Source organism: Taudactylus pleione, unplaced genomic scaffold, assembly GCF_031769625.1.
Source record: "Taudactylus pleione unplaced genomic scaffold, aTauple2 ptg000556l, whole genome shotgun sequence".
Classification (NCBI taxonomy): Eukaryota; Metazoa; Chordata; class Amphibia; order Anura; family Myobatrachidae; genus Taudactylus; species Taudactylus pleione.
The window spans coordinates 19,233,542-19,305,630 of NW_028284958.1; the positions used below are offsets into that span (position 1 = coordinate 19,233,542).

At 46.7% G+C, this 72,089-nt stretch overlaps 1 protein-coding gene across 1 annotated transcript; it reads right to left on the reverse strand.

The window, feature by feature from the left end:
* Nucleotides 1–1,469: 1,469 nt before the first annotated feature.
* Nucleotides 1,470–34,832, reverse strand: SELENOS (selenoprotein S). Its single transcript, XM_088452870.1, has 6 exons — nt 34,663–34,832; nt 27,316–27,441; nt 15,883–15,989; nt 3,661–3,750; nt 2,777–2,864; nt 1,470–2,187 (listed from the first exon to the last, which is right to left on the reverse strand). Exons 1-6 carry the CDS (start codon nt 34,739–34,741, stop codon nt 2,108–2,110), a joined length of 570 nt encoding a protein of 189 aa, XP_088308996.1. The 5' UTR covers nt 34,742–34,832; the 3' UTR covers nt 1,470–2,107.
* Nucleotides 34,833–72,089: the final 37,257 nt, after the last annotated feature.

The window sequence follows — 72,089 nt, forward strand, 5'->3', positions numbered from 1 at the left end:
AATGTTCTACAGAAAGAAAAGCCATGTTATTGTATACACAACACTACATACTGTACAGCAGTAGCTCTTAATAGTAGTGACATGTATACAAAATAATATTACCAACAATCTATAACTTGTGATGTATATACAACGGTATATTAATGGCTTAGTTCAGTCATGTCACAAACATTGGTTCATCCAACAAAACGTCTGCCATCATGTCGTCCCCGTTTATATATTTTATGATCTGCACAGTAAACCAGAATATTAGATGCCATTCCGCTTGCTTTTGATTACTTACATAAAAAAGCCACATTCTAATAATAATAATAAGAAAAAAAAAGGGTGGTTTGATTATACTCATTGGCCATCAGAGCAGCCCTGTATGAGTTGCCTTGCCGTCTGCAGGAAAGCCCTGGTAACTTGGAAAGTTGGTTTACAAGCGAAGACATTTTATTATTTATTTAACGCACACATATTCTGCAGCTCCTACAGAGACATCAGTCCCTGCTCAGTGTAGCTTACAGTCTATATTCCCTACACACACACATACATACACCATAGGGTTCATTATTATCAGGAGCCAATTATCCCTGCCAGTATATATTCAGATCATGAGAGGAAAACGGAACACCCAGAGGAAACCCACGCAAGCATGGGGAGAATATACAAACTCCACACAGTTATGGCTGCGGTGGGAATCATGTCCACGACCTCAGTGCTGTGAAGCAGTAATGCTAACCACTAAGCCAACTGTGCTGCATAACAGCTTCTGGTAATTAGTTACAACTAGAAAGCCAAAGGGAGACAGGTAATGTGGCTTTATTACAACAAATGTTTTCAAAGACAAGAGAAAGGGGAAGTGGTGTGTTACAATATGGATAATAATGGACACAGTTTTATTATCTTTCTAAACAATGCATAACTGTATAAAACACTGCTAGCTTCCCCATGTGTGAACCAATGCAATACGTCATTCAGAAGTTGAGAGCCACCACGCGGACATTTATGAAAGCTAGTCATACTTGTCTACCCTCCCGGGACCTGCGGGAGACTCACGATTTTCCGGGTAACCCCCCGCACCCCAGGAAGTTTAGGCACTTGTCCAGCATGCTGCCCACTTCCTAGTGGAGTGGGGAGAATATTCCCGGGGATCTGCGGGTCCATGCGGCGGGTTCTTATGACGCGTTTCTATGAGAATCGTGTCATTTAGTCCCGCCCCCTAATTAAATATGCAGCGTTTGTGGCATATTCCCATGAGGGATGGGGCTTAATGGTGCAACCCGTCCGGCCCCATCCCCAACACAGCCCACCTGCTACTCCTCCCCAGGCTTCTCCCGGGAAGGGAATCTCAGATGTCGGCAAGTATGAAGCTAGCGCAAATTAAAATGTAGTTCTTTTACTAGTTCAGTTTAAACAACATGAAGACTATTTGCAATCATTTTCATAACTGTCCTCAGATATGCCAAACAATGATGACCAATGGGTAAAAGCTATTTTTTTATTATTTTTTGTTTTAATTACACATTTTTAGATTCTATTAAATACAGGCCTCTCTTTTCTTTAAACTCCTGTAAGGTCTGATATTAATGAGGCAATTCTGTACATAACTGCTTGAAAAAGGTGCCTAATTATCTAGAGTGGAAGATCTAAAACTGGTCTTTCCAGACAGAGATCTCACCACATGTATTTAATGGTGTAAAGTGTCTTTGTTTATCTGTTAACATCAAATGCAACAATGAGAAGACATTTGTATATAGGGTTAACCACCATATATCATCAGTCAACCTTATTGGTTTCAGACCATTTGTAAGGATGACATCATTCAGAGCGTCAGACCACAGTGAAAATTTTATAGCATCGTCTGTTAATTTGAGTTGTCACCAGCTTTTCCAGAAATTCAACATTTCTCTCTAAATTCAGGTGTTGCCTTGTTAATTTGAGACACACACAGCAGCCGGCTATAGCAGAAAGGACACAATATACTGTACATCCAGTTTCTACTCCAGATGACGCTTAGACACGAGACCCTTAAGGGTAGAAAGAGACGCTACGTTTGCAGGTGGTACAGTCCCTTCACCTTGCTGGTATTCTGAAAGGAGTAATACCAGCAAGGAGTTTAACCTCATCCCCCTGAAGACGGGCCTCTTCTTCCAGGTCTCCAGGCACACGTACCCCCTCCATCGCCTGTCAGAGGGTTAAAGCCTGAGGGAACAAGAAAAAAAAAAAAGTGAGCTGCACGTTTAGACCTCACACAAATGTGTCTCTATATAGAAAGAAGTATGGCTAATCCTAGAAGGGTTTCATTGCCATAGTGGTCAACTAATATTTACTAATGACGCACAATTACAACTGAAAAAGACTGCTATAGCTCTCCCTTTGCTGGTCAGTACGAGTAAGAAGTTTGGAAGCCTCCTATGTTCCTGCCTACTGCAGGCTCTCTGAATACAGCACTGTATAATGATGCACAATATCTCTATGTCCGGCCTCATAATGTTCAGCCTTGTGAATACACACAGGGCCAGAGGTGCAGCAAAGGGGTGAATACAGATATAATGCAGCCTAACACTCAGCTGTGGTATCCAGATTGTTAATGTGGAGTACGAGTGTCCCAGGGCTGTCTGCCCCCCTGCAGTATTATTGGCAGTATATACAGCATTCATAGTGTGTACACATATATTGAATAGTTTACATTTGGCAGTGTAAAGTCAAAACATTACTGGTTTATTTTAAACCTTTTTTTTTTTTTTCTAACTTCCCTCCCTAGTGCCCAGCATTTCTAGCACATACTGACCACTGCCTCTGAGAGGTCTCCGATCTGGGTTTGGCTTGGCAGCAGATGATGATGATGATGTGGATGTACTGGGAGATGGCTCCTGGGGCTTTAGAGGGGAAGAGAAAAAAAAAATTAAACTGACTGTATACGTTAGAGTAAGAAAACTTTTCTAAATACAACCATTATTATTTATGCTCTTTTATTTTAAAATTGCAGGTTGGAACGCTTGGGACCACGCTGCCAATCTCAGGAGTAGTATGCAGTGATTGGGAAGGGACATCGGGGTTGGATCCGTGTGTGATACAGTGGGGATGGGTGCCCTAGGTCGACACAGTGACCATGACGACATGACCATGTTGGTGCCAGGATCCCAACATGAGTCTAACCATGCAAGTTTTAGAACTCTAAACATGTTGGTAAGTGGCATGTTTAAAGTTATAATACCCGCATGGTGAAAATGCTGTATGTAGTATTAGATCCAGATCAGCATAGACACTGTGGACATGTGTTGACATACTAGCCACATACCATACAGTGCATTCCAGCTTTCATATCACAAGACGTTTCATAGGCTACTAAATAGAATGTCTGGGTTGGTATATTACTGTGTATTCACATAAAGTTGAAGGGGATGGCATTTGTCTTGCCCTGTGACAAGTGGAAACCTGTGGCGGAAATAAGACAGGACACACTGATTGTACCTTACGACGTGCCACAAGCAGCAATGATATGTGCGGCAGAGAGGTGGCATATACCTTATTACCTTTGCTATATACAGAGATCAGCAGATCTTGTCCTATTTAACCACTGGTTTTCTGAAATGATGCTTCACTTGGAAATCCAGATATTGATCAATGACCATGCTAGGATCTGGTCCCTGACAGACCGGTCTATTATGTCACCTGACTGAGACGAGAGGTCATCCTGGAACTCTTTCCTTCTTTCATACTCTCCCAACTCTGAATCTTTCGATTTCTCTTCTCTTCTTCTAGCTGAAATATAGCAGAAGGACAAGAGGGTAAGCAAATAAGATATAGAGTATATATACAGTAAGGGGCAGACAGTGTCCTCGGGTTGGGTACGTGATCCCGGCGCACACAATGCCAGACAGCAACCAACACCGGTTTCCCATCCTAGTATCAATTGAAACTACTTGTGAATTCAATTATGTAGGATAGTGTAGGAGAAGAAAATGATCAGAACAGGGAACAGGCACAGAATACTACTAAACTGACTTACCAGGTTTCTAAGCATTTTCATGGTAAGAGAACAGAATACATCCAATTTTCTGACCTCAAAATTTGTGACTGGATGATTATCATCTTTAATTTATAAAAAGACACCACAAGAGTTCCCTAGCACCATACATAATGGATGAAACATACAGCAAAATCACATAGTACATGGGAGATGAAACCATAACACTTATAACAAAGTCCACAACTTTATAAAGCAACAGAAACGTAACAATTATAATCTTACGAGAACACACCGCAAAATTCTCAAATAATTTAGGAGGACCTTTGTTGTCAATAACGTTCAATAAACTGAATATCTGGCAAGAAATTTGAAATGATCATATACAGAGCACCATTTTTGTACTCCCTTAATGTATGCCTTTAAACATTAGTCAACCAACATTGAGCATGCAAAATGACTAAACTGTTATGCTACTAGAGACTATGAAAATGGCAGGTGGTATTGTATGGAACATATAGAAGTGTAACCTCACATTCAGATTCCTTAGCTCAGGATGGCTGCACATCTTGCAATTATCGCAGCGGATATTATTGGGTAATTAGCCAAATGATCAGCACGTGGCACCAAAACAGCTGCGATGCCAGACAATCAAAATAGATAGGAAAATGATTGGGCATGTCAGAAAACATGGCGGGAAGGAAGCCGCCATCATTCCGTATGAGCAGTTCTGTTCGGATTCCACCAACAGCCAAGAGAGTGACGCGCCAGCTTGGCTCGAGAGTCGAACGGCCAGCTCACAATCCCTTTGGCTTTCGACCGTAACTGGACTTGCGTCATGGCAACGTATATGGCCACCTTTATCATGTGTGTCATGGATCTGATCCACCACTGTCATGTGTGCAGCCAAATCCCCTACATAACTGTAGCATTAAGAGGTGCAGCACTATACAAGATCATCCGAGAGAAACGTCTCCTATATTACTTATGGAAAATATAATTAATGCAAAGTGCAAACATAACACAACAAAAGCCAATGTATGGAAAAACACAACGGCTCAAAACAAGTTTGAATGAATCAAGAGAGCTTGGACCAGACATAATTAAACTTAAATCATTGCGTGGATTAAAAAAAAAAAAAAAGTCAAAATGAACTATACAAGGATGATCAAATAAGGTATCTTCAGGGCAAATCTCATTCAACCTATTCACCCCTGTTATCTTTGCTTAACTAGAATGAACAGAGAGCTAGTAAATTCTAATGAATGCCAAGTAAGATATAGTGAAGACACTTTAAATTGCAACAGTACAATAAAATAACTTATTTGACAAAGTGTATATAATTATACAGTACTGTAGCTGTACAGGAAGTATGACAAATGTATAGAGGCACGGTCTAGTAAAATACAAAAAACACACAGGTGCACTAATTGAAGAGATCACATTCATAAAATATAGACCATAAAGTGCATCCACCACACAGCATTAATATAATTACAAGTTTTTAATCTGCATCTGTTCAGGTAATAGTATATATGTGGCCACAGGCTAAACCGTTCTTATTGTGTTGTATTGCATGCAAAAAGTTAGTTATTCCAGATAATTTATTCCTGATGAGTTGATGCTTCTGTACAGCTACTTACACTGTCAAATAAGCCATTTCATTGTACGATTACCATTTAAAGTTTCTGTGCTATATCTTACCTAGCGTTCATTAGCAATTACTCCGCTCTTTGTTCATTTTATTTAAGTAATATAACAGTGGTGAATCTATATCTATATATGTATACAACACACTTAAAGCTTTTAATTGGGTGTGTGGTATAGAGCTTGACTTTCTATTTTTTTTTAAATAAATGTCAGAAAAGGGAGCATTAGATCACAGAGTACTCATGGTAAATACCAGGCGGATAACACATGAAGATATGATCACTATTGCGCAGTCTGATCACACTACACTCACCCATCAGTAACAGCATCAGTACATAGGATTAAACTGGTTACTTAGCACGTAGGTATTTTAGGGTCAGTTTATGCAACACAATTAGCGTAATCCCTGCAGCATATCTTCCCACCATGGAACTTTACGCTCACTGCTGAGTCAGCTATATATGGCATTTATTAAACTTCCCCACAGGCATAGGAGAACCATTTTGTACATACAGTACAGGTATGCCTTCTCTGTACTAGACACAAAATAAACAGAAACCCTTTCCAATACGATTTGTCACTAGAACGTTTTAGAGGAGCATTTAACCCATCATACGATTTGCTGTTTAGGTTATATAAAAAGTACAATAGATAAATTTGCTCAGATCACCAGATTGGCCATCTAGAAATCTATTGACAGACATGGAGCCTGCAGGAGTCAGAAGTGGTTGATAAAAGGGGAACAATAGTGTCTATTCAATAAAATGTAAACACAAATGGGGCCACTCTACTAATTTCCTTAAACAGCGATTTAAAATTGCTATTGTTCAGCCACAAATCAATTATAAAACTCTTGTTTTACAAACCTCTGGGGGTTAGATAGTGTTAGCAAATAGCCATGGAGATTGACAAAAGTACACTCACTGGTATCAGACTGTGTATTTTGTGTCAATGCCAGAGAGGAGAATGGAGAAAAATGTATACGTGTTTGGAGCTTATCAATGGGATCTGTACATTTAGCATACAATGAAAAATCTATTAACATGAATGGGTTAACTGAAACGAATGAGAGAAACTCTGCTGATAATTAAACAAACTAAACATTAAAATATAAATAAATCGGGCAGAGTTTAGTCCCTTCTCTATATCCTTAACCAGCTCCTGACATCCTGGACAGGCTTCCAATAAGAGAGCCCTGAGCATGGACTTCCCATGACAAATACCTCTATGGGTGCAGGGGAGACTACTGGCCCTGTGCAGGAAGGTGCTGCCAACCCCCCAACGGACTGTGGAGGCAAGTTTGGGACCTCTGGAATGTCAACTGCCACCGAAGTGGTCCCAGAAGAACAGAAGTGCCCGTTGTATTGTCCATTATACCAAGACTAGTAGTTTTAACCATCAGTTGGTCACTTGGTAGTGTAGCCTGCGTTGAAGGGTTCCCCTCTCTCCCCAGCTGCAAGCTTGCCAGCCTGTCCATCGCAGCATTAAATGCCTTTAAGGGGGGCATGCCCAGCTCCCACTTAGAATGAAGGACAGGGTTTGCACTTGCGGTATAATGTCTTATATGTGATATAACCAGTGATGGACTCATTTTCTCAAAATGAGCAGGTCCTGCAGGACACGCTGTTCCAATCACAAACAGTGTGGTGCACAGATCAGCAAATGAGAAGTGTAGCAGGAGAAGACACACATGTAACTGTTTCAGGTGTGACATTTTGGCTTTCAACCTGTGTGCATAGCTGGGAATTATGCGTCACGGAGTGATGTGTATAAACCCCCCACATCTATACATACTGCACTGACCCTGTGTATAAACCCCCCCACACATCTATACATACTGCACTGACCCTGTGTATAAACACCCTACATCTATACATACTGCACTGACCCTGTGTATAAACCCCCCACACATCTATACATACTGCACTGACCCTGTGTATAAACCCCCCCACACATCTATACATACTGCACTGACCCTGTGTATAAACCCCCCCACACATCTATACATACTGCACTGACCCTGTGTATAAACCCCCCCACACATCTATACATACTGCACTGACCCTGTGTATAAACTCCCCCACACATCTATACATACTGCACTGACCCTGTGTATAAACACCCCACATCCATATTAGATAGATAGATATCTATAAATCACACCCTGGAGAGCAGGCCCGCAGGATAGCTTGCTCTGAGACACTGTTAATACAAACCTATTCAATTTGGTCTATATGGAGGGAAAAGCCTGATGGTTTCCAGAAGTTGGACAAATAAGGAATCATTGTGATTGCTCTTGCTGTTGAATAAGTGGTGAATTCCACTATATAAAGGTACACCCCCATCTACACAGAGGGTGATTATCTTTGGTGATGGTCACATCATTTACATATTTAATGCACTAGGAGGCGCTCTTTTCTCCACCCTTTTTTGTTATATATATATATATATATATATATATATATATCCAATACTGTGCACCGGCACTCCCGCACTCTGTGTCAAAGGGCAAAGCCCATTACCTGCTCTGGTGCCCTCCAAGGAGGACAGCACCCCCAAAATGTAATAACAACAAATGTCAGTCGGCACTCAGAGTCTCAGTGAATCCAATACCCTCACCAGAGGGATTTAATAGTCAATGGTCGACGTTTCGAGGTGATCCACCCCTGTCCTGAGGAAGAAGATGCTGCATCAAGCATTGAGGAATGACAGGCAGCTGACTGCCCCTGCCTGTCTGCGAAGATGGAGCTGCCGGAGGGACCCTATCGCAGCTGCTAGCGATATAGGTAAAGGCCGCAAAATGCGTTCCCCCACTATGTAGGCGATATCTGTACTGATGCTCAGTGGTCTATTTTTCTCCTTCATCCACTAGGGGGCACTGGAGGCTTCATGACAGGGGGGTATAGATTTGTGCTAACCGGGAGCTGGCACTTTAAATTTAGAAAATGAAACTAGCTCCTCCCCCTCTATACCACCACCCTACAAGCCAGTCTTCGTAAACTGTACCCGAGGAGAGCTGGAAAAAACAAACTGAAGAAGAGGAGGTGAAGCAAGTACACAATGACAAACACCACAACTAGTGTAAAAGGGTCTTAAAAAAAAAAAAAAGTAGAACAAAAAAAATCTAATCAGTCATAACGTATAATGACAACCAACCATGGCAGGAAGGAACAGCACCGGGTGGGCGTCCAGTGTCCTCTGTGGAATCGTAGAAAGGGATTTATCGGTAAGTATCAAATCCTGTTTTCTTCTTCATCCACTGGGGGACACTGGAGGCTTCATGACAGTGGGGATGTCCCAGAGCTCCCATCCCCGGCGGGAGAGCGCTGAGAAGCCTGTAGAACAGCACGGCCATATTAGGAGGCAGAGGCCGCGAACATATCAAAAAGGTAAAACCGCACAACCAAGTTGAGCAATGAAAACCCAGCTGGCAGCCGCCCAAGAGGGACCCACCGAGCGCATGGAATACGCTGTAATGGAAGCCGGAGGTTCCTTAGAGGAGGCCACATAGGCCTGCCTGATGGTCAGACGGATCCAGCGTGCAATAGTCTGTTTGGAAGCTAGCCTACCAGGACAAGCGACATCATACCTGACAAACAGTGAATCTGATTTCCGTAAAGATGCGATCCTCTTCACGTAGATCCTGAGGGCTCTAATGACGTCCAGGGATCTGGAAGCTGGCGAGTCTGGAAGAACCGTCACCACAATAGTGGAACGCAGAGACCACTTTAGGAAGGAATGCCATCTGCGTATGGAGTTCAGCCCAATCCGCATGGAATACCAAGTACGGAGGATGACAGGAGAGAGCCCCAAGATCCTCCTAGCTCTGACTTCGGCCAGGCGAGTGTCGAAGTACCACCTGCCACAAGAGTTACTTAAACGCAATAGTCTCTAACGGTTCAAACAGAGAAGACTGCAAGAAAGAGAAAAATATCCAAGCCCCACGGAGCCGTGGGAGGAACAAAGGGTGGTTGTAACCGGATAACCCCCTGCAGGAAAGTCTAAACATCCGGGAGTAAGGCCAGTTTCGTCTGGAAGAAAATGGACAGTCCTGAAACCTGAACCTTCAGGGATCCAAGACGTAGGTCCGCTGAGAAGATTGAAGGGACTCCATCTTGAACTTGAGTACTCTCAGGTAGGGATTGAGATCCTTCAGGTTCAGAATAGGTCTGACCGATCCGTCCGGCTTCGGAACCACGAACAAGCTGGAGTTGAACCCCTGCTTTAGTTCATGTGTGGGGACCTGTACCAAGCGTTCAGAAGTTAGTCTACAGCTTCCTGTATCATGACCCGTCTGTCGTCGGAAACTGGCAAACCTGTGGTGAAAAACCGAGGAGGTGGTTGAATCTGGAAATTGAGTTTGTACCCCAGGGTGATGGAGGTCCCGAACCCAGGCATCCGGACAAGATTCTGCCCACACTACCTTGAAATCTTGAAGACGAGCTCCCACCTTGGGGTCTCCCAGGTGAGAGGGAAACCAGTTATGCACTGGGTTTGGTGGAGGGCTTACTGTCCTGGTGTGTAGAGGTTGCTGTGGCTCCACCCCTACCTCTGGAACCATGAGAAGTAGTAGGTCCTCCTCTTGAACGGCCTCTAAATCTTCCTGGGGCACAAAAGGACCGAAAGGACGTTCCTGAATATGGCTTACAAGTAGCCGGAGCAGCTGAGGGGAGATAAGTAGACTTACCCCCCGTAGCCTGGGATCTCCACTTGTCCAGTTCGGGCCCGAACAAGAAGACACCGGTGAATGGAAGTGCTTCCACCGCCCTCTGATTCTGCATCAGCCTGCCACTGTCGGAGCCAAAGAGCTCTGCGGGCTGATACTGCAAGAGCGGAAGACCTAGAGGCGAGATTACATACCTCTTTTGACGCCTCGCCAATATAAGCAGCAGACTCCCCAATCTGTTCTGCTAAAGGAATAAGATCCTCAGCTGGGAACCCTGGGCCTGATTCAGACCCGCTGGTGAGCGGGTCGATGGTGCCCTAGTGCGCATGCGCACAACAGAGAGAGCTCCGTCGTGCGCATGCGCGAGATCCACATAGCGACAGCCAAGCTGTCGCTATGGGTCTCGCACCAAAGGGGGCGTGCTGTCGATGGTGAGTGACAGCACGCCCCCTTTGGTGGGCGTGCCGGGGGCGTTGCTGTCCAGATGGAGGCGTTCCCATGGGAACACCTGCCGTCTGTGGCCGGCCCCACTGACATCACTAGTGATGTCAGTGGGAGTGCTTTTGGCTCTGATAGAGCCAAAAGCACTCCTGGGCTTGCGGCAGCGAGACCCTACCGCAGGGTCTCGTCGCAAGCCCGATGGTCGCGATGGTCTTGACCATCGCGACCATCTTTTTGGCCGCTCGCATAAGCTGTGAGTGGTCACCCACAGCTATGCAAGCGGCCAGGAGGCCGCTCCATTTTTAGGTAGGAGGGCCCTGATTCAGAGCGAGCGCTCTGGTCAGAGCGTCCGGCTCTGAATCAGGCCCCCTGTCCGTAATCTATCGGGTAGTTGTTTGGCCCAGGATGCAATTGCTTTATTGACCCAGCAGCCCACCAGCGCAGGGCGAAGAATTACGCCCGTTACTGTGTAAATGGATTTTTGGGTGTTCTCCAACTTCCTGTCAGAAGACTCTTAAGGAATGGCCCCTGGTACTGGCAGAACAGTCTTTTTAGACAGACTAGAAACTGAGGGATCTACCAAAGGTGGAGTCTCACATAGCTTCCTGCTTTCTGTAGGGAAAGGGTAGGAGCACAAAAGTCAACGGGATACCTGGAATTTTTTATCTGGGTGTTTCCAAGCATTGGTCAGGATAGAATCCAGCTCCTCTGATGCTGGAAAGGAGACAGTCTGTCTTTGCTTTTTACTAAAGATAGATGGCCGAGCAGAACCCTGGTCCGCTTCCTCCACGTTTAATACCTGGCGGATTGCTAAAATCAATGCCTCTATCCCCGCAGAAGGGCGCGGGACGTGATCACGGCATTTGTGAGCCCCTCCACCGACTTAGCTAGGGACCGAGCCCAGGCCAGTTCAGTGGGTAAGAGGGTAGACTTCTGAGATCTGGAAACCTCTCTACCCTTACAAGAGGCCTCCAGTTCTGAAGACAGGTGTGACATAACAGAAATGAACTGCGCCGCCCAAGTCTGCGTTGCCTGCGTCTGGGGTGATCCTTGAGCCTGCTGCTCTGATTCACAATTGTCACAACAGGGAGCTAGATGATTGCCCCTGTGTAAATTTTTCTGCACATTTTGTGCAAAAAAAAAAGTCTTCTGTGAAACTTTAGATCCCCTTCCAGCCATAGTACACAACACTTACATACAAACTAGACAGTAGTGTAGTTCCACAGCAAAAGACAATATTTTTAACTATTTGAAATGCACTACACTACATAACCAACCCGGCACCCACCGCCCAGGGGTCCTGGGGATAGCCCCGTGCTATCAGCCTATGCCTGGGGTGCCCTGGAGAGGGGAACTCCTTTATTGGGGGGGTCAGGGTTAATGCTTTGGCTGGGGGGCCAGGTGAAAAGGCTCCCCTGGCTGTGGCATTAGCCCCCCAGCAAGAACAAGTCCGGTGCTGGTTCTGGATAATACAGGGGGACCCTACTCAATTTTTCCCCCTGTATTTCCAGAACCAGATCAGAGCCCAGTGCTGGTTACGCAAAGTACGGGGGACCCCTACGTCGTTTGTCCCCTGTATTTAAGCACACCCATCCACAGGGGGGGGGCATGCCATTTTTTTCTTTTTATTTGCACAGGTTTTTTTTTACCACAGCAGCACAGACGGGTCTCACTGACCCGTCCATGCTCTGTGTCAATGACACAGATGCAAGTAGCATGGATCTCCCTGGTCCGTGTTACATGTATCTGTATCGTGTACGATATGACAAACAGCATACGATGCGTGTCACATCGTACACGATAGGTCAAAATCTTAGTTTTTCCGTAAGATCTATGATCCAGCTATAAGACGGCGGGGACGCGCATCGTAAACGTACAAAAACACGATGTGCACGATTGATCGAAATCGTTCACATCATGCAAAAAATAATTAAAAATCACACGGTGTATGGGCCGCATTACAGTAGACACTGAGATATATAGAGAGATAGGAGATAAGGGCAGAGAGGGAGGAGAGCAACACCCGCCCAAACAGTGCTGTTAAAAAAATCACAGCAAGTAATATTACACTGTGCTCCTATAAAGCCTAAACCCCACTGGTCACTCACAAATCCTGGGGAGGCAGTCTCAGTCTCAGCACAGCCAGCCAGCAGTATTGTAATGGCAGTCGGCGCCGGTGCAGCTGGGAGAAAGGAGAAGACTTTCAGCGTTACGCTCCACCCCCCGCTATGGCACCCGTTTTAATTTGTTATATGGTGTCCGTGGACTGCCGCTGCCTAGCAAACACCGCCTTTGTTTGTCAATGGCAACCCCGCTAATCGGGGAGCCAGGTTTATACTCACAGAACTGCCGAGGCTGCCGGTGGCAGTGAGGCTAATGGGAGACGGCGACGTGTGCCACATGCAGCGAGTCCTGGTACTAACCCAGAGACAGTGGTCTCTGTAGCCAAGGACCTGTGTGCGAGCCGTAAGCAGCTGCGATAGGGTCCCCCGGGCATCTCCTTCGTCGCAGACAGGCAGGGGCAGTCAGCTGCCTGTCATTCCTCAATGCTAGATGCAGCATCTTCTTTTAACTAAACTATGCCCTGAGGAGAAGCCAAAAGTATGACCAGCTACCTTGGGCACAATACTTAAGCCGCCCATACACGGTGCGATATAGTAGCCGATCCGACGGATTGGCACGTTATAGCTATATCGTACAGTGTATTGGCATGATATCGTCCCGTGCGTGCTCCCGTGGGGTCGTACATCGCATCCCCAGATCGTATGGAAAATTCACTCGATCTGGGGATGCGATGTATGACCCCATGTCACGCTATGCGGGTGAGGGAGGGGGGGTGCCCACATATTGGGCGGTCGCCACCACTTTGCTCCGTGTGTGGGGACCGACCAATATATCGGGCATCGGATAAGCCGTTGTCATATATGCTGCATATCGCACAGTGTATGGGCCGCTTAAGACTGGCTTGGAGGTTGGTATAGAGGGGGAGGAGCTAGTCTCACTTTCTAAATTTAAAGTGCCAGCTCCCGGGTTAACACACATCTATACCCCACTGTTATGAAGCCTCCAGTGTCCCCTAGTGGACGAAGGAGAAAAATAGACCACCGAGCGTCAGTACATATGTCACCTTCATAGTGGGGGGGGGGGGGGGGGGGAGGAATTCTGCGGCCTTTACCTATATCTCTAAGAATGCAGCCTATTAATTCACTACAAGGTATTATGATGGCTGGAGTCTCCGACCCACCTAATTGTGGTACCATACAAATATACTATGACTTTTACCAAGAACAAATGCTGGAATGAGGCGACGCTAGACTAAAGCTGACCCATGCAGGAGATGCCAGCTACAACCCGTATCACTGGGGCTCGTTAATGCTGTTGAAATAGGATTGCAGTCAATGTCTGATCATTATAGTGAAACCAAGCAGATTATTATTGACCACTGCAATTAATATCAGATATAGCTTCAGACTAAGCCAGTGGTTCCCAAAATTTTTGGAATCGTGGCACCCTAGTGCATCAGAATTGTTTTCACGGCACCCCTAAGCCAAAAGTTTGTTATTGAGAAATTCAGAAAAAAATTAGTCAATTAGTAAAGTGAAGTAAATTGTGCTTACCTGTCATCCTTGGGTCCAGTTATGTGGTGGTCGACAGGTTTGTGCTTCTGTTTGTCCACATATTTACATTACATTGACCATAAATAAATTTGATTTGGTGCTGGACCACCAACCTGAGGCACCCCTGCAAGTGTCCCGAGGCACCCCAGGGTGCCTAGGCACACAGTTTGGGAACCCCTGGACTAAGATATTCACTCTACAGCCTGGTTTCGTCTATACCTAACAGCAAGAGCTGAGAGACAAGGAAGAACCCAGCCCAGGTTAGACAATGTCCCTGCTTTGTATAAAAAGATTAAGTATCAGCCTGCTACTAGTGAGAGCATGTTCTTCCATCTCTGACACCGAGAGGAGCAAGACAAACATTGACACAGATATTACCAGGCAGTTAAAGGGATTGTTTTTTCTTTTAAATGTTATCTTACTATGTAAGCTATACGGAAAGTACAATGATTCCCCATCCAAGAGAATTACAGAGTTCATGCAGGTCGCCAGTACCACTCCCTTACCGTATGGTCCCAGTGTTCTCAGGTTATTCCCTGTCTCTGGAAATCTGTTTTTCTAGAAGTTAACTTCCTGATGCACCTAGCTTAACTAGAAACAATAAGCTCCTAAACTGTGTTATACAAGCATCAGTCGTGCTGCAAAACATGTAAAGAACTACTGCATAGGGGAAGCATCACATGTGCAGTGTGTCGGTTTCCTATTGTTGTATCAGGTCTTCTCGGTACATTACCGTGTCTGTGTTCTGATACACACACAGTATGGTTTCTGTTCTGGCCTCAGCTCCCTCCTATGATTCAGGCAGGGATATGATGTATTATATCTGGCACTCAGCTGTGAGCTGTTCAGATTCTCACATCCCCGTCTGCTCTGAGGAGAGAAAGCTGCCAGGACCTAGATTTCATTATTTGCTTTGGGTGAAAGAGCCAGCCCTTTGTACTGCCAACATGACTATTGTGATGCAGTGTGGGGAACCCTGCCAGGAGATCTCCCATCATCTGTTACTAAGCAGCATTACAGCATGAAACCTTACCAAGAGCCAATGAGAGAGTAACTTGTAGCTTACATTCAGAGGAAGAAGGTTATTACTGTGCTGTTTGTAGATCGCACTTTGCATGATCTGGGGGTTTAATATTGTACTCCATCTGAAGATTCACAGTGGGCTGATTGTTACATGGCACCCACTGCCTATAGATAGTGACTGACCACTTGACAGAAATGCACTGTGGAAAGGTGTGATCATATTCAGAGACGAAAAGTGTTATGTCATGGAACATGAAAATCTTGCTTTTTGGCCTGTATCAGGTCCAATTAAGACATTGTCCTAAATATGTGGGAGGAATTACAGCCATCTGTATTTAGGATCTATCAGAGCAGTGGTGTGAAGTCAGGGTACCACAGAATAATGCATTTCCCCACAATGGAAATGTTCAGATCTGAAGCATGTAGGTAACCTACATGCTTCAGATCTGAACATTTCCATTGTGGGGTTTAGTTGTCCTTGAAGTTACCAGGAAAGGCAACTGGTCACAATGCAAGTCTCTACTACTTACCTGCCTCTGCTTTTCTTTAAATATTTCGGCCTGAGCATTGAGGTCCTCCTGCATCCTCAGCCTGGCTGCAGCCACCGCTTCCTCTCTTCGGAGCACTACTTCTGGGTCTGTAGACAAACACAAGATCACGGTGTGGTCAGGCAAAGCTTTCTTAATAGTAGACACTGAAATACAAATATCTTGCCAGTAAACAATAAGGAGAGGCAAGATTTCTACTGGGAAATTCAGTTTTTAGGTAAATCCAAACCCAGAGTGTTACTGACCTGGGGACCGGCATTCAGATGGATCCCCTTATTTTTCACCCTTTGCTCTTGCATGCTCCCACACGGATAACATTGGTGGTAAACAAGCTGCCTGTCTGAAAATTGTTTATAGGATGTGACCTTCGTGCCCTCTTAGAAACAGGGAATGCTGCAACAAGATGGGAATCAGTATGATTTAACGCCGGCCGCACGGTAAGCATTTGCTAACCCTATTCTACACCCTAACCCTCCCTGAGGGGTGCCTAACCCTAACCTTCCCCCCCCTCCAAGTGCCTAACAATAATCCCCCCTCTAAGTGCCTAAACCTAACCCACCCTTCCCCGCCACCTAAACTTAAGTCCCCTGGCGGGGGTGCCTAACCTTAACCCCCCCCCCTTCCCCTAGCCTATCCCTAACCTCCCAGGGGGGTGCCTAACCCTAAGTGTCGTTCCCCCCCCCCCCCCCCCCGAGAGCCCTAAACCTAGACCATTAGGCCCCTGCCAGGATTAGACTGTCGGAAAGCCGGCGGTCGGGATTACGTCCCTTTATTCTATATAAATGATGTGCTAATAGAATTTTTTATTTTTTTCCTAAAGCTGGGTACCTTTACGTGCCTTAAGCTGGGAACACACTAGGACTAACAAATCGGCCACTCAGCTATTCTGCCGCCCTATCTGATGATTGGTAAGCACATACACCCTTGCCAACCGTCAACCCGGTGCGTCGTGATTGATGTCACAAATGGGCTGGCATTTAACGTGCCCGTCCAGTTCATCTGTCAATCATCAGTGGCCTCTGCAGCAAGTTACGGGCGGGCGGCTGACCGCCGTACACACAGCAAATATATCTGCAGATATAACTGCCATCAGCTGTGCAGCACAGCCGACGCGATACGTCTGAACGACGTATTGCTAGTACACACTACCCGACACGCCCACGATATCGACCATTCAATTGAACGGCTGACATGTCGGCCAGTGTATGCTCAGCATTAGATGCACCTGAAGGAACATCCGATGCATGCCCCTCCCATCAGAGGTTCCATGCTTTTATATTCTCACAGAAAACACCATTTTATCATGCAAAGAGTCCGTTCCTAAAGTCACAGAACACTGGGCCTGATTCAGAGCCGGACGCCATTTGCGCAAAAGGGGTGGCTATTCAAATGAACCGTTCGCTCTTTGCTGTCTGTTCACGCCTCTATGTCTGAACGAGCGAACAAAACTTGCGGTCGTTTTTTGGGAACTACACCCCCTGGCCGCTCGCATCCTACATCATGTCCGCTATTTATTAGATTAATCGAGTACATCGACCAGCGTATGAACTGCTCGCTATGCTTGTGGTTGGTTTTTCCTACCGCAATCATGCGAGCAGTTCTGGCTATAAAATAACCCAGTGACGTGGTCAATGACGCTGCTGTATTAATTATGCACACCCATAAAACGCCCGTTTTGACCTTTAAGCACGCCTGCGTTCTGATCTCCACTCCCCGCTTTCAAGCACCTTCCCCTGTTACCATCCACATACGCCTCCTCCTGTCACTCAAAATAGCAGGCATTCGCTATTTAGCGAACAAACGATTTTCGGCCGCACTGACTGGTTCGCGCATGCGTATTACGATCCGTACGCATGCGCAGTTGTGCAAACATCGCTCGGAACGAACAAGCGGCTCTGAATCAGGCCCACAGTCTGTACTGCACCTTCCTAAACTAATCTTAATGAGCTCTAGCCAACACTGTGCTAATATAGCTAGATAATGTGAAATAAAATGAAAAGTAACATTGAACTAAAATAGGGAGATGGCACCTGCTTTTTGTTTGGGAACTTTTTTATGATTGTATCCCTTTGAGGATATCAGAATAATTTTATGTGGGGTTAATAAAACCAATTTAGTGTTTCCTGGCACCTTAATGGCAATCGTTATACAAAACTCTCTCCTGATAGACTAGCATTAAGGGGGTCATTCAGACCCGGTCGTTAGCGCCGATGCGCTCGGACCGGGTCGATGGCCCCCCACAGAGCATGCGCACGATGCCCTACCCTAGGGTCTCGTCGTAAGCCCCGATGGTCGCGATGGTCTCTGACCATCGCGACCATCACCGAAGCGGTCGTTAGAGCTGTGGGTGTTAGCCCACAGCCTAACGACCGCAACAGAGGCGGGCGGTCAGGATGCAAGCGGCCGCCCAGTTTCTGAGCGACCGCTTGCATCCTCCGACCGCCTCTGAATGAGGCCCTAAGTCCCTTCCCCTGCTGCTTTGCCATGAGCAAGAAAAATAATTCCTTATTGATTTTCCTGGCATTACTGCAGAATAGCAGATGAAAGGAATAACAACAAGGAAGGGTAAAAAGCACGTGTTACCACAAAAGGTGTGATACAAATTAGAAGCCCAGACTAAATTGGCTGCAAAGAATGAAATAAGGTTTTAGATTAGAGTTAAAAGGTGAGGCAACAGCAGTTTCTTTTTATAAAAAAAAAAAAATATATGAATAATAAAGTTAAATCACTAAGCAAAAATTCAAAAACCTTATACCCCTTTTCCACCAAAATCCACGGTTCCAAGCCAGGTCAGACCCAGCATCTACCCCACTCCCACTGTGGCGCCAACCCAGGATGCAGTGGCGTCGCCTGGAGACGATATCACCAAGCGCCGGAAACGCCAGCTCTCCCCTGGATGCCAGACGGAGCGGACCGACGACCAGGAGAAAGGGTCCATCCCAGGGAGGGGGTCCTTCCCGGAGGCTGTGTGAGGTCACAGGGGATACGGGCATGGAGAGATTACAGCCTCCCCGTATGAAGCGGGAATGGTCTGGATCACACGGGGAGGCTGTAATCTCTGCCTCCCTGGTGACAGCTGCCACAGACAACTTTCGAATACCACCCAATCAGCATGTTGTAAACGGGTCCCGGATAGGAAACCCGGGTTACCCGTTTTCACTGAGCCTGACCAGGGTGTTACCTCCATAAAACCCTGGTCGAGACCCAGGAAGAAATGCCAGATTTTTTCCTAGGAGCCCTTTCCACTGAGCTGCTACCCGGGTTGACAAAGCAATAACCTGGGTATTTAATACAGGCACCACAGTTTTCCTGCACATCAATTAAATTAGGAGCAAATTGCATTTGGAAATGCTATTCCTACATATTTTCTTTTGCGTCTATAATGGTGTGCACAATCTGCGACTGCTTCAAAGCCGTATATATGGCAATATTACTTTATGACGGGAGGAAAACCACATAAGTACAAGGAGAATATACAAACTTCACACAGTTAGGGCCATAGTGGGAATGATACCCAAGACCTCAGTGTTAGGCAATAATGCTAACAATTACACCAACCATGCAGCCCACACATCTCCAACTGGTTTGAACAGTACCATAATTAGAGTTATGGTAAACTTCCCTAGATAACTCCTTTTCTTCGAGGTCCATAGGGTCAACAGGGATACCATGGGGGATATTATGGTTAGAGACCAGGCACCAAACAGTTAAAGTTTCAGTCCCAGGACTATAGGGGGGTTTTGACGCGCTATTTGGATTTGAAGTGAGGTGAAAAAAGGGTTACAAAATGGACAAAACCGTTGTGTACAGATGTATCAAAGGTTATATATCTATGAGACCGGCAATTGCTAAGTAAGCAGAGGGCTAAAAAAGACACATAGAAACAAAAGGATGTTCATAGCGCTTTCATTGACAAATGTGTGTGTTGGAAGAGTAGTAAGTATGTTGCGGCAGTCCCGTGTCTTGCACGCTGAGAGTGAAGCAGCGGTATAGTACTCACCCTATCTTACCCTACTGACGGCGCAGACTGGAGTCCGCTGACGACTGTTGGGAACGGGTGGTATCGGCTGTGTGCTCTGCATTATGGCCGTCCTGCTGCAGTTTCTCCGGGCTGTGTTTTTTCTGGCTCTGTGGTGCGAGCCGAAGTCCGGGGTTCCCGCTGCCGCTTCAGTCCCAGGACGTCTCGGGGTCCTCTTCAATATATATCTCGCCCCTAGCCATTGGACAGTTTAGTTAACAAGTCTCAAGTCAGGAGAAGGAAGAGCAATCGTACACAAGAAACACACAAAATTAGGGGATCTGTGACCGAAAGAAAAAATACCCAATGCAGCCAGGTGCGTCAGGGTGGGTGCCCTGTGGACTTCGAAGAAAAGGAGTTCTATGGAATTCTACCATAACTCTAATTTTCTTCTTCAGGGTCCATAGAGATCCACAGATATCATGGGGATGTCCTAAAGCAGTGCCCCTAGGGTGCGGGATGCTCCTGAGCAGAAAGGAGAACACATCACCCAAAGGAAGCATCCTGAGAGGCAAAAGTATCAAAGGCATAGAACCTAAAAAAAGTGTGGACAGAAGACCACGTGGCTGTCTTGCACAATTGTTCAGCAGTGGCACCACGACTAAATGCCCACGATGGCCCTACAGATCGAGTAGAATGTGCTGTCACCGTGCTTGGGACAGGGAGATCAGCCTGTGTGTACACCGGAGAGATAGTCTTGCGTAGCCACCTCGCCAGAGTCTGCTTATTAGCTGCCAATCCTCGTTTGTTAGAAAATCAGATGCTCTTTTTGTATTATATGGTTTTCACAGAGTTGTACGCTCCACATAGATATGGAGAGCACGAACTACAGCCAGGGAGGCTTCACCTACAGAAAGATCTGGAGCCTAAAAAGCTGGAACTACAGTTTTTTCACTTACATTAAAACGGGACACTACCTTAGGAAGGTAACCCTCCCCTGTACAAAGAACAGCTTTATCCTGGTGAAAAATCAAAACTGGAGAGCGACAAGAAAAGCGCTGCCAAATCAGAAACCCTGCAAGCAGAAGAGATAGCGAGAAGACAAAGGGTCTTTGCCATCAACCACTTCCAATCTACAGAGTCCAATGGTTCAAATGGGGGAGCATGTAGCCCCTTAAGAACCAAAGACAGATCCCATGGTGCTACCGGTGGGACAAAAGGAGGCTGAACTCGCAGAACTCCTTGGAAAACAATTCTAACATCTGGTAATGAGACAATCTTCCCCTGGAACCAGACTGACAGTGCAAAAATCTGCACTCTCAATGTAGCCAGGCAGAGACCCCGGTCTAAACCTGCCTGGAGAAAAGCCAGCATCCTGGAAATCCTAAACACTTTAGGATCATACTTTCTGTGGGAAAACCATTGACCAAAGAATGCCAAACTCTAATAAATGCAGGCAGAAGCAGGCTTCCATGCCCTAAGCATCGTGTGAATTACAGAACTGGAAAACCCTTTTGCTCTTAGGATGGAAGATTCAAGAGCCACGCTGTCAAAGCCAGACGAGGTAAGTACAGATGCAGGCAGGGGCCCTTCGTTAGCAGATCTGGTCATAGAGGAAGAGGATACGGACTGTCTACATACAGATTCTGTATGTCGGTGAACCAATGACGTCTGGGCCAAGCCGGTGCCACCAGTATTACTGTTCCACCTTCCTGCTTTAATTTCCTGAGAACTCTTGGGAGCAGGGAGATCGGAGGAAAGAGATACACCAGCTTGAAGTCCCATCTTACTGCCAGAGCGTCCACAAAGGCTACTGAGTTGTCTCTGGACCCGTACCTGGGGACCTTGCGGTTGTGACGTGATGCCATGAGATCTATCTCTGGTAGACCCCATTTGTTTACCAGGAGCTGAAACACTCCCGGGTGGAGAGACCACTCTCCGGCGTGTGTGTCTTGGCGACTTAGGAAGTCAGCTTCCCAATTGATGACTCCCGGTATGAATATTGCCGAGATGGCTGGAAGATGATGGTCTGCCCAAATCAGAACCCCTGTCACTTCTTTCATGGCTGCATAACTTCTTGTGCCTCTCTGATGATTGAGGTAGGCCACTGTTGTCGCATTTGTCGGACTTGATCTGGACCGGCTTGCCCTGGAGCAGGTCCTGTGCCATGACAAGTGCTTTGTACACTGCTCGCAGTCCCAAAATAGTTATTGGCAAATGACTTTCCAGATTTGTCCATCTTCCCTGAAAGGTGTGATGACCTGTCATTGCTCCCCATCCGCGAAGACTCGTGTCCATGGTGAGAAGCACCCAATTTGGAATCCAGAATGGACACCCCTTTTTTTTTCAGATGATCTTTTCTCAGCCACCACAGGAGGGCGTGACGAACCTCTGGAGTAAGAAGGATCCTCTGGGACTTTATTCGATGATACGGCCCATTCCACTTGGAAAGAATCAATCTTTGCAGAGGCCTGGAATGGAACAGGGCATACCCCACCATGTCGAAGGTGGATACCATTGATCCCAGGACCTGCATTGCTAACAGAATGGATACCCTTTGCTTGCACATTCACAATGATAGGGCCACAATCTTGTCCTCTGGCAGAAACACTGTCTGTGCCCAAGCTCCCTGATGTACCGTCTGCTTTGTTGGAGAAAGTGATGATTTCTTTAAAATTGATGATCCAGCTGTGCTTTTGTAAACAGGCTATGGTCAGATGAAGATGGTTTTGTAAAACAACCGGAATCTGTGCTATTATCAGAAAGTCATCCAGATATGGCAGAATTCTGACTCCCTGACGCTAGAGATAGGCCGTAATGACTGCCTTTATTTTGGTAAATACCTGGGGAGCCGTAGATAGGCCAAAGGGAAGAGCCTGAAATTGGTAATGTTGCTGAATGACACCAAACCGTAAAAATTGCTGATGGGATAGTATAATAGGAACATGTAGATATGCATCCTGAATGTCCAGGGAATGTCCATGTAATCTCCCGGCTCCATTGCCAAAATAATTGATCAGAGAGTTTCCATGTGAAACTTGGGTACATGGATAAACTTGTTAAGGGCTTTTAGATTCAGTATAGGACGATAAGCCCCATTCGGTTTCTGAACCAGAAATAGATTGGTAATAACCCCTTCCCTGTTGAAGCACAGGAACCGGGACTATTACCCCCACCTGCAGCAGGGAGTGAATGGCTTCCTGAAGGGCCAAAGCCTTTAACAACATCTGCTGGAGGATCTTTGCATAAAAACTTCTGGGGAGAATGCCTCCTGAAAGTGAGGGTATACCCCTGAGAGACCGCTTCTCGGACCCAGGCATCTGTTGTTGTTTGACACCGACAATCTGCAAACTGAAGAAGTCGGCCTCCCACCCTGGGATCCCCCAGGAGGAGGCCTAGCCCATCAGGCCGAGGGTTTGTGGTCCAGTTTATAAGATGGATGTCTTGCCGGGCCAGACCTCTTAATTTGTCACCTTGATATTTTGTGAAAACTAGACGTCTTAGAGGAAGGCTGTTCCCTTGCTTGTCCCTGAGAACTGAAAAAACGAAAAAAGAAACCTGCCTAGACTTTATAGTCACCGTAGATAGCAGACCTGCTGACTTTGAAGCTGCCAGAGTAGCTATTATTTTATCCAACTCTGCTCCAAAAAGTCCAGGGAAACCATAGAAAGGTAAAACTTCTAACACCTTCTTTAATCATGTATCAGCTTTCCAGGATCTTAAATAAAGAGCACTGCGTGCCACTATTGAAGCTGCTGATGCTTTAGAAGCTAAAGGTCCGTACAGACGTAACGATTGTTTTAACGATTTAACTAAAACGACGTCGTTATCGTTCAAAAAAATCGTTCAGTTTCCGACTTATAACAATGAACGAAAATCGTTCAAGCGCGCTCCCATTTGTACTTTATTTCAGACTGTCCAACATAAAGATTTTCATTAAGGGAAGGAACATTTTTCATTCATCGTTGTAAAAATCATTCATTACACTTCAAAAAATCGTTCACTTTTCAAGGGAAAATCTGGCAGATTATTACAAAATCGTTACGTGTGTATGCACCTTAAAATTCCAGCATCTACAGCAGCTCCTCCCAGATGTGAAGCCGCTTCCCATATATGGGAGATATACATCATTTGCTCTCTGGTAGCATTTGGTAGAGAATTTTCCAATGCTCCCATCCATTCTTCAACAGCTTTGGCTAACCAGGCTGCAGCCATAGCTGGACAAGCAACAGCTCCAGATGATGAAAAGATCATCTTAAGACATGCTTCAATCTTTTTATCTGTGGAATCCTTCAGGGAGGATGCAGACGGAATAGGCAAAGTAGCATTTCTGATCAAATGCGTCACATGAGCATCCACCGTAGGAGGTACCACCCGCTTAGTACATAAGATGTTATTCTCTTATTCACATAAAAACATTTGTCAGGGTTAGCCCATGCCTCATTCATAAGCTCAGTGAGCTGTTCAGATACAGGGAACTCCTGAATGTCTAGGACCGATTTAACCGCTTTCACTAAGGAAGGAACATCCACTGTACACGTATGTTCCTCCTCCCCCGAGCTAGACCTTGGAAAGGAGATATGCACATTATCTGTATCCTCCGATGATGCTTCTGAATCCTTAGGTTGAGCAGACTGATAAAAAGCTAACTTGTGCTTAGGCACATTAGTAACTACCGGTCTGCTATCAGCATTAGCTGGTGTCACACTCTGACTAGAATGTGGTCATCAACAACCTTCAAGGAAAACTGCACAGGAGGTGCAAACATAGCATGCTGTGTACACCCCATCCAAGGAAGCATAGAGGGAGCAGCCATACAATCCACAAACTGCTTCTTTACCTGGGAAAAAGAGGCTACCCAAGATGGCTCTTGTCCAGGGACATGTACACTGGACTGGTGAGGTGGCTCTTTATGACAGACAACACACAAATCATCCTTAATGTCCTGAGGGGACAAATAAGTCATATATGGTTTACATGAAGCCAGCACAGAGGGCTCCCCCCTCCTGTATACATTTATCTTTTGACATGTTCAGTAGAGGCAATAATTGCAATGTTATATGACAGCCTTCACAAAATCTAAATGAATGTGAAGTATTCAGAGAAAAACCTCCACCCCAAAAGGATGGAGAGAAAAAACAGTGATAGCTATAATTGACAGACAGAAATAAGACCGTGTCAATACAGCAGCTAGCAAACAGTCACATATAATGCATATGTAATATAATTACAATCGACTCTAAATCAACTACACAAACACAAAGGAGTGGTAGGATATAGAGCACTATATACCTTAACCAAGGGAGAGGTATACAGGGAGACTGACCCAATCCCTCCTGAGACCAACAGCTACAGGGCACACTGAGCGTGGATCGTGAGCGTCTCATAAAACATGGAGGATAGGCGGAGCAACCCAGACACGCAAAACCCTTCATCTAGGTCTACCTCCCCTAACCTGCGTTAACCAGCCGGGTACACTGGCCTCGTGGCAGAAGAAGCGTCTGCTGCCGATCCCCGGCGTCAGACGATAAGGCTTCGGTGGTGTTGTGAGGACGCGGACAATCCCAGTTCCTGACAGCAGCGGCTTCTGGTGCATCTCTGACACCAGAAGCTAGGACTGCCGTGTGTGATTCCCCATTAGCGAGGAATCACCTTACCCGACATCTCTGTGCGTCTGGTTGCAGTCCAGGTCGCAGCATTGCGGCTAGCAAGCTTAGCCAGTTACTGGCGTTGCGGCCCGGCGGAGGTAGATGGAGTCGCAATATATGCTTCTTAATTCAGACACTTAGCACTGCCAACCCAAAAACATAAAAAAAAATATAAAATTAAATCTTAGGACTGCCAGAGCAGTCCCGTTACAAAGGTGCGTCTTGATCCTGCCGCACCAAACGAACAACTAAAGTCCTATGGCTAGGAGCAGGGTATATATGTAGGAGAACCCCCGAGGCATCCTGGGAGTTGAAGCTTTAACAGTTTGGTGCCTCTCCAACCATAATATCCCCCATGGTGTCCCTGTGGATTCCTACGGACCCTGGAGAAGAATATTATATAAGTTGCAGGTTGTGCGATTCCTACTCTGGAGAGAAATTCAGGCCCTGATTCAGAGCCGGACGCTCTGACAGAGCGCTCGCTCTGAATCAGGGCCGTCCCTCTCACTTTTTGGAGAGGACTCCTGGCCGCTCGCATAGCTGTGTGTGACCACCCACAGCTATTGCGAGCGGCCAAAATGATGGTCGCGATGGTCAAGACCATCGCGACCATCTGGCTTGCAACGAGACCCTTGTGGTAGGGTCTCGTCATCCGCAAGCCCTGGAGTGCTTTTGGCTCTATCAGAGCCATAAGCACTCCCACTGACATCACTAGTGATGTCAGTGGGGCCGCCCCCAGACGGTAGGCGTTCCCATGGGAACGCCTGCGTCTGGCCAGCCACGCCCACGGCACGCCCACCAAAGGGGGCGGGCTGTCAATCACCATCGACAGCACGCCCCCTTTGGTACGAGAACCATAACGACGGCTTGGCCGTCGTTATTCGGGTCTCGCGCATGCGCACGACGGAGCCGCCTCCGTTATGCGCATGCGCACTTGGGCAACATCGACCCGCTTGCGAGCGGGTCTGAATCAGGCCCTCAGTACGATAGGAAATGACAGCATCAAATTGGTTGCTATAGGCGTTAACACATTTTGTACTGTTACCTGTGCAACCATTGTAATAAGTCTCCCACAATTTAACTATCAGGTAGACTGCATCATAGTCAGATTAAATGTAGGTTCCTATAGTAATTAAAATAATAAACTACTACAGTAGATACAAATAGCGCAGCCAATTCCAAATATTGTCCCAGCTGCTCTGTTTGTATACAGGACTGCAGAGTTCCATGTATAAGTTGTAGCCACGTACAACATGCCTTCTAAATGGAGTATTTTACCGTTTGAAAAGACTTATTTACCAACATAAATTTTTTTACTTTCCTTTGAACTCAACATGTTAAATCCTGGTGACTTATTTTGAATAGAACATAACAAGAAATATGTGAAGATTAATGGGCATTATGCTAGGTACACACTGGACGATATATCGGCCATGCAATTGAAAGGCCAATATATTGTGAGAGCGTCGGCGGTTGTGTACCAGCGATATATCTGTGAATTTGTCATTCACAGACATATTGCGTCGGCAGTGCAGCACATTTAATGGAAGATATATTGGTTCATCTTGTGTGTACGGGCGGTCGGACAACAGCCTGTACACTCACTTGCTGCATAGGCTGCCGGTGACTGACATCACAACTGGGCCTGCACATGTAAATGCCCGCCCAGTTGTGACGTCAGGCACGACACATTGGGCCGATGATTGGTAAGTGAGTATACACTTACCAATTGTCAGAAAGGACGGCGGATCGTCCTAATGTGCTAATGTGTATCTAGCTTAAGTGTGTACAAAAGATTGCATTAAATACCTGCTACAGATGTCGATGTAGTCGTGAGTAGGGAGTTGATGTTGTCGGATAACTTCTGCTTCAGGAGATACACACCAATGCAGGCGAACAGGATGAGCCATCCATAGTTTGACAGAGTAGTGCCCACTGCAAAGAGGAAATGAGGCCATCAGGAAAAAGATACCTGACACATTGCCCTATTACACTGGTCTCTGATAAAGGTGCTTTTCCTCTTCCAATACACAGATCTACATACCCTGGGTTCCCAATAGACATGGTCCCTGTCCCCTGCTCCTAACAGATATAAAAAAAATAGAGGCCCTCATTCAGAGCCGTACGCTCTGAGCAGAGCGCACGGTCTGAATGAGGGCCGGCCTCCATGAAAAAGGAGCGTCCTCCTGGACGCTCGTATAGCTGTGGGTGACCACCCACAGGCTATACGAGCGTGCAGTTTGATGGCCGCGATGGTCTTGACCATCGCGACCATCGAAACTGCGAGCCGGAGCCTGCGGTTGAGGTTTTCAACCGCAAGCTCCAGAGTGATTTTGGCTCTATCAGAGCCAAAATCACTCCCACTGACATCACTAGTGATGTCAGTGGGCCGGCTTCTGACGGGAGGCGTTCCCGTGGGAACGCCCCCGTCAGGGAGGCACGCCTACCAAAGGGGGCGTGCTGTCAATCAACATCGACAGCACGCCCCCTTTGATCAGACACAACGAGCGAAGGACTTTCCTTCGCTCGTCGCGTCTGGCGCATGCGCACAACGGAGCTCCCTCCGTCGTGCGCATGCTCAGTCCAGAACATCGACCCACTTGCGAGCGGACAGCCGCTCGCGAGTGGGTCTGAATCAGGCCCAGAATTCAGGAGTTTGTAGTCTTTCTTCTATACAAATATGCACATATGTGAAAATTCATACTTTGACCATTTGTCATATGAAACTGGAGGCGTATCGTATTTGTCCCTTTTCACTGAAGTTACCAAAACTGAGACTGCAGCTCCCTCTAGTGAATATCTACCAATGTTTACAAAAGTGAGAGCAAATTGATCCCAGGCAATGTGCAGGTTTGCCAGCAGTTAATAAACGCAAACAGAGTTTCTTTTCTGCATGTTCCTACTGTGCAATATTTGCCAAACACTCCAACAAAAAAGTACTCCTAGACATCGCAATGCACTAGCATTTAAACAAATCTGTAAGTATACAATTTATGACCAATAAGCGCATGAAAATAAAAAAAACTTTTTGAATTAAGCATTTCAGTAAAACGCCGCATTAGCAAAAAAATAATTCAGTGACACTCGAGCAAACTTGCTGCAGGAAAATTAATGTTGAAATGTAGTATATTAGTAAAAGGTAACAAATAATATGACTTTTCCACACCTCTGATGACCATCTTTCACTCCTGCCTCCAAGACTTCTATCATGCTGTTAACCACTCACGGAATTCCTTATCCCGCCCAGGCAATACGCCAAGCTCTACCAAAACCCACCTGCTCACTTTAGCCTATCCTACTCCCACCTGAGATTACTCCCTGTACACGCTCTACCTGCCACTTCAACTCCTGCCGTAACAGCTCCAAGGGGGCAATTCAATCCTGATTGCAGAGATGTAACTCCTGGGTTAAGTGCCCAGAGCAATTCAATTGCTCCTGCTGTACACCCACAACTAGTGAATTTCTGCTCACATCCTCCTGAGGTAGCGAGCAAATATCCATATTAACTATTGCCTTGGGTCTAGTCGCAGTGTTACCTGGGTTAAACTCAGGATGTGACGCAGTTCACTAAATACATCCAGGCACTGGGTGCTACATCCCTGTGATGATGAATTTAATTTTCCCCGCAATGTCTCAACTTTATTCCCTCCCAGTAGATATTAAACTCCCACCAGAAGGTCCCCCGTACCCTATGTCTCTTGTTGGCTTCTTCATTACCTACCTCGTATGTACTATGATTTATGATGCTGTCCGCCTGGCGATGCAGTATCTGTGGTGCCTTACAAATAAGGAATGATTATGAATTGCAGGAGTCTCATTAGAATGAATTTAACTTCACTTATTTACCATGTACAGTAGTCAGAGGGGATGTCAAAGTAATGGACTAGATTAAATAGATATGTCCTGACAAAAATGTGGTGTAAATGACAAAATGATGATATTTTTAGCAATAGGAAATAAAGTAGAAGTTATACGGACAGACATAGAAGTCACCAGAGAATACATGTTCCCTATAAGAATCCTACTAAATGATAAGAAGACAGATGAACCTTGGTAAGGCAGGTCAGGAGGGGATAATAAGGGGAGGTGCCCAGATAGAGGAACTTCCCATAAGGCCTTTTATTGGTGGCTCCATATTATTGTCTGATCTCATAGTGGCATGGGATTGTTTATATCAGGACTGATAGTGGGACAAACTTTATACACAGTTATTTTTAATTAATGTGTTCCTATGTATTTTTAGGGTTGGTGTTTCCCTTGTATACTATATACTAGAAATGTGTGCCTCTGCTATTTCATTTACATGCTTAATTGCTGTATGGATAATCATATAATTTATTTATATTGGCATGCATTGATTGTAACAGGGTGTGGATCCATTATACAATCCATTTATTTATACAGTTATGTGTGCGTTTCATGTGCTCATGTACCCCAGAATGTAGAGGGCCAAGTTACTAGCCTGCTCAGTGGTCCTATTAACTTACATCTTCCATACCGACACTTCTTAACTTCCATTTCACTCAATGCTTCAGCATACTTACATAATTAGTGCTTATATTTTCAATTGTAATTTCTACAATACAATATATGAGAAGCACATTGCATGTTAGATTACACATGTACTGCACCTATTGCATACTGTTATCGTCCTTTATTTATATGGCGCCACAAGGGCTACGCAGCGCCTTACATAGTACATAAAACTAATAAGTGAACAAAAAAAAAACAAGTAATTTACAGTATAGTGAAGGGCATTATATACATTGCTGCAATAGTGATTAAAACACAATAAACAGCAGGGATTTAGCAGAAATGTGTTAGGTGCCCTTATGAGGAGTAAGGTGTAGAAGAAAGTGTAAGGAGAAGCACATGAGGGAAGAGGTCCCTGCTCGTGAGAGCTTACATTCTAAGATTACACATGTACTGCACCTATTGCACATCAGATTCCACATGTACTGCACATCAGATTACACATCAGATTCCACATGTACTGCACCTATTGCACATCAGATTCCACATGTGCTGCACCTATTGCACATCAGATTCCACATGTGCTGCACCTATTGCACATCAGATTCCACATGTGCTGCACCTATTGCACATCAGATTCCACATGTGCTGCACCTATTGCACATCAGATTCCACATGTGCTGCACCTATTGCACATCAGATTCCACATGTGCTGCACCTATTGCACATCAGATTCCACATGTGCTGCACCTATTGCACATCAGATTCCACTTGTACTGCACCTATTGCACATCAGATTCCACATGTGCTGCACATATTGCACATCAGATTCCACATGTACTGCACCTATTGCACATCAGATTACACATGTACTGCACCTATTGCACATCAGATTCCACATGTGCTGCACCTATTGCACATCAGATTCCACATGTGCTGCACCTATTGCACATCAGATTCCACTTGTACTGCACCTATTGCACATCAGATTCCACATGTGCTGCACATATTGCACATCAGATTCCACATGTACTGCACCTATTGCATATCAGATTCCACTTGTACTGCACCTATTGCACATCAGATTACACATGTACTGCACCTATTGCACATCAGATTCCACTTGTACTGCACCTATTGCACATCAGATTACACATGTACTGCACCTATTGCACATCAGATTACACATGTGCTGCACCTATTGCACATCAGATTCCACATGTACTGCACCTATTGCATATCAGATTACACATGTACTGCACCTATTGCATATCAGATTACACATGTACTGCACCTATTGCATATCAGATTACACATGTACTGCACCTATTGCATATCAGATTACACATGTACTGCACATCAGATTACACATCAGATTACACATGTACTGCACATCAGATTACATATCAGATTACACATGTACTGCACCTTTGAAATTGGTAATGGTCAGGAAGCGGCCGGCGGTAAATCATACTGAATCCCTTTGAAATGCAGTTTGTTTTTAAGAAAACAAATTTATTAATACAGATGTGTCTACATACTGTACATCTATTCTCTGTGCGCTACAAGTCCTGTTACACACAGCGCGCGAGAGCTGTGTGACTCGGTAGCACATAGCATCTTTTTGTGTGATTTTTGCCTTCAAATAAGTCTTATTTGCACAGCGATGCGACACACAAGCAGCTTCTGCTGATTAAAATGATATACGGCATGCCTATATTCTGTGTGCGACTACGAGTGCATCAGAATGCAAAATGCTACATTACAGTGTCAGCGGCTGTGTCACTAAAGTAGCATTACGCATGCAGATACACCCGCAGCTGCACACAGAACATAGGCATGCCACATATCATTTTAATCAGCAGAAGCTGATTGTGTGTCGTATTCGGATTGCTGTGCAAATAAGTCTCATTTGAAGGTAAAAAGTTGCACGAATAGATGCTCAGCGTTACAGAGTCGCCCCATGAAAGGCTGTTCAATGCGCATGGAGGCTACATGAATGAGGACACATCTGTCATTATAAACAGTACTTGGTAAAAAAATTTAAAAAAACTCAATGAGAAAGAGGAACGTCTTAGACGGCTACTATTGCACTACACATGGAATTGGAAAGCAGCTCAGCAGCAGCCTGAACAGTCTGCATGGGTGGGCAATAAGCGGCTCTCCAACTTTGTTGAACTACACATCCCAGCATGCCTTGCAACAGTTTTAGCATGGTCAAATAGCAACACTGTGGCAGGGCATGCTGGGATGTGTAGTCCTACAACAGCAGGGGGGGGCTGAGTTTATGCTTCTATACACGCCAGCTAAGTGATCAACGTTAGTGTACTAGGACAGGCAGGGGTGGAGAAAAGAAGATAGAATTCAAGAAGTAGCTGGATCTTTTTAATGAGCAATGTTTGCATTCATTTCAAATTAACTGTGGCTACCTGGGGCAAAGGGGGCTTTACAGATTGTCAGGGCATTTGTGCAGGTCGTCAATACTTGGGAGAAATTGAAGAGGAGAAAAAATAAAAAATAAAACCACCGAACTCGCTTCTCACAAGTGCATCTTAATGACGTCCTTTAAATACACTAATGTCAAATAACTATAGTTCTGCAATACACCCAAATTTTGTGTTACCCCAACATTAAATTATAATAATATTTGAAGTCAAAGGAATTTATTATAGAAATCCATTGATACTTCTAATAGCCATGATAACTTATAGGAGGGGGCGAATTATACTGTTATTTCTTTTAATACAAAAGTCTTCCATTGAACACCAAATTGTTGTCATTGTGAATGACAACTTATATCCATATTATTTACAAGACTTTCTACAAATATAATCATGGTGTGCGTGTGCAAAAATACATACATACACACATATACACACAAGATAAGTACTAGTCGAGAGGGTAAGTTACAAATGTGCCATGCCTTAAATTTCCAGCCAACAATGGAAGCAGGCTGTTAAGTTGTCATTAAACATAATTTTAATTACATCTCTGCTGTTACAGTAGCCAGAGCCAAACTCTATATTCATCAAAGACCCAGGTGGCACTTGTGTAAGCATGGTCTCAGCGCAGCATGGCCTGGCCACAGTAACAGGGCAGTTTCTCATACTACTGGTCATTTAGTGCTGTACTTTATGAGATTTATTTCTAATGTAGCCTGTGACATGTACAGCAAAAGGGAAGGGGTTACAGTCAAGTAATTTTATGGGGAAAAAAGGTTGGCGCACAAGGGACAAAGGCTGGCAATGTGTGCTGATGTGAGTGGTGGTGGCACACAGCATGGCAAAATTGGTCATGCATAATATATGGGTACAGATAACATTATTGATAAGTGTGATGCTACTTTACCAACCTTTATGCATCACCACACCTCTAAAATTATTTCCATCTCACTGTTTGGTACAAGAATACAGAGCTCCTAATTTTTAGATCTTGTCCTTACTTTTGGAGACATGGTTCCTGGTGTGTTATAAAACAGCATGCATGGGGATAGTGAAAGGGAAGAGATAGCCACAGGAATGCAATAAAACTCAATGGAGAATGGGCATAGCTATAGTGGATGCAGGGGGACCGGAGGCTTAGGGGGGCTCAGACACAGAAATTGGCATAATCTGAACTGGGCACTGTAATGTAGTATAATATTAGCTGGAGGGCATTGTAATGTTACCTAATATGAACAGGGGCACTAATGTGGCACATTATGAACTGGAGGCACTATAGCATGGCATAATATGAACAGGGGGCACTAATGTAGTAGAATATGAACTAGGGAACTACTGTGGGGCATAATATATACTAGGGCACTACTATAGGACTTAAAATAAACAAGGGCACAACTATGGGGCATACCATTAACTAGGATACTACTATGGGACATAAAATTAACGAAGGCATTACTATGGGGCATAAAATGAACACCTACTGTAGAAATAGGCGTCTCTCTAGAAGCATTAGGGTGGGGGCCCTTTCAAAATGTTGCTATGGGGCCCAGAAAGTTCTGCAATAGAGCTACTATGTTCTGCAGAGCACCAGATACCTAAAGCTACAAATGGTGATATCTGGTAGGAGTGCCAGATGCTATAGATGACTAAAGCTGGTTACACACTGGGCCTGATTCAGTGATGTATTCTTTGTGAAAATATACAAATGCCGCAGACGCCGAGGACAATATTGAGACGCCACCTGTGGCTTTGCAAATCCAAGCATCTGCGTACAAGGATGATTATCATCGTACTGAGTAACCCTACGGCTACTCAGAATGGCCATGTGTACTGAGATGCCGGAGACATCTTTATTGTGTACAGGACCACAAACGCAGGGTGTGACACCCCCGAACACAGTCACGACACGCCTGTGCTTTTTGCCGCCATTCCCCGTTATCTCCCACTAATGCTCCCTGACTGTCAATCACACTGCGCATCACATCACATATAACTGAATCATACCCCTTATGCCTTTGGAGTGTGGGGGAGAGTGGGACACCTATGAAAACGAGAATTAAAACAAAGAAACTGCAGGCGGATAGGGCCCTGCCCGAAATTGTAGTTAAAGTGCTGGTAACCAGTAGTACTAACCACTGTGCCACCTATCAGTACTTTATTATTGCGTGCTCTCACTATATAATATATACATAATATAACCAGGGTCTATATGGACAGCATTACACCGGGACGCACGTATCACCTGTCTCCTGCAGGAAAGTGGACCAGTCCAGCTCTAACACGTCGTTGCCCGCTGGAACCTCCCGGTCCCCGAGCTCCATGCTGACGAAGATGCCCGATCTACTTCCTTCAGCTCTGCTCTGTTTACTCCGCGCCAGCCAGTGACAGCCGGGGGGTGACGTGTCCTACGGTGACGTGACATAACAGCTCATCTGCGTTTCAAGCCTCGCTGTGGGGGGGTACAGAACAGCATTTGATTGGCTGATACAGTCTGGGCTAATTACACTGTGAGCTGTGCACATGATGCAACCATGCAGTTAGCTTTTTCTCTAAAAACAGATATTTATCATAGGATGAAAGCTATTTAAAAACATTTGTCCATTCCAAAGTTGAATAGGTAAATGTCATCCAGATTTGCATGAATAGATGTCTTTCCAGCATTTGTTATTACTCATGTGATGTGTCCTTATTGCATAGATAAATGCAATATATGGTGAGGCCACACTGTGATATAATTGGCCATACACGCTGTGATATTTGGGCCAACATTGCAGCATTTACGGCCTCAAAAAACATCTGTGATGCCTTAAGCTGAGTACACACTGAGCGATGTGTACATGTCGGCCCGACTGGTACACATTAGAGACAATGGGGTCTATTTAATTAGCAGTGTTAGGAGACAGAGTGAAAAGCAGGGCCGTAGCTAGGGTAGTGCGGCCGGTGCCATGGCACAGAGCACCACAGGTCAGGGGGCGCTGTTTGGGCCTGTCAAATTTCTGTTTATTATCAATCTTGCTTGTAGCTTCCTCTTATTTCATCCCCAGCATCTCCTGGCCTCTCCTATCTCTTCCCTGGCCCTTCCCCATTAAGCCATGGCCCTTATGTCCCTTTGAAAAATGAGGGGGGCGCCAATGCTCTTTCTGGCACAGGGCACCAAAAAGTCTAGTTACGGCTCTGGGAAAAGTCATAAGGTGCCAGCCAATCAGTTCCCAATTGTCATCTCACAGGCTGTGTTTGAAAAATGACAGTTGGGAGCTGATTGGCTGGCACCTTATCACTTTCTTATCACTTTTCACTCTGTCTCCTAACACTGCTTAGTAAATAGACCCCAATATCACATGCAAAAGTGTGAAATAATAGCAAATGAGTGGGGGTTTTTTTTTCCCTAACCATACCAACAAATACTTTTTGGTCCTTTACTTTGGCATTAACTCATGTTTCTAAAATAACTAAAAAACTGTTTGTACACTTTTATGTGTTTGAATGAAATGCATAAAATGTGTACAAATAATATAGCAGGAATTCCATTTTGAAAAGTAACCTACATACTGCATTAAATGAGGATACTCTGTTTATGGTATACGTTTATGATGCCGGCGGTCACAATGCCGACCGCCGGCATATAGACTACAGAGGGTTAACTAACCTACGCCGGGAGACTGGCGCCTGGCATCCCGATCGAAGTGATGCCGGGCGCAAACAGCCGCGGGGGGGGAGGGTTAGGTTTAGGGTTCCCGGGGGGACCACCACGCACGCAGGGGGGGTTTCCGAGTACCTAGAAACCCCCCCTGCCTGCTGATCCATCCACGCAGCTGACCTGCATGCAGATCCATCCAAAGAGCTCAGGCAGGCTGTGTTTGTAATGTAGCAGAAACAAAGAGAAAGAAAGGATAATAACAGTCTGATGCACTTTAGGGATCACTATGGTTCAAATCAATTTCTCTGTTATTATAGTAAAATATAACTTTTATTTAAATTAGTTAAAAGGTAGTATTAGGTCCAAAATTATTGAAAGGCGAAATAAGTTAAAATAAATAGAGTAGAATGTGTGATATCTATATAGATATAGGAAACAAAAAGAAGTGATTAAAATATCATCTGTCATCGGTCTATTGTATGTGTAAATATGGTCGTTCTGGGTTTAATGTACTGTTTATTATATTCTTAGGTAATAATTCTATATTTCCTCAGTACAGTTTAATATCGTGGGAAATATACTCCCTGATACTGTCAATATTAATGTAAAGTTTCCCCAGTATTGGGTGAGCTAATAGCTGTTTATTAATGACGTTTTAAATAAACAGATTAGTATCCACTGAGTGTTCACTTAATTCACAATGTAGCAGTTAATTTTTTCACTTGCTACTAGAAGAATGAACTTGTTATATTAAGGATACAATTGTATCAACATAGTAGTAGCTGCTCTGCAAGTGTTTCTATAATTGTTTCTTGCTCACACATATATTGATTTGACACATACAATTTTTTAAATCACTCTAGAATAGCGTGGTTGTAATCACATAATGTACCGCTATCAATTGCTCATATTGTCATGTATAGACGCTATATTTCTCTTGTACTGGCTGCCACCGGTCTTATAAGCACAATTGTATGCTTAATACGTATAATGTATTTACATTATTGATATATTATAACGAGATCTAGTCGGCATCCCGGGATGCAGGATTTTGGCGCGATATTTATAACGTCGGCATCCCGCAGGTAAGTATCAGGGTGTTAGGGGAAGTTTGGAGTGGGGGTTAGGGTTAAGCACTAGGGGGAGAGTTAGGTTTAGGCACCGGGTAGGGGGTGTTAGGTTTAGTGTGCGGGGAGGGGGAAGTTAGACTTAGGCACTAGGGGGAGGTTAGGGTTAGGCACCGTAGAGGGAGGGTCAGGGTAGGGGTTAGAAAAACACTTACCGTTCGTTCCTATGGGTGTTGGGATTCTGGCTGTTGGGATGTCGCTGTCGGTATTCTGACCAGCGGCATCCCGACAGCCAGGATTTCATATCAAACCCTATTATAACACTTGAACTACACAATAAAGTGTATGCTGCAGGCTTATTGTGGTTAGACATTTTTCATTGGTTCTGTAATGAAGTATTTGGAAACCCCCATTTAAAAATCCTGCGTTTGCCACTGGGGACCCCCACGGGAGGTTAGGTTTAGGCTAGGCGGAGGGAGGGTTAGGGTTAGGCTCCCCCGGGGGAGGTTAGGGTTAGGCACCCCCCCGGGTGACTTAGGTTTAGACTGCGGGGAAAGGGGGGATTAGGGTTAGGCACAGGGGAAGAGGTTAGGGTTAGGCACCCTAAAGGAGGGTTAGGGGGTACAGTTAGGTTAGTAAGTACTTACCTTCTAGACGATCGGGATTTCCTTCCATGTCGGGCTGGAGCTGCCGGGATTTGAACCGCCGGTGTATCATACCGAATACCTGTTTCTGTAGAATAGGATGTTATTGTCTGGTGATCAACAGACAGTAACTGCAAAGGGCCACATTGTTTATGAGAGGTGACTCCCGTTGTTCAAGGTATGTTAAGGGGCTTCCCCCACCCTCCAGCTCTACTCTAGTAGCATTTCTCCAGGGCAGGTTGATATTGTCTGGTGATCACCAGACAATAGCCACTAACAGCCCACATCATTTGAAAGCAGGGACTCCCCTCTTTCAAATAAGGGTGTTCCTGTGTTTTATTCTCTGATGATCACCACAGAATAACTTTTATGAGTGCCAGAAGGGGGCGTATACAACACTCTGTAGTGTAGGGCTTGGAGGGCTGGAGATTAAAGCACACTTGCCTACTTTTGAAAAAGCATTTCAGGGAGATAATGAAAGCAACACTTATTAGTGTGGTATTAAAGTGCATGTGTACTGCTACGTCTGATGGGCGTGTCATGACATTGACTTACATCCAACTGTAAACGAGCCCAAAAGCAGTTAGTAAGATCTATTTGTTGATGAAAATACACTGATACTTTCCAGGAAATGCATGTAGCCATAGGGATCATTGTGCCTTATAACCAATGCAGGGAAATTATACTAGTGATCCCATTTGAATGTATATATGGTTTAACATAACCGCTTCATAATGGGAGTAAAGAGCAATCAGGGAGACTGCTAGATTCTTCAGGGAGACGGAGATTGCTACTATTTCAGGGAGTCTCCCTGACAATGAGGGAGAGTTGGCAAGTATGGATTAAAGATGTGATCGTGTCCCAATGTTTTCATCAAGATGTTAGGATTTGCAGTTAAGCAAATCATATTGCTTGGAGTTCCAGCCTTTGTTGCTACTGAGGCACTGCACTAATTACTGCCTGTCTGTGTGCAGTGTCAGGTGCACTAATTGATTCTCCTGTATGGACACAGCCCAGGTGCACAGTAGTCTGTCATTAAGGGAGACTTGCTTTGATTGGACTCTGTCTCTGTTAAATTCCAGCCAGCCCAGCACTCCATGCCGGTGATAGAAGTTTTTTCCGTACTTCCGGTTCCTGTCTCCTGCATGTCAGTCAAGTTCCTGAATCTGTCTAGCTGTGTTTCGTGTGTGCCATTTATTCCATCCAGATGGCTCAACCTGCGCTTCCTACCCCAAAAGCATCTGTCACCATCTGGTGGCTTGTGTCAACCCGGCGGCACCAGTCACAGTTTAGCGTTCCAGGTGCGCAATCTAGCACACCGTCGCCAGTGTCATCCCGGCAGCACTGGTAGCAGCTCTGCATTCCAGGTGCGCAACTTAGCACACCGTCACCAGTGTCGTCCTGGCAGTACTGGTAGCAGCTCTGCATTTCAGGTGCGCTATCAAGCACGCCGTCACCAGTGTCATCCCGGCGGCACTGGTAGCAGCCCCGCATTCTTGTTGAATACCTCACCTGAGTCTCATCAGCCCAAAGGCTGCAATGGTCCTGGCCCCAGGTCACTATCAGCCCTCAAGGCTGCTTCAACAGCCCAAAGGCTGCTTCACACCATCAGTCCCATGACCACGACTATAAAGGCCACAATTAGCCTCCAAGCCTGCTCCAACAGTCCCAAGGCTGCTTCACATCACCAGTCCCTTGGCCATGACTATAAAGGCCACAATCAGCCTCCAAGCCTGCTCCAACAGCCCCAAGGCTGCTTCACATCACCAGTCCCTTGGCCACGACTATAAAGGCCACAACCAGCCCTCAAGGCTGTTCCTACAGCCCACTGGCTGCATCTCATACTCTACACTTGGACACAACTAGTCAACTGGCAGCAGTCCTCTGACAACTCTTGTCTGACTAACCATCCAATCCACAACATTATCACCGGCCAAAAGAAAGTAGGTTAATCATGGAGCTCAGTCAGAATCCGATGCAAATCCTGGCCTCCCAGATTCAGGTGTTAACTCAAAAAGTCCAGGAACTCGCCCTCAAAGTTGAGGAGCCAATGTCCTCCAGTCATTTTTTGAGAAATTGGGTCTTCTTCCTGCACCTCTAGCACTCCAGTTGCTATCATTGGTCTGGATGGGAAGAGTCTGTCTTCAGTCCCTGTTACTTCCCGGACGCCACCTATTCAGTTGACAGTAGGTGCCTTGCATCAAGAGCTTTCTTTTCTTCTCCTCCAGTGTCTGATGGCTCCCGTTGTGTTAGGCTTACCATGGCTGAAGAAGCACAACCTGGTTATTCAGTGGCAGATGGGGGAGATTCTCCAGTGGGGTCCATGTTTGTCCATTGCCTGTCCCATCCGGTTCATCTTGCCACTGTCATCTCCATGGACTCTCCGGAGATTCCTGCTCCATACCGCGATCTCGTGGAAGTTTTTTCTAAGAAAAAAGCTGACGTCTTGCCACCTTATCGCCCCTTTGACTGTCCCATCGATCTGCTACTGTATGTCAGACTTCCTAAGGGTAGGCTGTATGCACTATCACTCCCTGAGGATAGGGCAATGCAGGAGTACATTCAAGATGCTCTTGAAAAGGGGTTCATTCGACCATCTAAATCCCCAGTGGGTGCAGGATTCTTCTTCGTTTAGAAGAAGGACGGGTCCCTCCGGCCCTGCATTGACTTTCGTGGCCTGAAGAAAATAACAGTGAAGAATGCATACCCTCTGCCTCTGATCTCGGTTCTTTTCTATCAATTATGGGAGGCCTCAATCTTCTCCAAGATTGATTTACATGAAGCCTACAACCTCATCTGCATCCGCAAAGGAGACTAGTGGAAGACCGCTTTCAACACTCACTCAGGGCATTTCGAGTACTTGGTGATGACATTCGGTCTGTCCAATGCCCCTACTTTCTTCCAAGATTTTATTAATGAGGTCACAAGGGATTTCCTGGGGGTTTTCGCTGTGGTATACTTAGATGACATTCTCATTTTGTCTGTGCCAGGAATAAGACACTCCGTACTGCACCTACAGGTCTGTTGTGTCCATTGGACACGCCCCTTAAACCATGGACACACATTGCGATGGACTTTGTGGTGGATCTTCAATTTTCTGCTCACCGTACAGTTATCTGGACCATTGTCGACAGATTTTCTAAAATGGTGCATTTTGTAAGCAATTCTTTTGAGTCTTCATCAAACTCGAGTCCTTCATCTTAATCTGTTTCCAGATTTCGATCCAACTGGAGGAAAGTGCATCAGTCCCTTCGGCAGGAATCTGGTCGTTTCAAGGTCTGGGCAGATAGACATCGTAGGCCTTGTAAGCTTAAGGTGGGGGATTTGGTCTAGCTGTCCACCAGGAATATCATTCTGTGCCAAAAGTCACAAAGATTGGATCCCAAGTTCATCAGGCCGTTCAAAATGATTGCACAAATTAATCCTGTGGCATTCCGTTTGAAGCTACCCCGGTCTCTCAAGATCAATAGTACCTTCCACTGTTCTCTTCCTCAAACGAGTGTTCTTCTCCACCAGATACTCTCTCAGATGCTCAATCAGGCCACCAGTTCTTGTTCAGGGATGAGAGTTTGTGGTAGAAAAAATCCGTCGCTCTGGGTCTCACACCAAAAGGGGCATGCTGTTGATGTTGAATGACAGCATGCCCCCTTTGGTGGGCGGGTCGGGGGGTGGCTGCCCAGACAGAGGTGTTTCCATGGGAACGCCTACCATTTGGGGGCGGCCCCACTGACATCACAAGTGATGACAGTGAGAGAGCTTTCGGCCACGAGACCCTACCACAAGGGTTTTGTCACAAGCCCGATGGTCTTGACCATCGCGACCATCATCCTGGCCACTCGCATTAGCTGTGGCAACCCACAGCAATGCGAGCGGCCAGGAGGCAGCTCCATAAAAACAAAAAAAGGCGCCCTGATTCAGAGCAAGCACTCTGTCAGAGCATCCGGCTCTGAATCAGGGCCTCTGTCTCTGTTAAATTCCAGCCAGCCCAGCACTCCATGCCTGTGATAAAAGTTTTTTCGTACTTCCGGTTCCTGTCTCCTGCATGTCAGTCGAGTTCCTGAATCTGTCTAGCTGTGTTTCATGTGTGCCGTTTATTCCATCCAGGTGGCTCCACCTGCGCTTCCTACCCCAGAAGCTTCTGTCACCGTCCGGTGGCTTGTGTCAACCCGGCGGCACCAGTCGCAGTTTAGCGTTCCAGGTGCGCAATCTAGCACACCATTGCCAGTGTCATCCCGGTGGCACTGGTAGCAGGCTGGAGTGATGGGGCAGGAGGCAGGAAAGACAGGAGGCTGGTGTGACTGGGCAGGAGGCTGGAAGGACGGGGCAGGAGGCTGGAAGGACAGGTGGCTGAAGTGACAAGGCAGAAGGCTGAAGAGACCTGGGACAGGAGGCTGGAGAGACATGAGGAAGGAGAGACATGTGACAGGAGGCTGGAGTGATGGGCCTGCAGGAGGCTGCAGAGACATGGAGCAGGAGGTGAGATGGGACAAGAGTCCGGTTGAACCTTTCTTGTATGATGATGACATTGGTTATATTCTTACATAAATAGGCATCTTCCGGACCATGTAAACTCCTACATGAATAGTGAATACCGACTTTAGACACTGTCTGCCCAAGGAGGATTAGGTCTGGTGTATTTTAATATAGTACAAAAAATAGTATAGATTTTTCTTTTAAGGAGGGTGCCAAAAGCACTTTTAGCCCTGGGCACTACTTGGTCTAGAACTGATCCTGCTGGCTTCAGATCATCTGTAGTCAACATTTAAGACTCCTTATGCAAGTAAATTCCAATAGTGACTGAGTCTGTGGGGTATATTTACTAAAGTGAGAGTTTTTAGAAATTGAGATGTTGTCCATAGCAACCAATCAGATTCTACTTAACATTTAACTAGCACCTTCTAGAACAGGCATGTCAAACATGCAGCCCGAATAAACATTTTATGAGGCCCGACAGTGTGGGCCAACATTTATATAACATAATATGCGTCCCACACCCCTGCCACGATCGGAGCTCAGCTCTGATCGGGCAGTGTTTGCTTTATTTAAAGCTGGCAACACTGGTCTCTGAAGCGATCAGAAAGCCTCTGATCGCTTCAGAGGCCAGCGTTCCCAGTGATGCAGCGCACGTGTGACGTCTCCTGCGATGAGAGGAGCCTGCGCCTGCTGTGGATCTAATTAGATCCAGTCAGTGTCTACGCGAGATGGTGGGAGTGAAGACAGCGTGGACTGGAGCGGTGCCCAGCGGCCATCGTGAAGAAAGGTAAGTACTGCACAGGTTAGAGGGGCCTATTCTATACTGGGAGGGGGTACAGCATAAGGGGAATTACTAGTGCCACAACTTAATGAGCATTACTGGGGGCTCTGCATAAGGGGCACTACTAAGGACATTACTGGGGGCTCTGCATAATGGGCACTACTAGGGACATTACTGGGGGTTCTGTATAATGGGGGTTCTAGGGACATTACTGGGGGCTCTGCGTAAGGGGCACTACTAGGGGCATTACTGGGGATCTGCATAAGGGGCACTACTAGGGGAATTACTGGGAGCACTACTAGGGACATTACTGGGGGCCCAGCATAAGGGGCATTACTGGGGGCTCTGCATAAGGGTCAATACTAGGGGCATTACTGGGGCACTGCATAAGGGGCATTGCATGATGGGCACTAATTCAGGGGGCACTGCATAAGGGGCACTACTACAGGGGGCACTGCATTGGTTTTTATTAATAATAAACCTTTCAAAATTGCATATAAAGCTGGGTACACACCTAAAGATTTTCTGTCCAACCATCCAACTAGTTGATTGGTTGGAATGAAAATCTGGTAAGGTATGAAACCAAATGACAATCAGCAATTTGCTCCCAAACGCCGGAAAATGGGCAAAAACTGTTGTTTAAACAAATTGTTTAGATCAAACTTGTCTGACGACCATTTTCATCTGTTTTCTGGCATTTAGGAGCAAATTGCTGATCATCAGTTACTCCCATACCGTACCAGATTTTCATGCCAACCAATCAACTAGTTGGATGGTTGGACAGAAAATCTTTACGTGTGCCCGCACACTCTTAAGACCTTGAATATTCGGCCCAATTAGTATTTTAAGTTTGACATGCCTGTTCTAGAAGATAATAGCTAGAATCTGGTTGCTATAGGCAACATCTCCACTTCTAAAAACTCTCACTTTAGTAAATATACCCCTATGACTAGTGAATTTCTGAACACACTCAGTCAGAACTCAAATGCATAGGGGCAGATTCAATTGCCGGGGATTCCTCGCGCGAGAGTCCCTAAGACCCTGCGCGCGATTCCCCGCAGTCAGACATTACCTTGCAGCACCTTGTGGTGCGAGGTAAAATCCACGTTATTCGGCCTCGCGCGTGGGGGAAAAACACATTGATTCCCCAGTTTACGCGGAATCAATGTGTTTACGCGCATGAGTTTCGATATTTCGGCGTGGGGAAAAGGCTATTTAATTGAATAGCTTTTCCCCACGCCGCAGAGATTTTGGACAGCAATTAGTCGCGGGGTCAACCCCGCGGCTAATTGAATCTACCCCATAGTATACCTTCTGTGAGGGGCTGTACCAAATATTTCTACTTCAGGGTCCATAGGGTTCCACAGGATACCTTGGGTATAGGTGTGACGTCAGTCGCAGGGCACCAAAGAGTTAAGCTTTCAGCCTCCCAGGATGCACTAGGTCCCCCTCCTATACCCCGCCCCCGGGCCAAGGCACCTCAGTTTAGTTTGGTGCCCGGCCGGAGTCGGGTGCACCTGTTGGAGTGGGGGCTAGAAGAGCCCCTGAAGCTTATTCTTCATGCAGCTGTGGCTGCACAACTGGATGAACAGCATGGACAGTCAGTCCTGACGTCCATGCTGTCTTCCCTACACCCCGCCGGTACCAGAACGCCGGTACTGATCCGGGGATGCTGGTGGGCGTCTGGGGTCACAGCTAGCGGTGACCCCAGATGCTCCGGACCATGGCCGGATTCAAGGGGGACAGAGGTAAGCAGCGGGGTCCCGCGGTGGGTCCCCGCTGATCACATGGTCCTAAGTCCCCAGGCAGGGGGCTCCCTGGGGACTGGCTGCAGCGTGGAGCCAAGCGACCAACCTGCGCTTCCACTACCCCCTGGGACAGCGGACCGCAGCAGAGCGGTAGCGCTGCGGCGTCCCAGGGGTTAAATGCATGCCAGGGGAGCGCGCCTTCCCTGTCTCACAGCCGGCGCCTCCCCCGCTGCACACAGCCCTCTCTGCATGCTGCCGACTGGTCCTGTGGCAGCGCTCCTCCCCCAGGCCAGCCTCCTCTCTGCTCCTCGGCGGCCATCTTCTCCAGAACGCATGGTGAACGCTGCTGGAAGCGCTGGACGGAAGCATCGTGGTCTGGGTCCCCCCGCATACCTCTCCTCCGCTGTGGTCAGGTCTGTGTATGCAGCGCTGTGTCCTACCAGGCCCTGTGTCTGTGTAGTTGAGTGATCAGCGCTGTTAGTGCAGGAATTGTTATTTTTCTGCATTGTATGTGACTGTGCTAGCGCTGCTGCCTGTAATCTTTTCTTCTCTAAACTGTCAGCTTTATTACTGTCCCTGTTCTTTCTGCTAAAGCCCTTGCGGTGCGGTGCTGCAGGGTGGTCTCTCGCCTATTTAATACTTAATTGGTGAGAGAGGTCACATACGTGGTGCCATCATGTCTGAAAGTGATTTTCCCCTCCGGCTACAGTGTACCACGTGCAAAGTACCGTTAGCGGAGGGGGAGGGTAGCGCGGAGGGCCTTTGCCGGCAGTGTTTGTCCATGGCGCGGCCTATTACGGTTACAGCACCGGTACAGGAGCCGCCCTGGGCTTGTTTCGCTCAGGCGTTAACAGCTTTAGTGGGCCAGTTAGCTCCGCAGCCCGCGTTTACTCCGATGGGTTTGTCCCAGCAGTCTGTGGTGTCCTCACCCATGCAGGGGTTCCCACGACAATTGGTGGTACCCCACAGTCTCCCTATTTCCCCGCTCCCGGGTTCTCAGGAGCCAGCGTGGGTTAACTCCCTGACGAGTTCTGTACAGCACTTGTCGGATGTGTTGCAAGGGGAGTCTGGGATGCGGTCTCATAAAAGGCCGGTGGCGTCTCTGTCCGCTCCTTATGAGGATGACGAAGGGACGTCTGATGATGGGGAGATTCTAGATCCTTACGATCAGGAACCTCTCCATACTAAGGACGCTGATGCTAAGTCCAAAGTATATATTCCTGGACTTATTCGGGCGGTCCGCACAGCCTTGGTGATTGAGGACGAAGTTCCCCCAGCGGCTAAATCTAAGTATACCTTTTTCAAAGATGTGAAGGGCGATGCCACGGTCTTTCCTCTTTCGGGTCAGTTGGTGGACCATTTAGAGGAGGCGTGGAAACAACCTGGCAAAAGATACCAGCCGCAGAGACGCCTGGCGGTGGCTTATCCGTTCGCGGATAATTATTTTGCTAAGTGGGAATCCCCTCCACAGGTGGATTCTCACGTGACCCGTCTTGTCCGTAGTGCCACATTGCCGATGCCATCCATGTCCTCCCTTAAGGATGCTACGGACCGCAAGGTAGAAATCTGCCTGAAGTCCGCTTATTCCCTTGCAGGGGGGGCAGCACGGCCGGCTATGGCCATTTGCTGGGTTGCCAGAGCGATGGAGCGCTGGGCGGATTCATTAGAGGCTTCTTTTGAATCCGACTGTCCGGCCGATCAGGCGGAGTTGATTGGCAATCTCCGTGATTCGGCCACCTACATCAACGAGGCGGCTCTAGACATTAGTACTCTGGTGTCTAGAATTTCTTCAGCAGCGGTAGCTGCTCGTCGCACCTTGTGGCTGCGATCCTGGAAGGCGGACGCAGATTCCAAGAAAGGTCTGGAAGCGTTGCCGTTTACCGGAGAAGTTCTCTTCGGTCCGGATCTGGATAAGATTGTGGCCACGCTGGCGGCAGCCAAATCTGCCTGTCTCCCGTCGGCCGCTGCTCCTTCTGGTTCGGGACCATCGTCCTTTCGGTCATCTAGGGCCCAGGGCAGGCCCAAACCACAGTCGTTTCCTCGACAGGCTGGCCCTAAGAAATCGGTCAAGCCCCGGAAGCAGGCATGGAGTACCAGACGTCCGGCCCCCAAGCCAGATGACAAGCCTGCGGCCTGACGGTCCGGGCCTCCCTTTGGGGGATCCCAGGGTGGGAGGCCGCCTGCTACAGTTCACCCAGTGTTGGTCGACCACTACGACAGACACTTGGGTTCTGGAGGTGGTTTCCCACGGATACGCCCTCTCCTTCCGGCACAGACCCCCGGCTCGCTTCTTCACCACGGGTCTCCCATCAGACCGGAACAAGGCTACGGAGCTGCGGAAGGTATTGCACACTATGCTCCAGGCTGGAGTTATAGTGGCGGTTCCATTCTCCCAGAGGGGCCAGGGTTTCTATTCAAATCTATTTTTGGTACAGAAACCCAATGGGTCATATCGTCCGATTCTCAACCTCAAAGCACTCAACAAGTCTTTGCGGGTCCCGAAGTTTCGGATGGAGACCCTACGGTCCATCATTCTGGCGCTGGAACCTGGGGACTACTTGGTGTCATTGGACATACAGGACGCTTACCTGCATGTCCCTATTCTTTGGCGCCATCAACAGTTCCTCAGGTTTGCAATCAGCAGCGACCACTTCCAGTTTCGGGCGTTACCTTTTGGCCTGGCTACAGCACCACGTGTTTTCACCAAGGTGATGGCGGTCATGGCGGCTTCTCTGCGGCTGCAGGGAGTCCGCATGTTGCCGTATTTGGACGACCTGTTATTGGTGGCAGGATCTCCAGAGCTCCTGTTACGCCACTTGGACCTGACCATTGCACTGCTGCAACGGCACGGCTGGCTAATCAACTGGCAGAAGTCCACTCTAATCCCGTCTCGGAGGATTCTGCATCTTGGAGCCTTATTGGACTTGGGACAGCAAAGGATCTTCGTGACGGAGGACAAGATCTCTGCTTTACAGTCAAGGGTGCGCAGTTGTCTGCACAGCCGCCGGGTGTCCTTACACTCGGCGATGAGGTTACTGGGCTCCATGGTGTCGGTGTTCGACATGGTGGAATACGCCCAGTTTCACTCCAGACCTCTGCAGCACCTGATCCTGTCCAAGTGGAACGGGCTGACTCAGTCTCTGAAGTCCCAGACGATTGTGCTCACCCAGGAGGTTCGCCTGTCCCTTACGTGGTGGTTACAGACGACCCACCTCAACAAGGGACGTCTGTTCTGGGTTCCAAATTGGGTCCTGTTGACAACGGACGCCAGTCTTCGGGGCTGGGGAGCAGTTTCGGGTCCACACTTGTTCCAGGGCAGGTGGACGCCGACAGAAGCGGAGCTTCCAATAAATATCTTGGAACTCCGTGCGGTCTTCAATGCTCTCCAGCAGGCACAGCGGTTTCTCCAGGGTCGCCCGGTGCAGGTCCAGTCGGACAACGCTACCACCGTGGCCTACATAAACAGGCAAGGAGGAACTCGCAGTCGGGCGGCTCTCGTAGAGGTCTCTCGGATCCTGGTTTGGGCGGAGCGCAATCTTCCGGCCATATCAGCGGTCTTCATCCCGGGAGTGCTCAATTGGGAGGCGGACTTTCTAAGTCGCCAGGACGTTCATCCGGGGGAATGGTCCCTGCACCCGGACGTTTTTCAACTACTGGTGGACAGGTCGGGTCTTCCAGAAATCGACCTCATGGCGTCCCGGCACAACAACAAGTTGCCGGTGTACGGGTCGCACAAGAGACGAAGGGGCGTCTCTGGTGGATGCTCTGTCCGTCCGGTGGACGTTCCGGTTCGCATACCTGTTCCCTCCGGTCTCCCTTCTTCCACGGGTAATCCGGAAATTCAAACAGGAAGGAGGGACGCTCCTGTTGATAGCTCCCGCGTGGCCCAGACGGCACTGGTTCTCAGACCTTCAGGGTCTGTCCGTGGACATTCCTCTGCGGTTGCCGCTACGACCGGACCTTCTGTCTCAGGGTCCTTGCCTTCACCCGGACCTGACTCGGCTGTCTTTGACGGCGTGGCTGTTGAGACGGCCATGCTGAGGTCCCGGGGGTTTTCCAGCTCTGTGGTGCGTACCATGTTACGAGCTCGGAAACCGTCTTCCGCGAGGATATACCATCGCGTGTGGCATACGTTCTTCCAGTGGTGTCGACCGAGAGGTTATGCACCGCGGGAGTTTCGTCTGTCTCGGATTCTCACCTTCCTGCAAGCGGGACTAGATCATGGGCTTCGCCTTGCTTCTTTGAAGGTACAGGTTTCGGCCCTATCTGTCTGGTTTCACCGTAGGATTGCTACAATCCCGGATGTACGCACCTTTATGCAGGGTGTTCTCCGCATTCAGCCGCCCTTTGTTCCACCTGTGGCGCCTTGGGATTTGGCTGTGGTCCTGAGGGCTCTCCAAGGACCGCCGTTTGAACCACTGGGCTCAGTGGATCTTAAATGGCTAACAGCTAAGACTGTTTTCCTTCTGGCCATTGCTTCGGCCAGACGTGTTTCTGAGTTAGGGGCTCTTTCTTGTAGACCCCCTTTCTTGGTTTTTTATGGGAACAGGGCAGTGCTCCGCACTCGGCCCGAGTTTCTTCCCAAAGTTGTTTCCCAGTTTCATATTAACGAGGAAATAGTTGTTCCGGCCTTTAACTCACCGGGTCTTTCCGTGGGTGAGGCCTCTTTGGATGTTGTGCGGGCCTTAAGGACTTATGTTGACCGCACTTCTTCGTTTAGGAAGTCGGACGCTTTGTTTGTCCTCTTTGGCTTCCGTAAAAAGGGTTGGCCTGCTTCAAAGCAAACTTTGGCAGCCTGGATCCGTATGGCTATTTCTGAAGCTTATCTTCATGAAGGCCTACCGGTCCCTCCTTCTCTGAAGGCTCATTCCACTAGGTCTGTGGGTCCTTCGTGGGCAGCTCGACGTGGTGCCTCGGCAGTTCAGATCTGCAAGGCTGCTACGTGGTCTTCTGTCCATACCTTCGTGAGGTATTACAGGTTTGACACCTTCGCCTCTCAGGATGCTTCCTTCGGGCGGCGGATTCTCCTTTCTGCACAGGAGCGTCCCCACCCTTAAAGGATACTGCTTTGGGACATCCCCAAGGTATCCTGTGGATACCCTATGGACCCTGAAGTAGAAAATATGAGATATGGTAAGAACTTACCCTTGTTATCTCTATTTCTACGAAGTCCATAGGGTTCCACAGGACTCCCGCCCTGTCGCACCTGTGCTGCAGATGGGCTTTGCTCTGGTCACCGGTTTTCCGTCTCCCTCTGGTGAGAATGTGATTCTTGTATGTGTCCAGATCTTTGTTCTCTCTCTTCCTTCTCCTCCTCCGGCCTATGGCTTGGTAACTAACTGAGGTGCCTTGGCCCGGGGGCGGGGTATAGGAGGGGGACCTAGTGCATCCTGGGAGGCTGAAAGCTTAACTCTTTGGTGCCCTGCGACTGACGTCACACCTATACCCAAGGTATCCTGTGGAACCCTATGGACTTCGTAGAAATAGAGATAACAAGGGTAAGTTCTTACCATATCTCATATTATTAGAATATGCTGGGGTTTTGAAATTGCACAGAGAGAGAGTCCAATGAGCTGCAAAACAATAATGTGGAAAAGCAATTCCACAGATGACATCTGTAGTGTTGCAGCTCTTTGCTCTATCTCTCTAAAATTCTAAAACCTCTATGTGCAATTCTAACCCATGAACACGCCCCTGTGATTTTTAGTCACACCCATTTTTGCATGTGCGCGCACAGAGGGGGTCATTCAGACCCGCTCGTGAATGCAGGACGCTCGCAAGCGGGTCGATGTTGCCCCACTGCGCATGCGCTCGACGGAGGGAGCTCCGTCTCGCGCATGCGCAAGACCCGGATAGCGCCAAAGGGGGCATGCTGTCGATGGTGACTGACAGCACGTCCCCTTTGGTGGGCGTGCTGGGGGCGTGGCTGCCAGACGGAGACGTTCCCATGGGAACGCCTACCGTCTGAAGCCGGCCCCACTGACATCACTAGTGATGTCAGTGGGAGTGATTTTGGCTCTGATAGAGCCAAAATCACTCCAGGGCTTACCGCAGGGTCTCCGTCGCAAGCCCGATAGTCGCGATGGTCTTGACCATCGCGACCATCATCATGGATGCTCACATAAGCTGTGGGTGGTCACCCACAGCTATGCGAGCGTCCAGGAGGACGCTCCATTTTCATGGAGGAGGGCCCTGATTTAGAGCGAGCGCTCTGGTCAGAGCGTTCGGCTCTGAATCAGGCCCAGAGTACCTACAAAATATTTTTTTCTACTTGCACCACTAGTCTGCATGAAGGAATATGACAAGGAGGCTGTGTGTGGAGATTGTAGATGGTTGGGGGATCAATGGCATAATCAGGAGAGGTAAATGCTCCCCCAGCTAAAAATCTGTGACTTATCAGCGCCTACACCATTTTCAGCCGCTTGAGCATCCTGAAGAGGCAGCCTGATTCTGAGTTCCTGATAGCAAAACAGACATTATGTAATTATATTGCGACACTGCCTGCCAGAGCATCAGCACTGCAAAGAAGGGGGGGGGGGGGGGGCGGGACAGACAGGCAGACAGGCATGGAGGAGCATGAATAGATGTCATGCATGTGTTAAGTTAATGTGTGTGTGTCATACTTGCCCACTCTCCTGGAATTTCAAGGCGACTTCCAAATTTGGTGGAGAACCACCTCGTTCCTCGTAAAGTGGACATGTCTCCCACATCCTGGCACTTTCAGGGTAAAGTGGATGGGGCAAGGTGCCTGATGGCGTGATTCATATCAAATTGCGGTACCACCCAGAGTGACATCTTGAAGAAAACTGTGACAAAACAATGCAGTGGCAGGGCCACGATGACACGATTTTCCGCACCATACCCCCAACGCTTCCACTTGGATCTCCCTCTCTCGGATGTAGACTTGCCAATGTCGGCAAAATGGTGAGTGGAAGGGAGGTTGGAGTTAAGAACACAATAAAAACCAGATGGGGGAATGCTATACAAATTGGGGGGTATGATATTGGATATACAGGAGGGGGGGGGGGCATACAAAACAAGACAGATGAGGGCGTGTGAAGAGGTCTTACAAGGGGCACATAAGAAACAATTGGGCCTAAGAAGCATTTTTTCCATGTTCGATGTTTGCATGGGATGCTGACTTAGGGGAAACACTAGACAATGAAGACTGGAAGGATATACACCAATGTAGCGACTAACTCCATTTGTTTATGAATAAAAGAAAATAGATTGAATAAAATTACTCAGAGATCTCTAGCTTATGCTGGGGATGTGGTACAGATGTGGTATGATGCACACACCCTTTTGGAACGAAATTAAATCTCTGGTTCACTCCATAGGAAGCTTGAGTATCCCTATAAGCCCCAAATACTTTCTCTTGCCATTGAGCCTCACAGATACCATCTGTCATCAACATAAATTGTTCAGACATGGGAAATTATAGCCAAAGTGTGGCATATACATTCTATGGAACACATTTCTTGTATACTGCATGGCTCCTCTAAGAGCTTCTTCAAAACGTGGGAACCATGGCCCTCACACTATCATGTTGTTTTTTGACACTCTTGGACCCCAAATATTGGTGGTCCAATAGAATCTTCAGTTGGGTCCAGATGATCCTCAAGCTTCCACTACTCTCCCACACAGACAGCTAACTCCAAGAGTCCTGATCCAAATTGACAAAACCCCAGTGATGTGACAGGTCTGTTCTCTATTGTCTCTCATTCACTGAATCACATTTTTATAAAAACAAAATAATTAGCAAATATTTGGTAATAAATATAAAATCCTATATGTAAAAAAATTGGAGGGTTTTCATAAAAAGTTATCTCCACTCAGGTCAGGCATGGCTGTAGTATCTGTCTCTAAGGCTCTTATGCTATGGAGTTCTACGCTTCATGCTGTTATTGAAGAGCCAATTTCAAGACAATACCTGCGCCCCTGGGCTGTGGATGCACATTCTAAAAACATGCTCTCCTTTGAAGGCCCTCTCCTGTTTGGCAACAAATTAGAATTCATCATTCAAAAGACGATTGGTGGAAGATCAAAAAGGTTACCAGAACACGAAGAATGTAATATACAATTCCCTTGTCAGAAATACAGGGAAGCCAGGAGTTACAGACCAGGTCAACAGTATTGTACGGGCAAATCGAGACAATACATTGGACAGTATCACAGAAGGCCAGATTAGATACAGGGTGCGGTATGAAAAGTTGACCTTCAGAATATCAAGTCAGAATGTCAACATCAAAATGTTGGTATGTTCTGAATGTCGACAGTCTGAACGTTGACATGGAAGAAAAAAAGATTCACATACCAATTTTTTGCATATTTTAGCCTAAACCTAACTCTAAAAATACCACTAAAACATACTGTCAATATTCTGGTGTTGAAATGTTAAATGTCGACATTATTATTAAATCAATCTAACATTCATGTCCACATTGTGACCGGATACCCACAAACAAGCATAATGACTCTGTTCAGCCCCATCTTCTTATTCCTGTAAGGGGCAGACACCTGAAATTTTCGGAAAAAGGTAAACAAGTCCATTCGGTACAGATGAGTATTGGCTGCAACACAAGGCTACAAAATAAAATACAACCAAGTATGCAGAAACAATGTGATGGTGGTATAAAGAATAACACTACTTCCAGTGGAGTTCAAGGCTCTGGAAAACAGTTTGGTAAACCTGTTCAGCGTCCAAGCAATTACAGTCCCCCGTGTACAGAGATGGATTTTACGCCTGTTCCCAATAAGAAAACCTTCAGGCGCATACAGGATAATACTAGTTTTAAGACATTTAAAGAAGTATGTTCATGGAACGCACTTTTGAATGGAGACACTAATGTTAATTCTGCATAAAATAAAGAAAGGCACATTCTTGGCTTCCTTAGATCTCCAAGGTGCATATTTCCAGATTCCAATTGTCAGACATCAGCCTAGGCAACCATTATGAATTTAGTTACTTCCTGTTCAGTCTGTCAAACTCACCAAGAACTTTTTCCTGATCACGCTTCTTGCGCAGCTGAAAAGCCAAGAGATTGTACAGGCCAGATCAGGTCATTGGAAGAAAAGTCAGTTATTATTATTATAATCATTTATTTATATGGCGCCACAAATGTTCCGCAGCGCCTTACAAAGCACATAAACAAGTTGTAGACAAGCGACTTACAGAACAATACAATACAGGACCAGGACATGGATAATATATATTGCTACATTAGTGACCATAACACCCAGATGAGCAACAGAGCATAAGCAACCAAGTGTTAGGTGCCCTAGTGGTGAGTAAGAAGTAGATGAAACTAAAGTAGGGAGAAGTACAAGAGGTTAGAGGGCCCTGCTCATAAGAGCTTACATTCTAAAAGGGAGGGGAAGACAAACAGGGGTGACACAGATGGGGAGTTAACTCCCATCACATCAAATCAAGTTTTTGGGAGTCTTCAGTAATCTACAAATCCTGCACGCATTAACTATTTCCCTTATCTGTATTCTTGTTTGCTTTAATTTCATTGGTATAGTGCACAGGGATTTCAAGATGGATGGATTTATAGGGTTGCAAAAGATTGTCCTCAATGAGTTTGGATTAACCACCTTCATGCAAAAATATTGTAATGGTTAGCATTACTGCCTCACAGCACTGAGGGGGTGTAGTAGGTATTACTCCCGACAGCGGAAGCCCGGCAGGGGTGCAGACCCGATCGCTAATAAGGTAAGTATAACCCTATATTATTCCCCCCTAACCCTCCCTTAGGGGTGCCTAACCCTAACCCCCCCACGTTCCCGCAGCCTAAACCTAAGTCTCCCAAGGAGGGTGCCTAAACCTAACCCCCCCTTCCCCTAGCCTAAACCTAACCCTCCCGGGGGGGTGCAAAATCCTAAACCCCCCCGGGAGCCGACACCTAACCCTCTGCCCCCACGGCTGTCCGCACCCGGTGCCCTGCTTACCTTCGTCGGTATGCCGGGCGTTGGGCTCCCAGCGTAGGTCTAATGACAGGCGTCTGGTTTTCAACGCCTGTCATTAGTACCTTGCTGGGATTTGACAGTCGGGAAGCTGGCGGTCTGTATTTAGACCGTCGGCCTCCTGACTACATCCCCACTGAGGTCGTGGGTCTGATTCCCATTATGGCCCTACCTGTGTGGAGCTTGTATATTCTCCCTGTGCTAGCGTGGGGTTCCTCCCACACTCCAAAAATGTACTGGTAGGTTAATTGCTCCCAACAAAAATTAACCCTAGTGTGTGTGCGTGCATGTTGTAGGGAACATAGATTGTAAACTACACTGGGGCAGGGACTGATGTGAATGGCCAAATATTTTCTGTAAAGCACTGCAGAATGTGTGCGCTATATAAATAACTGGTAATAATATTAATTTAGTTTTCTAGGATTAGATTGTTTCTTCCTGCAAACCCGGGTCTATCATCAGTTCTGTTAAACACAGATTCACGGGGGGCGTGGCTGCGGCGGACATGGAGTAGCACACGTTAGTGTGCTCTCCAGTACCAACATCCTGACACCTCTCCTGTGTGACCCCCTGGGACGAAGATTTACCCATCCAATGCCGGAAGGTGCAGGGACTGCATAGGGCTTGTCATTGAGCCACTTGGATCTCCGGCCGGTTACCTTAGAGCACAGGTTCTCAAACTTGGTCCTCAGGATCCCAAACAGTGCATGTTTTCCATGTCTCCTCACAGAATCACAAGTGAGATATTTAGATCCACCTGTGGATCTTTTAAAATGTGTCAGTGAGTAATGAATACACCTGTGCACCGGCTGGGTGACCTGGAAAGAGTGAACTGTGTGGGGTCCTGAGGACCGAGTTTGAGAACCACTGCCTTAGAGCATTTTTGGTCGGCGGGGTCTGCAGCAGCATGAGATCACATGGGACGCCAGCTGCCTTCCTGTGCTGTGAGCCGCGGCTCTCTGTACTATCAGTCCGGCTCTTTGTATTTTAAGTTCCGCGCCTGTCACTGTTGAGCCTGCCTAGCGCTCTGGACTGATCCTGGGTCCACCTGGCCAGGTCTTTTATTGATTGTACTCCTCTGGAGCCTCTTCCTAAATTGCCTTTTGTTTAGGGCAGCCCTGTCCCTCCACTGTTATAATACTAGCCGCCATCTTGGGTGGGAAGCATTACCTAAATACTGCTGTCACGTTCCCCTTCAACATCTTGTAGTATTTACAGTCACTTCTCAATATGGGTAAAACTCATCATGTTGCAGCTGCAAAATTAGAAAGATTCTCTAGAAATTCTACCTCACAGCCCCCACCTGCTGATGACCAGGTGAATGGGACCCCCCTGCATCCCCACCAGCTGTATCAGAGTCTGGGGAATCATCAGCTGCTGCCTTACAACATGTGCTGGATGCTGTAGCGGCTAGAGAAAAGAGACTTACTGATAAAATCGGTGAGGTACAATCTGATTTATCTATCATTCACCATGATCTTCAGCGAGTTTGTGAACGTGTAGGTGAGGTGGAAACGCTCACTTCTACGTTGGAATAGACACAGTGTCCCCTTTGAAAGTTAAGGTGAATACGCTAGACTCCCAGATGGTTGCGGTACATAGAAAACTATCTGATTTGGAAGGGCATCTTTGGCGCAATAATGTCAGGTTTGTGGGTCTTGCGGAGAAGGAGGAAGGCGCCTGCCCTGAGGAATTTCTCGAAAAGTGGCTTCTGGAGGTGTATGACAAGGAGGCCTTTTCATCACATTTCACTGTGGAACGAGCTCACCATGTACCTATCAGAGCGCTACCTCCAGGGGCACCACCGTGTACCTTTATAGCCAAGTTTCTGCACTATCAGGATCGTAATGCAGTGTTGCGTTTGGCTCGTACTAAAGGTCCTCTGGAACGTAATGGTTCTCAGATTTCGGCCTTTCCTGATTCTTCCATAGAGGTCCAGAAGGAGAGGGCTCAATTTCTCCCAATAAAGAGAAGGCTCCGGGAACTTAATCTCCCCTACGCTATGTTGTTCCCTTCAAGGCTGCATGTTGTCGCTGATGGAGAGACTAAATTATTTTCTCCCAGAGACGCTGCGCTGTGGTTGGACCGTTATATGCTGGCCTGGAGGCCTCTGGCGAATGACTGATTTATTGAGATTTTTCTCATACTCGCTCTTGCACGTAAATATGCTACAGAAGTGCTTCCTACTGTGTATATGCACTCAGTTCTTCTTTAGTTGAGCAATCATAAAATTATGTAGTGATGTTATATGTGTATATGTTATGTCAGTGTTTGCACATGACATTGACCTTTTGCTACTTTTTTTTTGTAATACCGGTTATTGCATAGCTGTTATAGCTGTGTTCTTTAAAATGCTCGTGCATTCAGTTTTTAATTTTTTCTGCTATTATAATTTTCAGTAGTATATTAATGTGTTTATTAGGTTCGAGTCTGTACATGCTATCGACTTTTAATCTACAATATGTTATTATTTTTATTATTTAGTGGGTTATGGTATGAGATTGTTTTGTGGGTTTTCTTTTAAGTTAATTTCCCATTTTATAACCAGATATCTCTGTGCCTTGCTTCCCCCTCTCGCCTATTTTATTTGCCATGACGATAGAACCTCTAGCTTGCTTGATTAGAACTTATCCAGATATTCAGGGATTTAGGTTGGGATCCAGAACGGGTAAGGTGGCACTCTACGCCGATGACACGTTATTGTTTATCAAAAGGTTACAATTATCCTGTGAAGCAGGACAACAGAAAGAACTCCTTTATGGGGGCACTCTTTATGCTCAAATGTGAAAATATTAAAATGTAACTTTTATTACGTATTCTCCTAAAAGATTACAGTACACCACATACATAACAAATAGACAGACCTATCAAACATTATTAAGTGTTGTGATTGAAAGTAGCAAATAATCAGTCACAGCACACTAAGTAACTGATAGTTTAGGGTAATCGCATATATATCAATTCCAAAGATTAATGTTAATTATCACTGTTACTTAGGTTCCCCATACATAATCAGGGAAAAGCAAAGCGAAATATGGATATGCTTGTTACTGAAAAGTGGCCAATAATAATGTCATGTCACAATTGAACCATACTAATTAGCAAGGCCGTTTCTAGGGGGAGGCGACCCGTGCAATCGCACGGGGCGCGCCGCCTCCGACCTCTGCAGCAGAAACAAAATATTAACTGCCGGGCGCCCGCTGAGATTCAGTTACCAGCGGGCGCCCGGCAGAGCAGAGCAGCCGGAGAGACGGAGGCTCCGGCTCCCGGCTCCCCCAGTGTGCACTATGGGAGGACGTCATGACGTCTTTCCCATAGTGCAGAGGAGCAGCCGAGCGGAGCGGATGCCGGAGCGGGGCTGAAGGTAAGTGTTACTGGTTTTTTTTTTTTTATGTGCAGGCAGCCTGGGGACATTACTCTGGGGGCACTTCTGCGGGGGGAGACACCACTACTGGGGGCACCCGGGCACTACTACTGGGGACATTACTCAGGGCCCAGGGGCACTACTACTTGGGGCTTTACTACTTTGGGCACTAGTACAAAGGGAGCATTATTATTGGGGGGACTAATACAGGGGCATTAATACTGGGGACACTATTACAGGGGGCATTACTATTTCGGGCAATACAACTGGGGACACTACTACTGGGGCACTACAGCAGGGACCATTACTATTGGGGGCATTACTGATGGGGGCATGACTACAGGGGGCACTACTAATGGTGGCATGGCATAGGGGGAACCACTCCTGGGGGCACTACTACTGGGTGCACTGTATAAAGGGCACCACTACTGTGGGCTCTGCATAAGTTGCACTACCACTGTGGGCACTGCATAAGGGGCATAAATACAGGGGACACTGCATATGGGGACAACTACAGGGGGCACTGCATAATGGGCACTTTTGCCTGAGAGCCAGTGGGGGGGAAGCCTAAGACCTGTCGGGATGGAATGGCTAGGGAGGGGGCTGGAATGAAGTGTGTATTATGTGAATCTTGTTTTTTCAATGTGTTTTATGTGGTTCTGGATTTAATAATGTATTTGAGGTGGATGTGGTTTTAAAACGTAGTTTATGTGCCTCTGGCTTTTCCAATATATTTTATGTGGAAGTGGTTTGTTGCAGTGTATTTTATGTGGATCTGGCTGAGTTCGCTCCCAACGCGACTAAAACCGGGTGTGATGCAAGGTCATACTTCTGCAAATGTCACACCAAAGGCATGCACACAGAAATGCGGCGTGGGCTTGTGACAGCTAGGCCACACCCCATTTTTTGTGCCCGCGTCTATGGCGCGCGCTTGCTGCCTCTCTTTTGTTTTAACTACATATATTTTTCATCGCTTTGCCCCTGACAGATTAGCCAACCCAGTACTCAGTAGTCACAGTGGCTGTCATTCTGTGGTCTTTCGAGATCACGCTCCCTTACTGTGATACCACACCCCCTCACGATGAGGCCACGCCCACTCCACAATATTACTGCTTCGAGGGGGGGGGGGGGCGCATTTTGACTGCTCGCACTGGGAGCCTCAAACCCTAGAAACTGCCCTGCTAATTAGTATTGTGTAGAACAAGCTGTATCCCACAGACAACGTCTAAGATTCCCACAAAGTTTATAAATGATCCGTTTGCGCAGTTGTATATAGATTGAAGCTGCTTGTAATTTATACATATTTACATATGCCTATTAGCTGATAATAAATATACCAAAATGGATTAAACAATTTCCCATAATAGGTTCAAATTAACGTCAGCCAGTGTCAGCATATGTAAAGTATCCCTGTTAGGTGTGTAACATATGTACACCAAACAGAGGATAATAAGAGGTATACTTGCTGTTTGTACGTCCCATACAGTGCTTCTATTGCAGTGATGGCTGGTTAGTGCCGCCGCTATCAGTGCTGTGAAGCAGGAAAGACGACGGAAGGTACAGGTCACTATGCCGTTATGCGCGATGAGCTGGGTAAGTCAGACGCTGTCTAGGAGGACAGCTGTGCGCCACTTGTCCTCCTCGTTGCTGTTCCTGTACGCGTGTTTCGCCGGTCAGGCTTTCTCAACAGGGGGCCATCAACGTTATTGTTTATATCAGACTATGTTACCTCAATGCCTAAAGTACTTGACATTATTAATTATTTTGGTAATTTTCAGGATTCTTGATAAACTGGGATAAATTATGTGTACTTCCTTCCCTGTCACTCCTATTATCCCGCTGCCGTTGGTATGGGTTGATTCGTTTAAATATTTAGGTATCTGGGTGTCCAATGATCCACATAAATATGTTCTGCTAAAAGTCCAGCAACAGTTTTTAAAGTCCCGGTTAAAGTTTGGGGAAAACTTCTCTTAACAGTGAGCGGCAGGGTTAATCTAGTCAAAATGATTGACCAGCCCAAGCTTCTGTACGTACTTCAGCATTCTCAAATTTACATCCCACAAAAAAATTTTCAGCAAATACACGGATTACTCTTCTCTTTCATTTGGGCGGACCGGCAAGCCTGTATTAAGCTTGGGATTCTTACTAGATCCCGTAATTCAGGGGGCCTTGCACTTCCTAATTTTAAATTCTATTATTATGGTTCACAATTAGCACACCTATGGAATTGATTAAATGATTTAGACACTAATGCCCTACCTGCTTTTATGATTTCACAGGTATCCCCGGGTCACGCGCCCCATCAATTGCTGTTAAGTGGTAATATGGGTGGGATAAAAGTACCATTAGTGTGACAGGCTGTCAATATTTTGAATTTAACTTTGAATATTATTCAAACACAGGGTTGGGATCCAGATACCCCCTTACATCGCACTTGTGGGCTCTTTGAGTTGTCCTTATTACAGGGCAGGGAGGTGTGGGGAAGGTGCAAAGTGGAGTCTCTTGGACAGCTATATGTGTCGGATGTGCTTAAGTCATTTCAACAACTGCAGATGGAATTTTGGATGCCCACAACCTATTTTTATAGATAACTCCAATTACGTCATGCTTTGCAAGCCCAATTTACAGATGCCCCCTCACTAATTGAGGATTCCACCATTAAACAATTACTGACCTCAGTGGGCTATCAGCACTTGATTACTATAATTTACTCAGCTGTATTGCGTGCACATCATTGTATGGACTTACAGCTTATTAAACAAAAATGGGTAGCAGATTTAGGTGCAATGTCTGATGATACATGGCAAGACGCCTTGGACAGTCCTCGGGTGTCTACTGCCTCGGTTCAGTATAAACAAATACTGTTATTTCTCTTCCACAGAGTTTATTTAATGCCTGTGCGACTGCATAGTTTTGGTGGTAAAGTTGATTTGCAATGTCCAAAGTGTGGCTCGGACACAGGGAATTTCTGGCATCTACTGTGGGACTGCCCTATTGTCTGTTCCTTTTGGGACAGAATAATTCGCACTATTACCTCCACAGGTGTTCCTCATGATATTTTCACTCTTATTGTTTGTATATTGGGTGTGATTGAGGATAAATTAGATAAATATACCAAGCAGTATGTTATTAATCTATGTGTACTTGCAATAGTGTGTATAGCTTGGTCATGGATGGTCCCTGAGGGACTGTTTTTTAGGACATGTTTAGCGCTGGTAAATGAGACTGTTGCTCATGAAAAATGTGTGTACCTAGCCAGAAATGCTGAGACGAAGTATACTAATATTTGGGATAAATGGATAAATGACTCAGCGTATGCAAAGAGAAATGTGGAACCAGGGTCTGGGGGTGTTGCAGTATAGCTTTACAGTCTTGATAGTCTTGGATGAGTGGTGTTGTCTGTGATATGTGGGTTGTTGATGTTCATATAAGAATCTGTGTCTGGGATACCTGAGTATGTCCACCCTTTTTTTCATTCTAGAGTATCTGAATAGTTAATTCTGTAATACCCCTTTTCCACTTAAATTCCGGGTCTGACCCGGAGTTGGAACAAAGTTCCTATCCGGATCAGACCCGGAATATTGCCGGCACCAACTCGGGATATTACCTAGTCAGCGCCGCACACACCGCAGTCGGGTCTGCATAGACCCGGCTGTTGCGGAGTGAAAGTGGTCGCTTGGAGATGACGTCATCTCCAAGCGCCACTGAAGCCGGACCAATCGGCCGGCTAGCAGCGCACTCCAGGTCATCGTGACCCGGAGTGCGCTGTTCTCACAGCAGGGTTTCACGGGCTACGCCCGTGTTAAACCCTGCTAGTTACCTGGGTTGGATTGCCAGGTCAATCGACCCGGCGATCCAGCTCTCTCCCCTTTTACACCAGGGAGATGCCCTGGTTAACCCTTCAAAAACCCGGGTTTTAGCTCCGGTGTAAAAGGGGTATTAGTGAAGTATGTGCACAGTACCTATGATTACGAATTGCAATATTTCCATGTGCTCATGTGTTGATATAGATTTGTTAAATGAGAGACCACTCACCTTTATACTATGTTATCTGTTTGTTTGCTTTTTATTAATGTATAAAAAATCTTTTTTTCAGAAATATAAAATATTAAATAAAAAAAAGAAAAACAGGTTCGCCATCACTTTTGTCTTGATTAAATAGAGTGGATTTCATCCAGTATCTTTAATGCGATTCAGTTTCCCCCTTCCACCAGGTATTAAAACCATTTAAACTAGGGATGTGCAGGCTCGGATAGGTTCGAGTTTGCACGTGGAGTTCGGATTTTTCCCTCCAAAAAAACGGAACTCAGAAAGAGGCAAAACGTCATCTTGCATGGACGAACATCATCATTCCTGGCCAATATCACAATCGATATCCCCACAATGTACTAAGTGTAACTCGCAGGGATAGCTGTAGCGATAACCACTGTGTTTGCGACTTACATTTCTGGCATTTTGGAGGAGTCTTTCACATTTTGAAAGATTCCTCCAAGGGAATTTGACACTGCGCATGCGCACAATGTCAGTTTTCAGAGGCTGCGCAAAAATAAGAGTTATGGCATGACATACCTTTGTTAACTCTTTTTCTTCGAGGTCCATAGGGTCCACAGGAATTACCTTGGGGTATGTGGTTGGAGTGATCCAGGCACCAAACAGTTACAAGCTTTAGCTCCCAGGATGCACTCAGTCCTCCTCCATATATACCAACCAGGCACTCAGTTTGTAACCAAGCCCAAGAAAGGAGAAGAAGGAAGGACAATGTACACCAGAAACACTCTCTCTAAGAAGGGGGAATAATTGAAATACAAAAGAAAAAAGATTACCCAATAACAACCAGGTGTGTTGGTGGGGGGTGCCTTGTGGACCTTGAAGAAAGAGTTAACAAAGGTATGTCATACCATTACTCTTATTTTCTTCTTCGGGTTCCATAGGGTCCACAGAAGTTACCTTAGGGATGTACCAAAGCAGTTCCCTTAAGGGTGGGGACGCTCCTGTTTAGCAGAAAGGAGAATCCAGCACCTAAAGGAAGCATCCTGAGGCGCAAAAGTACCAAAGGCGTAAAATTTTAGAAAAGTGTGGACGGAAGACCACGTGGCTGCCTTGCACAATTGTTCAGCAGAGGCACCATGACGAAACACCCACGATGGTCACACAGATCGAGTAGAATGTGCTGTCACTGTGTTTGGAACAGAGAGATCAGCTTGTGTGTAAGCCTGAGAAATCGTCATACAAAGCCATCTAGCCAGAGTCTGTTTGTTAGCTGGCCAGCCTCGCTTATGACAGCCATACAACCCAAAAAGAGAATCTGATTTCCTAAAGGAGTTAGTACGATCCACGTAGATACGTAGGGCACGTACCACATCCAGAGACCCTTCACCTACAGAGAGGTCTGAAGATTGGAACCACTATTTCTTCATTTACATGAAAACGGTATACTACCTTAGGAAGGTAATCCGTCCTGGTACGAAGAACAACTCTATCCTGGTAAAAATCAAAAAGGGAGAGCGACTAGTAAGGGCTGCTAAATCAGAGACCCTGTGGGCAGAGGAGATAACAAGAAGAAAAATGTCTTCGCTGTCAAAAACTTGAGGTCTACTGAATTCTTGGGTTCAAATGGGGGAGCCTGTAGAGCCCTGAGAACCAAAGACAAATCCCTCCCAGCTACCAAAGGGACAAAGGGAGACTGAACCTTCAGAACACCCTGCAAAAATGTTCTAACATCAGGCAGAGGGGCGATCCTTTGCTGAAACCAAACTGATAGTGCAGATACCTGAACTCTCAGGGTGGCCAGGCGGACCAGGTCTAACCCAGCCTGTAGGAAAGCAAGCACTCGTGAGACCGTAAAAACTTCAGGATCATATTTTCTATGAAAACACCATTGAAAATATGAGTGCCAAATTCTGTAATAGATGCGGGCAGAGGAAGACTTTCGTGCCCTAAGCATCATCTGAATTACAGAGGTAGTAAAACCCTTGGCTCTTAAGATGGAAGACTCAAGAGCCACACCATCAAAGACAGACGAGGACGGTCCGGATGCAAACAGGGATCCTGTGTTAACAGGTCTGGCCTTAGGAGGAAAAGGCCATGGAGTGTCTATGAAGAGACTCTGAAGGTCGGTGAACCAATGGTGTGTGGGCCAAGCAGGGGCTATCAGTATTACTGTGCCATCCTCTCCTGCCTGAATTTCCTGATGACCCTTGGGAGGAGGGAGATTGAAGGAAAGAAATATGCTAGCCTGAAGTCCCACTTCACTGCTAGAGTATCCACAAAATCGGCTGAGGGATCCCTGGTTATGGACCTGTACTTGGGGACCTTGTGGTTGTGGCCTGAGCCCATGTGGTCTACATCTGGTAGTCCCCATTTGTCCACTAGGATCTGATAGACATCTGGATGAAGACCCCATTTCCCGGCGTGTATATCCTGACGACTTAGGAAGTCCGCTTCCCAGTTGAGGACTCCTGGTATGAATACTGCGGAGATTGCTGGAAGAGGACATTCTGTTGTCACTTCCCCCATGGCTGCCAGACTTCGCAGGCCTCCTTGATGGTTGAGGTAGGCTACTGTCGGATTGTACTTGGACAGGCCTGCCCTTTAGTCTATCCTGTGCCTGAACGAGTGCCCTGTATAGTGCACGAACTTCCATGATGTTTATGGGTAGGCGACCCTCAATGGTCATCCATCTTCCCTGAAAAGTATGACGACCTGTCACTGTGCCCCATCCGCGGAGGCTGGTATCCGTAGTGAGGAGCACCCAATCTGGAATCCAGAAGGGGCGACCTTTATCCAGATGAAACGTCTGCAGCCACCATGAGAGGGAAAGCCGAACTTCTGGAGATAGAAGTTTGATTGTCTGTGACCGAATTAACTGTAATTGTTTGTGACCGTATTAACTGGTACTTCCCACTCCACCTGGAGAGAATCAGCTGTTGCAGTGGTCTGGAGTGCAACTGAGCATATTCCACCATGTCGAAGGTGGACACCATGGACCCTAGAATCTGCATCACTGAGTGGATACACACCCTCTGATTGCGGAGAAATCTGCAAACCCGCAATTGTAGGGCTAAAATCTTGTCTCCTTGCAGAAATATCCTCTTTGCCAGGGAATCCAGGAGTGCACAATCTGCTGTACTGGAGAAAGACACAATTTTTTCCAATTGATGATGCTGCCGTGCCTCTGTAGGCAGGCAATTGTCAGTCTGAGATGATGTTGTAACACAGCTGGAGACTGTGCCAATATCAGGAGGTGGTCCAAGTATGGCAATATTCTGACTCCCTGACGTAGGCCGTCATTACTGACGTTATTTTGGTAAAGACCTGTGAGGCCGTTGACAAACCAAAAGGCAGTGCCTGAAATTGGAAATGTTGCTGCAGAACAGCAAGCCGCAGAAACCTTTGGCGTGATGGCGTAATTGGCACATGCAGATACGCATCCTGAATGTCCAGGGACACCATAAAATCCACCGGTTCCATTGCCAGCACAATTGACCGAACAGATTCCATACGGAACTTGGGCACCTGGATAAATCTCGAGGCCCCTCAGATTCAGAATGGACGTCTGATGACCCAAGATCTCTTAGTTTGCAGCCTAGTAATCCTACAAAAACTAGATTGTCTAAAGCAGTGGTTCTCAAACTCGGTCCTCAGGACCCCACACAGGGCCTGATTCAGGCGCCCGCTCGCGAGCCCAGTGGTGGCCCAGTGTGCATGCGCACGACGGAGCCGGCTCCGTCGTGCGCATGCGCGAGACCCGGATAGCGACGGGCAAACCGTCGCTCCAGGTCTCGTACCAAAGGGGGCGTGCTGTCATTGTTGAATGACAGCAAGCCCCCTTTGGTGGGCGTCCCGGGGGCGTGGCTGCCCAGACGGAGGCGTTCCCTTGGGAACGCCTACCGTCTGGGGCCGGCCCCACTGACATCACAAGTGATGTCAGTGGGAGTGCTTTCGGCTGTGTTTGAGCCGAAAGCACTCTAGGGCTTGCGGCAACGAGACCCTACCACAAGGGTCTCGTCGCAAGCCCGATGGTCGCGATGGTCTTGACCATTGCGACCATCTTCCTGGCTGCTCACTATAGCTGTGGGTGGTCACCCACAGCTATATGAGCGGCCAGGAGGCCGCTCTAAAAATCAAGAAGGACGGCCCTGATTCAGAGCGAGCACTCTGTCAGAGCGTCCGGCTCTAAATCAGGGCCACAGTTCACAAATTTCCAGGTCACCCAGCAGATGCACAGGTGTAGTCATTACTCACTGACACATTTTAAAAGATCCACAGATGGAGCTAATTATCTCACTTGTGATTCTGAGAGGAGACCTGGAAAACATGCACTGTTTGGGGTCCTGAGGACCGAGTTTGAGAACCTGTGGTCTAAAGAAAGACTGTCCTTTCGCTTTTCCTTGAGGGGGAGAGACCCGAAACGACGACTGCCTAGGCTTAGGGGCAGTCGTCGAAGGCAGACCGGCCGCTTTAAAAGCTGCCAGAGTAGCCACAAACTTATCCAATTCTGTGCCAAACAGTATGCCTCCAGCAAACGGCAGGGATTCCAGAGCCCTCTTGGATCCCGCATCTGCTTTCCAGGCCCTTAACCACAGGGCTCTGCGAGCAACAACTGAGTTAGCTGATGCCTTAGAAGCCAGAATACCAGTGTCTAATGCCACCTCCCCCAAATAGGAGACCGCTTCCTGAATATAGAGAATTGTCAGCTGCTCTCTGGAAGAGTATTTTCCACTGCCACTGTCCATTCTTCAATGGCCTTAGAAACCCAGGCCATAGTCATGGCCGGGCGTGTAACAGCTCCTGAAGGTGAAAATACTGATTTGAGACAGGCCTCAAGTCTTTTTTCTGTGGGATCCTTAAGGGAGGATGCAGATGGTATAGGCAACGTGGCGCTCTTAACCAAATATGCCACATAAGCATCCACAGTAGGCAGAACTTTCCATTTAGTACTTTCACCAGGTGGGAGGGGGTATAAAGCTGTTATCTTCTTTGTAACATGGAACAGTCTATCAAGAGCAATCAATCAAAAAAACAAGAGTCAAACAATATAGAAATGGTCAATGTGGAAATCGGATCAATAGAGAGGTGGATTCATAAAAACCATAGAGAAATGTAATGAGGCAAAAGTTGACATGCAGTGGTGGACATATATATTGGAATAAAAAATGTCCAAACAGGCAGAATAAAAAGAGGCCTCTGGTGGAGGAGGCTAGGTTCTCCAGAACCAGGAGTATTGTTGTTAGAAACTTAAAGATGGTGACACATACATGAATTAGTGACACTTGAGTAATAAACAAACTTCTGACACTTTATCAAAGGAATTCCTACCACACACGGTGTAGAGGAGCCGCAGGTGTAAATGAATAAAACATGCAGAGGCACCGGTTCCCCTGCACGTGGCTCCTACGCTTTACCGGTAGTGGGGTGTCTTTCTAGTGGTGTCCAGTGTCCGGGTAGCAAGACATGTTTTATTCATTTACACCTAAGTGCTCCTCTTCACCGTGTGCGGTAGGAATTCCTTTGATAAAGTGTCAGGACTTTGTTTATTACTCAAGTGTCACTAATTCATGTATGTGTCACCATCTTTAAGTTTATAACAACAATACGCCTGGTTCTGGAAAACCTAGCCTCCTCCACCAGAGGCCTCTTTTTATTCTGTTTGGACATTTTTTATTCCAATATATATGTCCACCACTGCATGTCAACTTGTGCCTCATTACATTTCTCTATGGTTTTTATGAATCCACCTCTCTATTGATCCGATTTCCACATCGATCATTTCTATATTGTTTGACTCTTGTTTTTTTTATTGATTGCTTTAACGTCTTCACTTGACATTTACGCATTAAACCCAGCTGTTTTATTATACACCTGTCTCTGGTTCAGCGGATTAGCGCCTTTGATTTATGACACCACCATTACATTTCCATTTATCCATGTGTGAGTACTAACTAAGGAACCCACAGTAATTTTGTTAGGCCTGCTTTGATCCCAGAAGCACCCACACCAGCCCACCCCATTCCATTAGTCTATCAAGAGAACTGCACGTTTCCCCCATAAGTTCTGAGAGTTGCTCAGAATTAGGAAACTCAGCCTTAACCACCCTCTGGTGTTTGAACACCGGAGCCTTCCTAGGTGCTGGCTCTTCATTATCTAGGTTTAGAATAGTTTTGACCACCCTAATCAAGGAGGGGACATCCACTGCTCCGAATGGTTCTCTTCTCCTGAGAGAGACTCCCGAGAGGAGCCCTGTACCTCTCCAAACTGTTCTGTAGACGCGTCAGAAGCTACAGGCTGGACAGACTGATAAGAAACTGAATGCCTCCTGGCTTTAGCAACTACCGGCCTGCCTGCTTGTAGCATTTGCTGAAATGCAGAAGACGACTGAGCCATATTCGACTTGAGTGAGCATAAACATGCATCCAGGAAGGATGCATAGGAGGCATAAACATAGCAGGTTGCAGCTGCTGTGGGTACCCAATAGTAGGGGTCGGCGTACATGTAGATAAATGGTCCACAACCTGCGCCATAACCCGAGACAAAGAAGACACCCAGGGTGGTTCCTGCACAGGAGCTGGTAGGTTGGAGTGATGTGGTAGTCCCTTATAACAACGATCACACAATCCATCCTGTATGAAATCCTGAGGGGACAAGCCCGCCTGACGGGCAATACATGAAACCAGCCCAGGGGCTTTAGCCTCCTGCTTCTCCTTACTTTTAGACATAAAGGTAATGTAATGCAAACACCTGTAGCAGAGGGTTATGAGGAGAAACAGCAGTGATAGTTATAACTGAGTTATTCAGGAATAAAAAAAAAGGCGGTATAACCCATAGCAGAACTAGCATAAGTCACATACAATGCATTTAAAAAAATATATTTGCAATAGCACTAATACCCCTTCAGACATCTCGAGATTCCCGGGAATTTGGCCTGCCTCAGCCAAATTCCCAGGTAGCCGTGTCTGTCTGAAAGGTACCTAACCCGGGTAGCCGCCCCTTCAATCGACCAGGGTTTGTCCCGAGACTTAAGTCCCGGGAAATTACCCTGCTTCTGTCTGAATGGTGCTACCCAAGAATTTACTACTCCCGGGCAGCACCAAGCAGTTTTGACATGGAGTTGACAGCGCAGAGTGTCTTATAGGACACTCAGCGCTGCTGCTTTGAGTTGGCAGCGCAGAGCGTCCTATAGGACACTCAGCACTGCTGCTCACCACCCCCAGCGCCGGCAAGCTGTGTACAGAGAACCCCAGCCGGATGGTGTGGACACCCGCCGGTGGGTCTCTGCCACAGTGGGCCGCCTGCCATGCCAGTCGCTGTGTCAGCAACACAGGACCCCAGCTGGATGCCGGGGACACCCACGCTGGAGATCGCTGACTGGTCCCAGCCATAGTGGGCCACCTGCACTCCCGCTGGACCACCAGGGAATTAAAAGAAATTTAAAAAAAAATCTGCATTATGATTGGTCGGCTTCCGGCAGCTGAATGATGACATCATCATCAGCCAGAGAGGGGATAGGCTAGGAGGAGCAGACGGCAGAGAAGAGTCAGGTAAGCAGAAAAACCCTGTCCTTGTCTGAAAGGGGTCTATCTGGGAATTTCCCGGGTAGACACTGTAGTGTGAAAGGGAGGTCTCGACCAAATACCCGGGAATTTGCACAGGAGAAATTCCCAGGTCTGAGCAGGAAATTTCCCGGGTTGTATATCTGAAAGGGGTATTAGTCAACTACAAAAAGCACAAAAGCTTAGTAGGATATTGAGTTCTGAATAACCTGGCCACCAAATGAGAGGTATACAGGGAGACTGACCAAACCTCCTGAGATTCACAGCTACAGCAGAGCACTTGAAAGTAGTCTCTGGGCATCTCATATACAAGAGAGGCAGGGAAAAGCAACCCAGTCGTGCGAAAACCTCGCCTCTGGATCGGCGTCTGGGCTGGGGGAGAGCCTACATCCCCTAGGCAGGGCCATCTCTTCCATTGGGCTTGTTAGGCAGTTTGCCCGAAGCTTGTAGGGGCCCGCCAACCCACCCCCCTGCAACCACGGCCAGTTGGTAAATTTGTGATATTTTTATAAGCCGGCCGCCGGTGCACTGTATTCTGATCTAACCTCCCCCACCCCTTGCCCCCCCCCGTAATGAGTACTCACCTCAGTCCCAGTTTCACTTCATCCACCGGCTTCAGACCAGTCAGACAGAGTCTCTCTGCATGTGAGGGAGGTCTGATGGACATGCAGGAGCGTTTAATTTTATTGACCATTTAAATTTTTTGCCCATGAATGGGTGGGTAGGGGCCCCAGTGCTTTGCTTTACCCAGGGCCCATACTGCTGTTAAGACAACCCTGCCCCTAGGCCAGTGATGGCGAACCCTGGCACTCCAGCTGCTGTGGGACTATATATCCCAGCATGCACTGCCAGAGTTTTCCTATTAGGGAATGCTAAAACTGTGGCAGGGCATGCTGGGATATGTAGTCCCACAGCAGCTGTAGTGTCAGGGTTCCACATCACTGCCCTAGGCTGTATCAATCCACCTGGCGCACTGGACTTTTACATGGCCGGTGCCAGATTTATATGCCCTAGTGGGAGAAGCAGTCATCTGCATTTCCCCACTACAGCAACCTTTGGCAGGTCTCCACTGCCGAAGGCACGGACTGCCACGTGGTTCCCAGCAAGCAGGGAACCATCTTACCTGCGCGTCCCTGTGTCTCCCGGCTGCAGTCCCGGGCCCAGCGTCTAGTCAAACTCCGCTGGCACCCGCCAAAATCACCAGTTCCCTGACTGGTGTTGCGGCACCGGCGGTGGATGGAGCAGCAGCACGGGCATCCATTAGGATGCCTAGTGCTACTTACTCGTTGAGGGGAAAAAAACGGAACAAAAAACAAACAAAGCTTGGGACTACCTGAGTAGTCCCGTCTAACAAGGTGCTCTGATCCTGCGCACCAAACTAAAAACCGAGTGCCTGTAGCCAGGGGCGGGGTATATATGGAGGACCCAGTGCATCCTGGCAGCTAAAGCTTGTAACGGTTTGGTACCTGGATCACTCCAACCACATATCCCAAAGTAATTCCTGTGTACCCTAGGGAACCCGAAGAAGAAAAGGATCTGAAGATTCCTCTCGCGAATATGCCAGTTTCTGTATAATTTTATGAAAAACTGCCTTGATAAATAGGCCCCATAAAGTTAGATAAAACAGGTAATGGTTTTGGAGGAAAAAAATTTAAATTATTCTTCAAGGGGTCATAAGAGTAGTTTATACACCAGAAAACACACACTGAGCAGTGAATCACTGCAATTCCTTGCGCTGTTATAATGAAAATGTGTTCAATACCTGCTGCAAGTAATATGGGTCTAGTTTAGATCCTAGAGATCTAAAATCTCAAACAAAGAATTTGATATACAACAATTACTGCGCTTGGCATTGAATAATATCAAGTATCCAATAGAAATGAAATAAAACATGAATTTGTCTGCTCTCTATTAATAAACAGGAGACTTAGATTAATGCACCAATATGGTTTTAATATAAAAACAGACATAATATAAAAATACAATATGAATCAATTACTACACACAAATAAATAGAACAGCACTTGACAATTACCATTTAAACAACAAGAGAGCTATTCTCTACTTTGTATTCATTTAGAAGTTTTTAGGACCGAGACATACAAGAGCAAATTCCTGTTTTATTTCTATTGGATACTTGATATTATTCAATGAAAAGCACAGTAATTTTACATCGAAATAAGAGTGGTTTAGCCTTGGAGGTGTAAATATTTATCACATATTAATATGAGAGTCTTATCTGGAAAGAATGCATTAAATGAGTCAACCACAACTAAAAAAAACAAAACAGAATTTTGGTACTTACCGATAAATCCCTTTCTCCGATTCCACAGGGGACACTGGAGTCTCAGTACAGTGGGGCATAGATGTGAGATAACCGGGAGCTGGCACTTTAATAAATCTGAATAGTAGCTAGCTTCTCCCCCTCTATACCCACCGA

Coding starts and splice junctions, on each gene's coding strand:
- SELENOS (XM_088452870.1), bottom strand. CDS start 34,741: ATGGAGCTCGGGGACCGGGAGGTTCCAGCGGGCAACGACGTGTTAGAG. Junction 15,990..27,315: donor TACATCGACATCTGTAGCAG/GTATTTAATGCA, acceptor GTTTGTCTACAG/ACCCAGAAGTAGTGCTCCGA. Junction 2,865..3,660: donor TGACCTCTCGTCTCAGTCAG/GTGACATAATAG, acceptor TCCCCTCTAAAG/CCCCAGGAGCCATCTCCCAG.